This window comes from Helianthus annuus, chromosome 16 (assembly GCF_002127325.2).
Source record: "Helianthus annuus cultivar XRQ/B chromosome 16, HanXRQr2.0-SUNRISE, whole genome shotgun sequence".
NCBI lineage: Eukaryota > Viridiplantae > Streptophyta > Magnoliopsida > Asterales > Asteraceae > Helianthus > Helianthus annuus.
The window spans coordinates 181,189,405-181,261,493 of NC_035448.2; the positions used below are offsets into that span (position 1 = coordinate 181,189,405).

Below are 72,089 nucleotides of genomic sequence, written 5' to 3' on the forward strand. Positions count from 1 at the left end.
TTCAAGCCAGAACAATGATTATTCTATAGTACACAATAATCGCTACGATGTGGGCTGAGCTGATGACCCGGGGTCATGTAGCCCAGTAGTTAAAATAATCGACCCTTCACAAACCCCACTCGACCCAATATGAGACAGTTTGCAATACAACATTTAAGTTCTTATAACCCACCTATTATGTTTAGCAAAACCTAGTGTGGCCCCCTTTCACATCCCCGGCCCAACCTTTTACACAACAAGCCCATTACTCTTTATTATACCACAACTAATAACAAGCAGGTCCGATTTTATGTGCAAACTCCCAGCTATCACTTTATTTCTTTTATGAGTTATTATGTGCTACTGTACATGGCATTAATAATCCCTAAAACAACAAGCCATCAACGATTTCATGTATAACCACACTCCTTTAACAGACTACCCCTAGGAATCGATAACAGCACATCATTAATCAACAGGGACCTCGACATTGACTTAGCAAGCAATACATGTTCATGAAGCATTATGATTGTTATTTAAACATAACCTAAATTTTAAACCGCTTAACCCTCCATTAGATGTAAACAAGAACAATCCAGAACTCATTAATCACACCAATATAATCACATCGGTCATGCAAAACTAAATGCGCATCTATTTCCTCAAACTATCACTATTGCCGAGCCCACTATCTCGATTTCGACAAGCACATGATCAGATGATGACAATTAGAATTGTTCAACAACCTTTTGATGCTTCACGTGACCTTACACAATTAACTATATTAACCATACACTAGCCGCCCCCCTATTGGACCCTTGTACGGCCCACTAGATGATCACCACATAAAAGAGCCACATACATATGATGAAACACAGCCGCTAAATACATCACAATAGATTTCTTTCACCTAATTTAACATGTGACATCATGCATAGCAAGTCTTTTAAGTTACTGACAATGTTACCATTATTCTCCACTTTGTCTGATTTGATTGAGACTAATCACATGGCCACTAGATATAATGAGCCGACCACATGAAATATCAGTTCATTCTTATTGGACCGATTTAATGATTTGACAATGTGTAATAATAATCTAATATGTATTACTGAAGTGCTCACATGGCTGATGTCAGTTTTATCAAGATTGCATTCATGTACAAAACATAACATCAATACATTAAATCAAATCCTATTATTCATGCATTTAAAACTATTGGTTATTATCTTGCTATTCACAATCAAACCATGCAACCAAACAACTAACCAAACTCGAACTATAAACATTATAACATGGTACTAACCGTGTTTGGGGTAAACCCGAGGTGCCAAGATCAACGGACTTCGAGTGACAAGACAAAACCCCAAGGGTGATGAGAAAACCAGCCGTGCGTATGAGGGTAAAGAGGATTTAGAGTTTGTTTTAGTTTGCGAAATTATGAGGATTCCAACCCTAGATAAGAATATATACGCATAAGGGGGGTGTATCGGGCTCCCTAATGGGCTCTCAATGGGCTTCCAACCAAGGTATAAACAACAAGGGTGTTTGGGCTTGTGTACTCGAGCTTGTGCTTGCGCGCTCGGCCCTGAGATAACATGTGTACGATAATACCCGACCCAAACGTGAACATGTGTATGCTGACCGTACTTGTGATGTAAGCGGCCCAAGCATATTCGGCCCAGATACAAGGAAGACGAGTCTTATATTTAGCGAGTTTCACATATCACGTATAAACACTCATAAACGTCCAATATAAATTAATACATTAACTAGTCACATAAAGTTCGTATAGATTACATCTGAGTATGACAAAAGGCTCTAAGTTGCGAGTTGTCACATGCGCGGTGCGTCCTCTTGGCTCAAGTCCATGCGCGCGTGCGCCACGTCACATGTGAGCCTATACGAGCGCGCCACACAGTCACGCCGTATTGGCTCACTCTGGTGCGCCGCGCACAACACAGCAGGACCCATGCACCATGCGTGCAACCGTGCGCCTCCGTGCCATGTGTACTGGCGCGCGCATGCGCATGACTGCCACGTCATGCGCCGCATCACCTACCACCTGGTCCTTGCACTCCTTGTGCTCCACCACGCGCACGCGGTCAAAAATACAAAGGCGGCTCTCAAGTGGCTCGCGGCGAGCGAAGTGCAAAGTGCGCCATCAAAGCGCCTCATCGCCCACGCCACGCGCGCGAGCGTGTGCGAGTGCGAGTTACGGTGCTCCGCACCCTTCGCGAGGACACTAGTGTGTGCTTCCATGAAACAATAAGGATGGAGAGTTCCACCTTAAATACCCATTTAAGTTCCATCTCTCCTCCGATGTGGGACAAGGTGCTACTTTCCCTTTTGTTTCAGCATTCAATGTTTCAAACACCCAACTTTGAGCATCGATATCTCATTTATCTTAGCTCGGTTTTGGACGTGGTTTAGTTCGTAGCGAAGCTCTTCCAACATAGAACACAAACCCACAAATAAATATATAAAACCCGCTCATTTTATTATATTTATTTCTAGTCCAAAATAGGAAAAAATCATTTTCCTATATTTGTGAAAAATGCTATTTTCACTTATTTTTCCCACAATCCCCCACATGAAAAATGCTATTTTCATCAGATTTCCAACAATCCCCCACATGTATGGAAATGGATCTTTTCCTTACACTTTTCAATGATAAACTTCGACAGTTGAGTATTGCAAGATAGGTAGGTTGTCACCTTTTAACCTTCTTTTGTGAAGCGCACTTAGCTTACTAGTGGTATGTAGACATGATGTCCTTGAACATACCCCCATTTGTGTAAACGACAATACACTTCACACAATACTCTCCCTGGTTTGGCCAACTCCTCATTGTCGTGTCCTATTATGGTCCTGGAACACTAGCTTGTTTCTGCGAGAGCTCTAGGATTTGCGCACCCCACAAATCCATTTGAAGCGACCCCACTGCTCTCTAACATAGGTGATTCCCATGAATCATTAAAAGCATCATGGTTATTTGATTTCCCGAAATCATTAACCTTAATATGCTTATCCTCACTTCAATGTCACTGATTGGAATGGACTAGGAAGTATATTTAACTCCCTTTTAGTTTTGGTTTGGGGTACTCCCCCACAGTGACTCCGTTTTGGTAATATGATTAAGTTGTCCTATTGAACTTAGATCTTGGGATCTCCAGTCAACTAAGTTAGGTTTCCCTCATATTCCCATTTATCACGGGCTTTAGTCCCATTCCTCTTGACGACGTTTCTACTAACTCTCTGCTTAAGCCTTTTGTAAACGGGTCCGCGATGTTATCCGCTGATCTCACATAATCAATTGTGATAACACCCGTTGAGAGTAGTTGTCGTATCGTGTTATGTCTACGTCGCATATGCCTTGATCTGCCATTGTACATCAAGCTTTGAGCTCTACCAATCGCTGATTGGCTATCACAATGTACACATATGGCTGGCAAAGGCTTTGGCCATCTTGGAATATATTCCACGAATTGACGTAGCCATTCCGCCTCCTTGCCTGACTTATCCAACGCGATAAATTCAGATTCCATTGTGGATCTCGCTATGACCGTTTGCTTAGAAGACTTCCAAGCAATAGCAGCTCCTCCAAGAATAAACACGTAACCACTTGTTGATTTGGAATCTTTATTATCCGATATCCAGTTTGCATCAGTGTATCCTTCGATCACTGCTGGTTGTCGGGTATAATGCAGTCCATAATCTCTTGTGTATCTTATGTATCTAAGCACCCTCGTGATAGCTTTCCAATGATCCGTGCACGGATTGCTGGTGTATCTACTTAGCCTACTCACCGCGTAAGCCAAGTCGGGTCTAGTACATGTCATTAGATACATTAGACTACCAATAATTCTTGAATACTCTAACTGAGCAACTCCATCTCCTTTATTTTTCTTGAGATGTTGTGAGGTCAACTGGAGTTCGAGCTACACTCGCATCTCCCGAGTTGATTTTTTCAAGAATTTTATCCACATAGTGAGATTGACTTAACACAAGACCATCTTGGGTTCTTATGATCTTTACTCCAAGAATCACATCCGCTAAACCCATGTCTTTCATGTCAAATCTCGCTTTCAACATGCTTTTAGTAGCTTTGATAATTTTATCATTACTCCCAATGATAAGCATATCGTCTACATAAAGGCATAAAATCACATAACCTTCATTTGTGTCTTTGAAATAAACACATTTGTCGCACTCATTTATTTTGAAACCATTGTCAATCATGACATGATCAAACTTTTGGTGCCATTGTTTTGGTGCTTGCTTCAAGCCATACAAAGACTTGACGAGTTTACATACTTTACCCTCTTGACCTGGGGCGGAGAAACCTTCAGGTTGCTCCATGTAAATCTCTTCTTCTAAATCGCCATTTAGAAATGCGGTTTTAACGTCCATTTGGTGAACTTCCAAATTTCTTAAAGCCGCTATAGCAAGAACCAATCTAATCGAGGTTATGCGCGTCACAGGCGAGTAGGTATCAAAGTAATCCAGACCTTCCTTTTGTCTAAATCCTTTAATCACCAACCTAGCCTTGTATTTATCAATACTTCCATCAGTTTTCATCTTCCCTTTGAATATCCAACGATATCCAACTGGTTTGCAACCAGGTGGAAGATCTACTAACTCCCAAGTATGATTTTGCAATATAGAATCGATTTCATTCCTTATTGCTTCTTTCCATTGAGGTCCTTCTGAAGAGGAAACCGCTTCGCGATATGTATTGGGCTCGCCCTCAACCATATAGCTAACGAAGTCTGGACTGAAGGATTTTTCAACCCTTGGCCTTTTACTTCGCCTACGATCACTTTCTTCAACCTCAGGTCGTTCATGTGTCTTATCATGAACTACCTCATCAACTGGTGTAGATGAACTTTCACCTACTTCAAAATTAGGTGTTGATGACCTTGCATGTGTTTGTCTTCTCAAAGGAAACACATTTTCAAAGTAAGACACAACGTTAGGATTCACCTCCATGATAGTGTTTACGTGTACATCAGGATTCTTGGACTCATGTACAAGAAAGCGATGTGCACTACTTTGATGTGCATACCCAATAAATATGCAATCAACAGTTTTGGGTCCTATCCTAAGAGCCTTAGGAGGTGGTACAATCACCTTTGCTAGGCACCCCCACACTTTCAAGTATTTGTATGAAGGTTTCTTCCTTTTCCATAACTCATATGGAGTCTCGTCTCTCTTTTTTAGTGGTATCTTGTTCAAAAGATAATTAGCCGAGAGAATGGCTTCCCCCACATTTCCTGGCTCACCCCAGAAGTTATCAACATGGCGTTCATCATTTCTTTCAATGTGCGGTTCTTTCGTTCCGCCACGCCATTTGATTGTGGAGAATAAGGAGGTGTACACTCATGTATAATGCCACTTTTTGCGCATAAATCGGCAAAAGGTGCAACATATTCACCTCCTCGGTCGCTTCGCAAAGCTTTTATCTTCTTTTGAAGTTGATTCTCAACTTCATTTTTATACAAGATAAATTTAGTTATTGCTTCATCTTTACTCTTTAGTAAATATACATAGCAATATTTAGTACTATCGTCAATAAACGTGATGAAGTACTTATTTCCACCTCTTGTGGGTACCGCTTTTAAATCACAAATATCGGTGTGAATTAAATCAAGGGGTTCAGTTATTCGTTCAACCGATTTCGATGATGATCTTGTAAGTTTGGATTCTACGCAAGTTTCACATTTATAGTGTGACTCAATATGGAATGTTGGTATACAATTTAAATTGATTAAACGGCGTATTGAATTAAAATTGACGTGACCTAATCTACCATGCCATTTATTTGAATCAGAAAACTCAAGCATATAAGTAGAAGTAGTAGCAATTTTATTCATGTTCTTGACAGCCATTACATTTAATTTGAACATGCCATTTTGGGCATAGCCCTTACCCACATACATTCCTCGTTTAGTTAGTACAAATTGATCGCTCTAAAAAACTAAACAAAATCCAAACTTGTTAAGCAACCAACCCGAGACTAAATTCTTGCGCAAGTCCGGGACATACAACACGTTGCTTAGAGTGAGCTCCTTCCCCGAAGTCCACTTCAAGATCACCGTTCCTTCACCCATGATGTCAGCGGTGGCTGCATTTCCCATATACAGCTTTTCTTCACCAGAAAGCGCCTTGAAGGTGGTAAAGAGGCTTTTGTCTGCACAAACATGACGGGTCGCGCCCGTATCAACCCACCATCCTTTTGGAGTGTTGGTCACAGTGTTGACCTCATCCATCATTGCGCTTCTGTCGGAAATCATTGCCACCAAAGGCATTCCGTCTTCATCCACCATGTGCGCCCGCTCACACTTTGGTTTCTTGCATTGGTTAGCCCGATGCCCCGGCTCGTCACAGTTGTAACAAGTCCCTTGGAACGTCTGAGGTTTCTTTTTCACAACCCATTTCTTTGGTCCAAGTTTGCTAGCCTTTGCTTTCCCTTTGTCCTTTTTCCCCTTGCCCTTCGCGCCCTTAAAGGATTGCCCATGCTCAACCAAATTTGCGCTAGCACTAGTCTGCGCAAGGCTGCCTTTTAGGGCAATTCTATTGTCCTCTTCAATCCGAAGACGAACAATAAGGTCCTCTATAGTCATCTCCTTCCGTTTGTGTTTAAGATAATTCTTAAAATCAACCCAACTAGGAGGTAACTTTTCAATCATCGCTGCCACTTGGAATGTCTCGCTCAGTGTCATGCCTTCCGCAGAGATGTCTTGTAGTATAATTTGGAATTCTTGGACTTGATTCATAACTGTTTTAGAATCAAAAAACGGGCTACCACAAATTTCTTTGTGCCAGCATCCTCCGTTTTATACTTCTTGTCCAAGGCATCCCAAAGGTCTTTGGAAGTCTTGACATTATAGTACACGTTATACAATGCATCCGAAAGCCCGTTTAACACATAGCCTCGACAAATGAAATCCGAGTGCTTCCAAGCCTCTACCGCGCTCAGAGCCTGAGCGCTGGTCTCCCCTTCCGCATGTTGGGGAGCGGATTCAGTTTAGAACTGATACGTGGTCGAAAACTTGTTATCGTTTGTGCTTAAGTTGATGTTTTTACATAGCTTTTAATCTTGAATAATAGGCTTTTAATGGGATTTGTGTTTTACAGGTCTAAAAGAGTTTAAGGAGCTAATCGGGAGCTAAACGGAGCACCGGGACGTGAATCGGATCAATCGGGGATGTGAAATGAACAAAACCGGGTTAATCACGAAGATTGGATGTGTTTTGGGAATGTTAATGGATTTAAAATGAATATATTGGAAGATGGCATGATAGAGGGCTGAATTACGAGTACGTGGGCGAAAACGGTGAGTAAAACGGAGCTATAACGAAGAAGTTATGAAGAAAACAGTTTCGGACGAAACAGGAAAAACTAGAGGGGCGTCGGGGACGGGCTCTATGCCGTCGCCGACGGGCTCTAGAAAGTTCCGTCGTGAAAAAATGCCCGTAAACAGCCAAACAAGCCGTCGGGTGATTTCAGCAACTGGGGAGGCCGTCGCCGACGGGTCCCAGGCCGTCGGCGACGGGTTGTGGTTTCCTGAAACGCGAAAAATTGGGTATCTTTGATATAGGAACGATTCTAATTAGTCTTGGGGCATTCAATTCGTAAGTTACACTCACTTTTGAGTTTTGAACTTGTTCTTGGAGCCATATTCATCAATCATTCACCAACCATTCCATCGGCTATCATCTACACAACCGAATCACCATCAAATCCCCAATTCACCATCAAAACCCTAATTGATCCATTCCATCATCCTTCTCACCATCATCATTCCATAAACCCTAATTCTCCATCATTCCTTCATCCTACAAGCTTCAAGATGACTCCATCCGCATTCCAAGCATCCGGTGATCAAGTTGCATCAACCATGAGCGGCTAATCATCTCGGTTTCACCCTGGTGTAGGTAGTTGTTAATTTTAGGGTTTCAATTTGTTCTTGTTTCATCTTAGTGACAATCTGTATTTGGTTTTTGAAACTTTTGACAATAGTATTACATTTGTTACGAATTCGTGAATTGTCGAACGATGTTAAAAGTTATGACTTTGCGAAACGGTGATATGTAATTGTACGTTGTCGTTGTTAGGATTTACTTGTGTTGATTACAAAGTGTCTTTTTGTCCGTTCTTCGGGACGTTGATAGTTAGTAGCACCTAAGTCACGGTACACTAAATCCGTTAATCGAATGCATTTGAGTTGAAACTAAAACTTGTAGAAATCCTAGATTAATAATTACCAAAACTGGGTGTGATTCCTTTTTATTATTATTGTTCTAGTAATCGTTTTTCTTGTACTCGTTAATTAGTAATTGCTAATCTTTCTCATCAATCATTTTAGTAAAAACAACCATACTTCTCAATTAAACGAAAATACAAAATCACTCTAGTAAGCTTCATAAATTGTGACAATTGTTTTAATTCATTCGAATCCACACACAAACCACATACTCTTCGTGGTTCGACCCCTTACTACCACTAACACATTGTTAAGGGTAATTTGGGCTTATAAATCTTATCTTTGACCGGAGCGCGACACTCCGATCAAATTTTGGCGCCGTTGCCGGGGAGTGCGTGCGCTTTGTGTTTGGATATTGTTTGAATTTTTTTTTTCGTGATTAACTGTTTAATTGGGTTAACTTTCTTGTTTGCACTTGTCTTTTTCCTTGTTACGCGGGGTGTGTTACTTGTGCAGGTTACAGGTAGTGCATGCATACGCGCAATTCCGGGCGGACATCACCTCTAGTTTACGAACCGGAAATCGAAAGACTCGCAAGAAGGAACCTAGCAAGCCGGTTAGAAGCAACACTTGCTTCTAATCAAACCAACCAAACACCACCACTCACGCCGACCATTGAAACCGATTCAATGGCGAATCAAAACTCCAATCAAAACCAGAACCAATTCCAATACCGGAGCAACTTTAATCCCGCTCAAAACACTCAACCTATACCTCAAGAACAACCGGGTGGTAACACCAACGCTAGACCACCCACTCCACCTTTCCGAAACCAAAATCCCAATAACTCTCAACGAACACCCCAACAACAAACCCTCCATCGACAAGCATCGTTACCCATCAACCTTGATGATCGGAATGTCAATTCCGATCGTAGAGGTAATCGTGATCGCTGCAATCCCGCGAATGAAGACCCATTTTTCAACATCGACGACTTGAGAAATGCAATCCCCGATGATGAGCCCTATAGTGTTCCCGGTTATCGATCGCCGGAACATGTAAGCGATCACACAGAAAACTCGGATGATGGGGGTTACTACGATGATCGAGTGGACGACGACGAAGATTGGGGATACATTAATAGGGGTAATGTCTACAATGAAAGAGAGTACGAAGATGAGGAGTTTGGCTATCAAAATGCCAACTACGTTGGGGATGAAGAGTATGGTTACGGGAATAGAAGGAACGACGGTTACGAGAATAACCGCCAACCACGAAACAACAACCAACGGAATCGAAATGAAGGGTATTACAATAACAATAATAATGGAAACCTCAATCGGATTCCTCGTTTCGTGGGAGGTGGAAATCAAAGAGGTACTCAAGGTGGGAATCAAGTAAGGGGCGAGAGAAGAGATGAGCGACGAGATGAAAGAAGGAATGAGAGAAGGGACGAAAGAAGAGATAACCGGAGAAATGATGATCAAGAAGTTAACGGTCCTTATCGTCATCAACAACCTCCATGGGGAGTGAATGACCGTTTTAGGCCTATTGTTACCGAAAACGATTCACCAATCGTTTGTGAGCGAAGGATGTTTGATTGTAAACCTCATTACATCAACATACTTCCCCACTTCAATGGGAGATCCAACGATGAACTGTACACACATTTGGCGGAATTTTCCTCTATTTGTAGCACTATTGGGGGGCATAATTTCACACTAGAGGAGGTCAAACTTCGCTTGTTCCAATTTTCATTGAAAGACAAAGCGAAGCAATGGTTCCTTACACTTCCGGCCAATAGCATTCGCACATGGGGAGAAATGCAACAAGCTTTTCTGGATGAGTATTATTCAATGGCAAAGACCGACGATGCTCGTGATGAAATTAGGTCTTTTTGCCAATTGTCGGGCGAACCGTTGCATGAAGCCTTCACAAGATTTAGGGAGTTGATGCGAAAGTGCCCACATCATCAAATAGAAAAGTGGGAATTGGTCAAATGCTTTGTACGGGGTTTGGACGACAACACATGGAACCGACTTGAATCAACGAGCAATGGGACCCTTCTAAGCAACCATGAAGATGATGATTGGGAGTTTTTGGAGCGGATGAGCAAACGATCAAAGGAAAAGGAATCGGCCGACCGAGCCAAAAAGCACCCTACCTCAAGGTCATGGCCCGATCGTGATGCAAGTTCTAAGGATCGGATTGATACGTTGGAGCGGGAATTGGCCCGCATGAAGAAGAAGGAAGTGGGTGCGGTACAATATAGCGTATGTGAAGAATGTGGTGACATCGGTCACCGGACCGAGAATTGTCAAGCCACCGTGGAGGTGAATCAAGTGTATGGGGACCGAAGGCAATATGATATGAACTCTAACACTTACCACCCCGAGTTGAGGAACCATCCTAACTTTAGGTATGGTAATGCCTCTAACCAGATGAATCCGAATTTCCAATCTGGAAATCAAGGCATGTATTCGCACCAAACTCGCCAAAGAGGTTACAACCAAGATGGTCACGGGTTGACGAATAATCAAGGAGGTGGTGGTGATTTGAATGCAAAGATGGATGCAATGCTTTCAATGATGCAAGAGTCCAAGAAAGAGAATGAAATTCGGGACAAATCGCATGAAGCATTAGCAAAACAAGTGGGCCAACTTGCGGAGGAAATGGCACAACTGAGGGGGAGCGTGGGAAAGCTCCCAAGTGACACCACGGTGAACCCTAAGCATCAAAGTTCAAGCACGGGCAATGTGAGGAATGTGCACATTAGCGCGGTAAGTCTTCTTTCAAATGATGAAGTTTGTAGTAGTGTTGAAAGCATTCCACCACAATGCGTTGATGGTGTAGTGGGAAATACAAGAGATGAGTTGGAAAGTAAAAATGAACAAGAAACGATTTCACAAATTAAAATTGAAAAAATGAATAAAAATTCTTTTTGTGAAAATTGTTTAAATCAAATTAAACCGATTAATGCATCAAAAGTTGAGGAATGGTACCCACCGAAGGATGAGAGGTGGGAAAATTTTAAACAAGCAAACATTAATTTACCGTTACTCGATGACATTAAAAAGGTTCCGGCTCATGTGGAATGCTTAAAGGAGTTAAGCATCGAAAAACGGCACAACAAATTACCCGAACCGGTTGATTTGATATCACATGTTAGTGCCGTTCTATCGAGTGCCCTTCCTCAAAAAGCTCAAGATCCGGGAGATCCTCTTATTCCAATTCAAATTGGAACCTTCAAAATTGAGAGGGCGCTCCTCGATCTTGGAGCTTGTGTGAGCATTTTACCCGGGAGTTTGTATGACCAATACGATTTTGGTCCATTAAAAAATTTTGATACTCCCGTGGTATTGGCCGATCAGACTCCCACGCATCCAAGGGGGATGGTGGAGGATGTGATTGTTAAGGTGGATGATTGCTACTGCCCAGTTGACTTTTTGGTAGTAGACTATGTTAGGTGTGTTGAGGATACCCAACCGGTAGTTATCTTGGGTAGACCATTCTTGGCAACTGCTAATGCCTTAATAAATTGTGCAACGGGAACGGTAAGCATGAAGTTTGGGGACCGGGAATTAAATTTAAATGATTTTCCAAATTTCACTAACCCGCTCGGTGACGATAAGTGTCCTAAAAAGGACATGAATCCAAACAAAAAGGTGTGTGCTATGGTTGGTAGGTTTGGAGAACCAAAGAAGAAACCGGTCAAGAAGAAGAAGGCGAAGAAGTCGCCTCAAGAAAAGGAGAAGGAAGAGGAAGTGAGGAAGTTTGGACCGTTTGGCAACAAATGGTACGAATCACCGGTGGGTGATTTTGAGGAGCTCGTGGACGGCAAGCATGCCATTCGACCACCATGAGGTGGTAAGTTAATTGTTGTTGTATATTTTATTTCTCATTTCGTTTTAGTGTTTTCCGTAGTTTAGTTAGTATTGTTGTTGTTGTACAATTTTGTTATTTCGTTTTAGTAGTTAAATGAACGTTGTGGGTGTGTTCCCTATATAACCCTCACGAGACCTCTCGTCCTCCCAAGCTATTGGGGGGTTTAAAAGGGCTTGTTGCATACGCTAAATGCAACCGTGATTCCTACGAAAGTGAGTTAGGGCTGTTATTGTTGTACATTTTTTTCCACAAAAATCAAGGTAATTTAACGCATGATTTGGTAACACTTTCAATGGTTGTGAGAAGCATGCTTCTACACAAGGGTTAGAATTTATAGGTACAATATGTTCGCGAGACAACCGTTTTAAGAAAGAGAAGAAGAAGATACGGGCATCAAGCGACAACAATCAGGTGCATGCGTTTCCTTTTTACCTTGATTCTTAGTTTAGTAATAAGTGGATTGTATTTTGTATTTTATTTTTCCTGGGTGAAATTTTGGGAAGGTTAGCCATGTCACATCCCTTGTGCATTTTTAAAACTCTAGTTCTTACACATTGAGAACAATGTTTACCTCAATGGGGGAGTAGTAAAAGTTTTCGATTTTGACCCGTTCATTTAAACACTACACATTGAGGACAATGTTTACCTCAAGTGTGGGGATGGGGGAAAATTTCAAAAATTTTTCAAAAATTTCTTGTTTCAAAAGCGATCTTAAAAGCACAAGTAACCAAGTCAACGAGGGATGGCACAACCCATTTGGTCTTTTGTCATGGTCAAGCTCAAATTAATAGCATGACGGGTATTTAGCGGGTGGTTATTTGGGAATAATTCTCCTAAAGAACTAGCATTTTATGCATATCACATACCATACCCGTATACGTGAGGTTTTGAGCCACTTTTATATCATAGATTTACATATACATGTTTCTTTGTTTGAGTGGACCATTAGCTACGTATTGTAGAACTTGCGACTTTTGATACGTTTGAGACCATAGACCGAATACAAGCACGAGAATGATTAAGGCATTAGGTAAACCTTTTCCGTTTACACCATTTATATATCCTTACCCAAAAAAATTATCCCTTAGTAGCCAATTTTGAGCCTAACCCTTTCGTCTGACCACCCTTTAGCCCATAACCTTAAACCTTTTTGTTTTTAACCCGTGTGATGGAAATTCGATTATAGGAGTCAAGTTTGTATAGTTGTTTGTTTGTTTGCATATAAAAAAAAGAGAAAAATCAGAAAATGTTATGAAAAAGACGAGAAAATTGTTGAGAAAAGAACAAAAATATGTGTTCTAAGTTGAGAAATAAAAGGTGAAAGCTTGTTGCCTTCTAGTTTGATATTGGTAGTTAGTTGTGCGTAGATTAGTTGTTTTGTAATAAAAATCGAATTTGCATCACCTTAGCCACTTTAAAATATCCTATTTCCTACCCTTAGCCTAGCCCTGTTACGACCCGTTCAAAGACCTTATGACTTGTGCTTGATATTCGTGTTCGGTGGTGGAGAATGATTGAGTTGCAAGCCTATGGGGTACGTGTTCTAATTGGTTTTGAGCGATTAATTGATTGAAGTGCTAATACATTATACACATTAGCCAAGTTATAAGCCGAGTGGAGAGAACATTGTGAGGGATGTGCATGACTTGTTAGTTTTACGGGCGGGTTAATCTTGGATAACCATTTTTTTGTGATTAGTCACTTCACTGTTAAATATGTTGAAAATTGTAAACAGTTTGAACTTTAGTACGACAATTGACCTTAACCTTCGTCTCGGGAATGGGGAGCGTATTCGTTGTTCGACCCACGTGAAAGTGAAAAACAGATTTGCTTGAGGGCAAGCAAAAGACAAGTGTGGGGATGTGATACGTGGTCGAAAACTTGTTATCGTTTGTGCTTAAGTTGATGTTTTTACATAGCTTTTAATCTTGAATAATAGGCTTTTAATGGGATTTGTGTTTTACAGGTCTAAAAGAGTTTAAGGAGCTAATCGGGAGCTAAACGGAGCACCGGGACGTGAATCGGATCAACCGGGGATGTGAAATGAACAAAACTGGGTTAATCACGAAGATTGGATGTGTTTTGGGAATGTTAATGGATTTAAAATGAATATATTGGAAGATGGCATGATAGAGGGCTGAATTACGAGTACGTGGGCGAAAACGGTGAGTAAAACGGAGCTATAACGAAGAAGTTATGAAGAAAACAGTTTCGGACGAAACAGGAAAAACTAGAGGGCGTCGGGGACGGGCTCTAGGCCGTCGCCGACGGGCTCTAGAGAGTTCCGTCGTGAAAAAATGCCCGTAAACAGCCAAACAAGCCGTCGGGTGATTTCAGCAACTGGGGAGGCCGTCGCCGACGGGTCCCAGGCCGTCGGCGACGGGTTGTGGTTTCCTGAAACGCGAAAAATTGGGTATCTTTGATATAGGAACGATTCTAATTAGTCTTGGGCATTCAATTCGTAAGTTACACTCACTTTTGAGTTTTGAACTTGTTCTTGGAGCCATATTCATCAATCATTCACCAACCATTCCATCAGCTATCATCTACACAACCGAATCACCATCAAATTTATTTATTGATTACAATACAAAAGTAAAGAAAGCAAATTACAATACGATTACAACTGAAATAAAACCAAATACAAGAAGGAGTAGAAACAGAATGGCTGAGGCACGTGTCCACACGCTTCCCTTAAAACAAATTCCGAGTCTCCCAAGAGTACTCGTTTTGTTTCCCAGGGTACAACAGCCGGAGCAGCGTACTGCCGGAGAAAGCCTACAACCCGAATGTTACCTTGAAAGCTGCAAGTAAAGGATCAGAAAATTCAAGAGAGAAAGTTGTGATTGCTGTTGTGTTGCAGGTATCTCTCTACAGGGGTATGGAGCTGTATTTATACAGTTCCTGGTTTGAAACAGCAAAAAACGAATTAAATGAGAGGTTTAAATTGCATTAAACGTCTTCAATGCAATTTAATACGTCATTTAATTCTCAGTCAAAGCCTATTAACTCGTCAGTTACGAAGCTGGACTGAAACTGCACTGTCATTTAATGCTGGAAGCTTCCGCGCGCGCGTGCGCACGCAAGTCACCCTGGTGCGCGCGCGCCCAGGTCTGCATGTCCATGCGCGGTGCGTCCTCTTGGTTCACTGCCATGTGCGCATGCGCCACGTCACCATGCGCGGTGCGTCCTCATGGCTCAAGTCCATGCGCGCGTGCGCCACGTCACCTGTGAGCCTATACGAGCGCGCCACACAGTCGCGCCGTATTGGCTCACTCTGGTGCGCCGCGCACGACACAGCAGGACCCATGCACCATGCGCGCAACCGCGCGCCTCCGTGTCATGTGTACTCGCGCGCGCAAGCGCATGACTGCCACGTCATGCGCCGCGTCACCTACCACTTGGTCCTTGCAATCCTTGTGCTCCACCACGCGCACGCGGTCAAAAAAACAAAGGCGGCTCTCAAGCGGCTCGCGGCGAGCGAAGTGCAAAGTGCGCCATCAATGCGCCTCATCGCCCACGCCCCTCGCGCGCGCGCGCGCGAAAGCGTGTGCGAGTTAGGGTGCTCCGCACCCTTCGCGAGGACACTGGTGTGTGCTTCCATGAAACAATAAGGATGGAGAGTTCCACCTTAAATACCCATTTAAGTTCCATCTCTCCTCCGATGTGGGACAAGGTGCTACTTTCCCTTTTGTTTCAGCATTCAATGTTTCAAACACCCAACTTTGAGCATCGATATCTCATTTATCTTAGCTCGGTTTTGGACGTGGTTTAGTTCGTAGCGAAGCTCTTCCAACATAGAACACAAACCCACAAATAAATATATAAAACCCGCTCATTTTATTATATTTATTTCTAGTCCAAAATAGGAAAAAATCATTTTCCAATATTTGTGAAAAATGCTATTTTCACTTATTTTTCCAACAAGGATTAATGTGACATTTTGTTTATACTTTTTTAGATAAGCCACAGGTCAAACTAATTGACTTATGTGTAAATGGGCCAGAATTGACATCCATAACCAAAAAAAAAATTAAAAAGGGGTATGATTAAATACTTATTCTGGCTAGCCAATTGACCCATTTCATACCTGGTATTGAAAAGACCACTTTCTCTGATGGCCTTTAGAAGAATGGAGCGACAACGTGAACCTAAAAAACCACATGAAAAGATGAGCTCACAATGCCTACAAAACCACAAGTCAAGGTAGAATGTAAAGTGGATCGATTAGGTTGGGTAAGTGGTCATAACGGTTCAAGTTGAAATGGTTCATTTTTTAGTACGGGGCAATACAGGCCAGCAAAGCCGGGTCATGTTGAACCCACACACTATTTTTATCCTTTTAAGATCATAATAGTTAGTTACTGAATTAAAATATGATTGATATAAATCACTAAATAGAAGGATCAATGCGACATTCTTTTGTACTCGTTTTAGATAAAACACAACTTAAACCAACTGATTCATGTGTAAATGTGCCAATATTGAAATCCATAACCAAACAAATTTATTGAGGGGATGATTAAGTACCTATTGTTGGAAATTTAGTGAAAATGAGTTTTTCACTAAATATTTTGGACATGAATAATATTTATATATGTGTTGTATAAATAATTATTTATGGGTTTGTGTTCAAACTATGTCCAAATAGAGCTAAGATGAATGAGATATCGAAGCTTGAAGCTGTATGTTTGGAACAAACAAAGATGAGAAAAATGGATTGAGATTTGTCATCTTGTCCCACATAGGTGGAATGACAAAACTTAAAGTGGTATATAAGGAGGAGCACTCCTTGAAGGCAAACACTAGTGGGGACCAAAGGGTGCACCGCACCTACACATATGCGCGCGTGATGTGGGCTTTAAGCCCAATGTGGTGCGCTTTGAACTTCGCACACTGCCTTTGTATTTTTGCCCATGAGCGCGTGGTCAGATACATGGCGGGTCCGCTTATGGCGCACCCTTGGGTGGCGTAGGCGGATGCCTTGGCATGGCGCATGGCGCACGTCATTGGCTATGGTGAAGACTGCAAGTGGCACGCGAGTATGGATGGCGCATAAGCAGGTGGCATCCTGGTATGCATAGTGGCATCCAATTAGCGCGTGGCGCAAGAAGGTGTGTCTCCGCGGAAGCGTAGTGCAGGCTCAACTAAGGCGCGCATGCATGCGCGTTCGACCGGTCAAACCAGTCTACTTACTAGAGAGTTAATGTTAGACGGTTTCCACTAGTGCTATAAGTTGAATGGCAGTTTCTTTTTACTACCACTTAATATCCATTAAGTTAGAGTTTAACCCTTTTTATTACAAGATTAATGATCTTGTTAATTACAAGATTAATGATCTTGTTAATTACAAGATTAATGATCTTGTTTATGTCATCATTAAGAGGGATAAATGAGTCTATGCATCTAATTATAAAATGAATATGGTTTATTCATTTGTGTAGAAGAAGAAAAATAGACACAACAAATTGGTCTTTTGTTCCTTGAAAATTTAGAGAGGAGCACTCTCTAAATTATTCTTTTCTCAACTTCATTTTTTCCTAATTGTGTGAACACCAAATTATACCCGGTGCTATCTCGGGCATAAGAGTCATCTCCGGCAGTACACATACTGTTCCGGTTGTTGTACCCTGGGAGACAGACCGTCTGAGAGGAGGCGCGGAATCTGTTTTAAGGGAAGCGTGTTGAACACGTGCCTCAACCAAAAACCGTCAACAATTTGCTTGTCTTGCAGCGGAGTTTTGATCTCGTAGATGCGGTTGAAGTTTTCCAAATACATTGGCTTTGAATCAAGATTGGTACAATTATATTGTATTTTATATTCGTTTATTTAATTTTTGTAACCGAAATTGTACTAGTCGAATTTCCCACAAATAACGAGAGTCTCGTTATTATATATTTTGAAATACATTTTATAAAAAGTGAACCTAGTTCCTACAATCTTAAAACAGACTTTCGTGAAGATTGTTGCTACAATCTTAAATCCCTTCTCTACGAGGATTTAGGTTCACGAAAGTTAAAATATTTAATGGGATTTTTGTTAAAATCTTGAAAAAAAAATTTGGGAAATATTTATTTAGTACAAAGAGTCGGATTAATTTTATGATTGGAGTACAATCTTTAATCCGAATACCGGGTTGCAAAACGACTGTTTTGATTCAAGTTTTACAGTTCATGGGTTTTTGTTCGTATTTAGATAAACCGAACCATATACAAACTAATATGTATTTCAATATGTTTTGAAATACTAAAATTTTCTAATGAGCGTATTAGAAAAATATATTTTGTAACCCCATACAAAAATGTTTGTAACATTTTATTTATTTATTACAAACATGTTATAAACTTTAATTGATATATTAATATTGGTTTAAATGTCTTGAAACACATATATTTTCTAATGAGTGTATTAGAAAGTAATTTTTTTTATAAAATTACAAGTTTTAAAACATTTATGTATTCTAACAAGCGTGTTAGAAATAATTATTTTGAATAATAATAAGTTTTAAAACATCTATATGTTCTAACGAGCGTGTTAGGAACAATGTTTTAAAGACGGTTGGATGTTCTAACGAGCGTGTTAGAAACAATAGTTTAAAGACGTTTAGATTTTCTAACGGGCATGTTAGAAAAGATTATTATTACAAATAATTGTTAAACGAGCGTGTTTGAAACAATTATTTTGGATAATAAGAAATCTTGAAATGCTTTCGTATTTTTTTATTTCTAATTTTTTTATTTCTAATGAGCGTATTAGAAATAGTTTTTTTATAAACTTCAAAACAAAAATTGTAATAAGTTATTTCTAATGAGCGTGTTAGAAATGATTTAACGACTTTGACAATTTTTAATATTTCTAACGAGCGGGCTAGAAAACGTTTATTTTATATATGCCAAAAACGGCTTATGGCAATGAATGATCGTTTAATTCTAACAAGTGTGTTAGAATTTAATAGAATAATAAGGTTTAATATCATCTATTATATCTAATGAGCGTGTTAGATATGATGATTTTGTAAACCGAACTACTTAAAAGACGATCAGATTTTCTAACGAGTGTGTTAGAAAAGATTTTTTTTGCAAATAATTATTAACAAGTGAGTTGGAAACAATTTATGGATAATAATTAACCTTGTAACGGTTTCTTCTGAACCTTTAAATTTCTAACAAATAAGTTAGAAACGGTTTTTTACATAAATGTTAAAACGGTTTCGTATTTGTTTATTTCTAATGAGCGTATTAGAAATAGTTTATATTTTATAAACTTCGAAACAAATTCTGTAATCGTTTAATTCTAACGAGCGTGTTAGAAACCTTTTAACGATTTGCAATCGTTAATTTATAACGAGCGGATTAGAACCGGGTTAACCATGATAAATTATTTAACATGATTTGTATCCGGTTTATATATTTTCTAACGAGCGTGTTAGAAAAGGTTTGTGTTTATTTCTAACGAGCGTGTTAGAAAACGTTCATTTAAATAAACCAAAATTGGCTTATGAGAATAAGTGTATTCGTTTTATTTCTAACGAGCGTGTTAGTAACGGTTTACTTTATAAAAAACCGAATATTTTGAATGTTTGATAAACATTTAAATTCTAATTAGCACATTAGAATTGGTTATCATACAAACCACTCAATTTAACGATCGGTAATCGTTATTATCTAACAGCGGTTAGAAATGGTTTAAATATGATAAACCAACTATTAAAACGACGTGTATTTGTTTTATTTTTCAAACGAGCGAGTTTAAAATTGTTTTATTTAATAAACTATTATAAGGTTTATTGTTTTGATTTTTAATCAAAACATAAATATATAGTTTATTTTTAAAACACTTGTAAAACGAGAAATGTTTTGAACGAATAAAACATGTCTTTGCGAATTATAAGTGATTCGATATACTTCCACGAGAAGTATAACGTCTTGAACCATATAATAGTCTCTGAAAGACTATTTAGTGAAAAACAACTCGATGTTGTTATAGACATAATAAGTTGCTTAACTACTTGCGAGTAGTTAATTGTAAACAACTTTATATTTTTGGACAACTTGTGATTATTCAAGTTTAGAGTTCCAAGATGAGGGAGTACCTCAAAACATGACACCGAACGAAATAATTGCGTTTATTTCGGTCAAAAGTGTTGAAGATAATAACACTTTGGCATTTGATGTTTAGATATCTTTAGTGTATCCGTTTTATTTTTGTCCACTTTTAATTTATTATAAATGGTAGACTATCGTTTGGGTTTATTTGACATAAACAAATGGTTTAATTATAATAAAAGATAAATATTTATTTTGGACTACTAATAATTTATCAAAAGGATACACATTTTGGTACAAAGTGTAAAAAGTAATTTACACAAACACAACGAGCGGGTTGTGATCATGACTTATGTAATAAGTCACAAATCAAACATCAAATGCATAACGGCGTCGTAAGAAACGTGGTGAATGGTTTGAGATGAAATGCGCGAAAACGAAATATGTCATCTAATGTTGAGAGCATCAACATGGAAATGCACATGTGAGTTTTTCATAGAATATAACATATGAAAGAAATATATGTTATTATTGTAAATGATTTTAATAAATTTAGAAAATATTAATGGAAATTTACAATAGTGATGGACTTGTAGATGTTTCTACCACCATCAATGTTGTTTAAACTATGTGGAGGCTTGGTTCTCAATTTGGGAGATCCCAATACATGGTATTAAACGAAACAACAACGTAAATGTATATATCACTATAGGCGTACGTGAATGCTTTGTTGTTGAGAGTCAATCTAATTGGCTATATCTCAAGACTCAAGTGATTTTATACAAAGATTTTTCATCAAAGTGACTTGTATTAAGACTTATGTTTAAGTCTTTAGGAAGTCAATGGTGAAGCCTTGGAGATAAAAAGGCAAACGAGTTATGATCCTAATGGATGGAGTTAACTATGGTTTTGAGGCCTTCATAAAACAGATGGTTTTGGAATGGTGAAATAAAATTCCATTATTGTGTCTAAACTAAGAAAAGAATGTTTGGAAGAGATAGTGCGTTATCTCTTAAGGCTGTGAAGAATCAGAATGATGCATCTTCTGTTCACATGCTAAAGTATTGTGGTCTAAAGCATGCTAGACTAATACTTGTTAATTTATATGCTCGACGGAGATTAAATTAACTTTAAACATTCAAAATATGTGATGACACAAGAATGAATTTTATGCTAAAACAGAACTGTAAAGATAACCTTATTTTAGTCCTAAAGGATACTTAATTAAAATGCAAGCAATGTGGGGGGGGGGGAGGAACCATTTAAGAAACAAACCCTTTAGGGTATGAAGAAATGGTAGTTGAGAAGTTTTCTCAAACTCGAAATGAAAGGGAGAACCTTTCATCACCCCATTTGGATGTTATCCAATTACACTTAAATGTGGGGGTGGCTTGCATTTGAATGTGGAAATGGGAGTTGAGAAGTTTTCTCAAACTCGAAATGAAAGGGAACACCTTTCATCGCCCCATTTGGATGATATCCAATTACACTTAAATGTGGGGGTGACTTGCATATATTGCAAACGCATGACCAAGTGGAGTACACAATGGTTATATGGAATCAATCGAGTAGATTGGACTCGAATGCCAATTGGTTAGATTCAAACTCTAGTAAGATGTCAGTCATGACACACCATAGGCATGGTGAAAACGTGTCTAGCCATGAATTGAGTTTCATGTCATTCTAAAGACAAGGTACATAACTGGATCCAGGTTGAGATCACGAGTTATAAGTCTTATGAATCAACTAAAAGGCAAAAGTGACTAGCAAGTCAAGAACACGTTAGAACAACTGATCTAAACTGAAAAATTGTTGTTGTTGACTTAACGAAGTCAACAAATAATTTTGGATCCAACAACCAGTGGGTTGATAACAGATCAGGTTGTGGAATGGGACTAAAGCCATGGAAAAAAGGGACATGAGGGAAACCTAACCTAGTTGACTGGAGATCCCAAGATCTAGGTTCAATAGGCCAACTTAATCATGAACCGAAGGGTAGTCACTGTGGGGGCGTAGCTAATATATATGTTTATATATAAGCTAGTTTATATGTTTCATATACCCCCTAAACTATAAAAGGGTGTTTAATTACATCCTAGTCCATTCCTATAATATTCAGTAACATTGTTGTGAGGTTAAGCATAATATGTGGTTTTATGATTTGTGTAAATCATAGTAAACCATAATGCTTTTAATGATTTAAAGGGAAATCACCAATGTTGGAGAGAAGTGTGGTCGCTTCGAATGGAATTAGGGCATAATTCCTAGAGCTCCCGCAGAACCAGGAAAGTGCTCCATGACCATTATAGAACACGCTAGTGAGGGGATGGCCCAGCTAGGGAAAGTATTGTGTGAATGTATATTGTCGCTTACACAAATGGGGGGTTGTTCAAGGACATCACGTCTACAAAACCCTAGTAGGCTAAGTATGCTTCACAAAGGAAGGTTCAAAGGCAAAACCTACCTATCCTGCAATACTCGACTGTCGAGGTTTTATCGGGGAATTTTTTGGGTGTTTTCATCGATCTCCATTCATGTGGGGGATTGTTGGAAATTTAGTGAAAATGAGTTTTTCACTAAATATTTTGGACATGAATAATATTTATATATGTGTTATATAAATAATTATTTATGGGTTTGTGTTCAAACTATGTCCAAATAGAGCTAAGATGAATGAGATATCGAAGCTTGAAGTTGTATGTTTGGAACAAACAAAGATGAGAAAAATGGATTGAGATTTGTCATCTTGTCCCACATAGGTGGAATGACAAAACTTAAAGTGGTATATAAGGAGGAGCACTCCTTGAAGGCAAACACTAGTGGGGACCAAAGGGTGCACCGCACCTACACATATGCGCGCGTGATGTGGGCTATAAGCCCAATGTGGTGCGCTTTGAACTTCGCACACCGCCTTTGTATTTTTGCCCATGAGCGCGTGGTCAGATACATGGCCGGTCCGCTTATGGCGCACCCTTGGGTGGCGTAGGCGGATGCCTTGGCATGGCGCATGGCGCACGTCATTGGCTGTGGCGAAGACTGCAAGTGGCACGCGAGTATGGATGGCGCATAACCAGGTGGCATCCTGGTATGTATAGTGGCATCCAATTAGCGCGTGGCGCAAGAAGGTGTGTCTCCGCGGAAGCGTAGTGCAGGCTCAACTAAGGCGCGCATGCATGCGCGTTCGACCGGTCAAACCAGTCTACTTACTAGAGAGTTAATGTTAGACGGTTTCCACTAGTGCCATAAGTTGAATGGCAGTATCTTTTTACTACCACTTAATATCCATTAAGTTAGAGTTTAACCCTTTTTATTACAAGATTAATTATCTTGTTAATTACAAGATTAATGATCTTGTTAATTACATGATTAATGATCTTGTTTATGTCATCATTAAGAGGGTTAAATGAGTCTATGCATCTAATTATAAAATGAATATGGTTTATTCATTTGTGTAGAAGAAGAAAAATAGACACAACAAATTGGTCTTTTGTTCCTTGAAAATTTAGAGAGGAGCACTCTCTAAATTATTCTTTTCTCAACTTCATTTTTTCCTAATTGTGTGAACACCAAATTATACCCGGTGCTATCTCGGGCATAAGAGTCATCTCCGGCAGTACACATATTGTTCCGGTTGTTGTACCCTGGGAGACAGACCGTCTGAGAGGAGGCGCGGAATCTGTTTTAAGGGAAGCGTGTTGAACACGTGCCTCAACCAAAAACCATCAACAATTTGCTTGTCTTGCAGCGGAGTTTTGATCTCGTAGATGCGGTTGAAGTTTTCCAAAGACATTGGCTTTGAATCAAGATTGGTACAATTATATTGTATTTTATATTCGTTTATTTAATTTTTGTAACCGAAATTGTACTAGTCGAATTTCCCACAAATAACGAGAGTCTCGTTATTATATATTTTGTAATACATTTTATAAAAAGTGAACCTAGTTCCTACAATCTTAAAACACACTTTCGTGAAGATTGTTGCTACAATCTTAAATCCCTTCTCTACGAGGATTTAGGTTCACGAAAGTTAAAATATTTAATGGGATTTTTGTTAAAATCTTGAAAACTTTTTTTGGGAAATATTTATTTAGTACAATGAGTCGGATTAATTTTATGATTGGAGTACAATCTTTAATCCGAATACCGGGTTGCAAAACGACTGTTTTGATTCACGTTTTACAGTTCATGGGTTTTTGTTCGTGTTTAGATAAACCGAACCATATACAAAACAATATGTATTTCAATATGTTTTGAAATACTAGAATTTTCTAATGAGCGTATTAGAAAAATATATTTTGTAACCCCATACAAAAATGTTTGTAACATTTTATTTATTTATTACAAACATGTTATAAACTTTAATTGATATATTAATATTGGTTTAAATGTCTTGAAACACATATATTTTCTAATGAGTGTATTAGAAAGTAATTTTTTTTATAAAATTACAAGTTTTAAAACATTTATGTATTCTAACAAGTGTGTTAGAAATAATTATTTTGAATAATAATAAGTTTTAAAACATCTATATGTTCTAACGAGCGTGTTAGAAACAATAGTTTAAAGACGCTTAGATTTTCTAACGGGCATGTTAGAAAACATTATTATTACAAATAATTGTTAAACGAGCGTGTTTTAAACAATTATTTTAGATAATAAGAAATCTTGAAATGCTTTCGTATTTTTTTATTTCTAATGAGCGTATTAGAAATAGTTTTTTATAAACTTTAAAACAAAAATTGTAATAAGTTATTTCTAATAAGCGTGTTAGAAATGATTTAACGACTTTGACAATTTTTAATATTTCTAACGAGCGGGTTAGAAAACGTTTATTTTATATATGCCAAAACGGCTTATGGCAATAAATGATCGTTTAATTCTAACAAGTGTGTTAGAATTTTATAGAATAATAAGGTTTAATATCATCTATTATATCTAATGAGCGTGTTAGATACGATGATTTTGTAAACCGAACTACTTAAAAGACGATCAGATTTTCTAACGAGTGTGTTAGAAAAGATTTTTTTTTGCAAATAATTATTAACAAGTGAGTTGGAAACAATTTATGGATAATAATTAACCTTGTAACGGTTTCTTCTGAACCTTTAAATTTCTAACAAATAAGTTAGAAACGGTTTTTTACATAAATGTTAAAACGGTTCCGTATTTGTTTATATCTAATGAGCGTATTAGAAATAGTTTATATTTTATAAACTTCGAAACAAATTCTGTAATCGTTTAATTCTAACGAGCGTGTTAGAAACCTTTTAACGATTTGCAATCGTTAATTTATAACGAGCGGATTAGAACCGGGTTAACCATGATAAATTATTTAACATGATTTGTATCCGGTTTATATATTTTCTAACAAGCGTCTTAGAAAAGGTTTGTGTTTATTTCTAACCACAAACCGTCAAATAAATGAAACTGTTCATTCTGAAAATATCAAAAACACGTGTAAGTTATTATAAACCCACACACTATCTTTATCCATTTAATTCACTAAATAAAAGGATTAATGTGACATTTTGTTTATACTTTTTTTAGATAAATGGGTCAGAATTGACATCCATAACCAAAAAAAAATTTAAAAAGGGGTATGATTAAATACTTATTCTGGCTAGCCAGTTGACCCATTTCATACCTGGTGTTGAAAAGACCACTTTCTGATGGCCTTTAGAAGAATGGAGCGACAACGTGAACCTAAAAAACCACATGAAAAGATGAGCTCACAATGCCTACAAAACCACAAGTCAAGGTAGAATGTAAAGTGGATCGATTAGGTTGGGTAAGTGGTCATAACGGTTCAAGTTGAAATGGTTCATTTTTTAGTACTGGGCAACACAGGCCAGCAAAGCCGGGTCATGTTGAACCCACGCACTATTTTTATCCTTTTAAGATCATAATAGTTAGTTACTGAATTAAAATATGATTGATATAAATCACTAAATAGAAAGATCAACGCGACATTCTTTTGTACTCGTTTAAGATAAAACACAACTTAAACCAACTGATTCATGTGTAAATGTGCCAATATTGAAATCCATAACCAAACAAATTTATTAAGGGGATGATTAAGTACCTATTTTGCTTTAATACTAAACCTGAAATTCCTAAACGAAGTGTATACCATAATACTAAACCTGGAATTCCTAAACGAAGTGCATACCATAATACTAAACCTGGAATTCCTAAACAAAGTGCATACCATAATACGAAGTATGAGCTCAAAAGTGTTCTTTACCATCCAGGACATATCAAAAGCCTCCCTCTTTGGCAGTGCATTGAACACGTGTCATGCTATGTCAAATGCACTTAATTTATTAGAAAAACATTCAAATCCTCTACAAACACATATTAACTTCCAATACATAAAAACACTAAATCAAATATATGTATTGTAGTTATCCTCCGCCTCAAATTTTGGCGCCCATCTATCGTTGTCATCACCATCGCCAATAACAATTGTTTCCCGGGGCACTTATACCTTATCAACCTATACAATTAGACATTATAAATGTTTAAAACAATACATTTTCTTGGCAAAATAATCTAACAATTCCTTGTAAATCCAATTGATGTCATGCTACACTTAGGTTTGTTTCGTAGCTACCTTATGAGATAAGAATCATAATCAGCTCAATCAACCACTAAGCCACAATCTCTAAACTAAAATATCCTCCTAGCTGTTACATATTTATGTTAAAAACTCTCCACTTCTCCCACTCCTAGATGTTAATTTTTTACCGATGGCCGAGCCAAAAGAATGACAACTGCTTAACATTTTCCACCAGCTTAAACCACATCCTCTCGTTAAAGACTCGTACATTCCTAGCCAGCCAAATCATCCATAATGTAGCCATAGCAACCAGTTGTAGTATCTTCTTACCGCACTTAGATGAACCATTATTCGTAAAAACCTCCATGACTTCATAAATATGTTAGCCATTCACTCTAAATTAATGGGAATTTGACCCACATGCACACTTAGCTCCAAATTAGTTTCGCATGTGGACAGGTAATAAGAAGGTGATTGGCTGGCTCCTCCGATATTTGATATAGTGGGCACATCAAATCTAGAAACGGGTCCCTCTTTTTGCCAAGGCCTCATGTTTAGTGGGTATACTATCATTAAACTCCCGCCAAGTGAAGAAGTTGACCAAATAAGACAAAAATTAATTAAAAGTAACTTTAAACTGTTGAAAGCCCGAATTACTCAGGTGTCACACCCCGAAAATATCAGAGCTGGCGTGACTGGACAGGTATCTTAATTGCACAGCGGAAGCAATTAAGCTAAGACTTCTAGAAAATGGACGCCGCTAAGTACTCGAAATCCCATGGGTTCTCCTATTCCAACCGTGCTATATCTTTGAAAAGTAACCTGAGAAAGAGCATGCGAAAAAGTCAACATAAAGTTGAGCGAGTTCATAGTTTGTTTTGAAAAGATTTAAAATAAATCTTTTTGATAACCGGTTTAAAAGTTGTTGAGAACGTAGTAAAATCATTTTCTCGGCATGATATATGAAAGTTATGAGTCTAGCCCACGAGAGTCTTTGTAAGCAGGACTAACACGTCCTCTTATTTGTACATAAGTTGAAAGCATTATCAAAGTTTGTAAATACATGTATTATGAGTTTGCGTCAAATGAGTATTAAAACATTTGAAAGTTATAATGTTGCAAGTTGGTATGTAAAGCGTCTATGAACATGTTGATCATTAATGTTTCGCGAGGACATTAATATATGCGACGACATAGGAGGTACTCAACCCGCGTAGGCAAATTTTTAGTGTCGAATCACCTCGACTGGGACACAACAGCACTCAAAGTGGTCACCCATGGACCGTGAGTGGGGCTCGCCCGTACCCATTAGATCTAACCTTTGTTCCTTGGTCCTCAAAAGGATTAATGGCACCTCAGTTACAGCCTATGCTCACATGATCTAAGAGTTCATTCCATAACTTAATCATACCCTAGTTTGACATGTATTTCAAAAGAAAAAGGGGGACATAAACTCATTGGGTTGTCTCGTTGTTCGTACGCAGAACAACCCAGTCCCGTTGTAGTAACTAGGACATTCCTGTCACTAGTCATGAAAATCATGCACGTTTGTGAAAATACGCGTTTGTTTTGTAAAACCGGTATGTTTAGTATAAACCGTTCGTAAACCATTTGGGTTCCTTGAAATCCATTCGCAATATGGTTTAGAAATATGAGTTTTCGTTCAACGAAAAGTTGTTTATTTTTGCAAAACTTGCATGTCTTTCCACCCCCGAAAACATGTATAAAAATGTAAAACAGTAAAAAGTGGGGGTTATGAACTCACCTTGACATTCCTGTGCAAATCTAGCTTAACGTGATTCCGTGATGTCATTCCAAGAATGTGAGCTAGCTAGCGTACAACTATAGCATCCCTACGAAGGAATACTTGTGAGTTTTCTAAATAAACGTAGCTAAACTACGCGTCCGAGCTCTACCGAATCGTTAACTAAACGACTCTAAGATAGTGTTATTATCTTGGTTTTGAAATAACCAAATTATGGTTATTGGATCCCATTTATAATCGGATAAAACTAAGCCTCGGTTTAGAATATATATTTATATATTTAAATATAAATATACTTACAGGGTCAAGTTAATGGTCGCGATTAGAAATACATAGGTGGATAGCGGTTTGTGTCGTCGTAGTTGTCGTATGATGAAAATAAATAAATACATATATATTTATTTTAAGCCGTGATGGTTGAAATAAAAAAAATAAGTAATTATATTTATTGTAAAAGCATTCGAAAAGTCTTGTACTTGTTTAATGGTGAAATAAGTTATAACAAAAATCTCAGTTGTAACCAAATACAAAGTGGAACCCATGTTCCATGTTTCAACCACACTATGATACGTTGCTCATTATATATAAAAAAAAAAGAAATAGAAATGTTTCCATCAAAGTGCTAGTCAATTAAGTGGAAGCAGCTTAAAGATTTGGTGTTTAAAATCTTGTTCTAACATATGTATATGAGTTCATAAGATTTTTCTAACCACATTTTCAAGTCATGAACTTGCTGTTTTTTTTTTTTTAGATTCATGAAACGTATGAACATCGCATTATAAGGTACCTAGATCGAAACTTTCTTTGTTTCAAATATATCATGTTTCGTTAACTTAAAACGTGGTCAAATTACGGTAAGTTTATATTCGTTTTATAAGAAAACTTAAACTTCAATAGGTGTCGTTTTTATAACAAAATATGTTTTGTATTACGAATTTTATGAAAAACGGACAGAGTTTCCTCTGTTTTTAGAATAACCTCGACATCCAAAGTGTCGATATTTTGATCAAAACGCAACAATTTTCAACAATTTCCCAACAACATACACACTATATAGATATAATTTTCATTAAAAACGCCAAGAATATAACAAGTCGCTAATGTATAGGCGTGAACTAATCGGGTCGAGCTCGGTTTTGCGTAGTCTAAAAATCTAAAGTCTAAACTAACGTGTAATAACTTAATAACTTGATACTCTTAAACTTTACCGGTTCTTCGAGTTGACCGGGCGTTGATACTGTTGACCCGAAACATAAAATATTTGAACCGTTGACTGCTTTGAACCGGCTGAGTCGAGTTGAACCGAGTCGAACTATATTGAGTTAACCCGAACACTGAGTTGACTCGGTTTGACCGAGTCAACCCGAGTTAAACCAAATCAGATCTGACTTTTGTTGACTAAACTTGAGCCAAACTTAACCCCGAGCATGAACATGTACCGATCTGAAGCTTGAACCACCTTCACGGACCCGAACTCGAAATAAAGCGACCATAATAACCACCAAGGTAAAAAGAAACAATAGTTTAGAAACCGGCTTCAATCAATGCATTTACTCGAAACGAGAAAAAGAAGCACTCACCGGAGTCGTGTGTCTGACCCGACACCGAACTGAGTCGCGAACCCGAACCAAAATCGTTGACTGTTGACCCGAACCTGTGACCTGAACCGTATGACCCGCTTAAACAAAACTGAAGTTACAACACCCGAATTATAACCCGAAACACTTACCGGACATCATCATCTTCAAGATTCAGCTTGTCGGAGGAAGCAGGTCCGCCGCCGCTCACGGCGGCGCTGCCGTCGGCGCCTCGTCGTCCCTCATAACTCTCTCCCGTCTCACTCTCTCACTCAAGCCGCCACCCGACACCACCCCCACGCCGCCGATGTGAGAATCTGCCGTCGGTCCTGTCACACCGTTCATCTTTCTGTCTTATCGCTGCCACCGCCATGGTGGCGGTGTGGATGCCAGCCGCTCATCGATTTGAAGGGGAAGGTGGGCATGGTGGAGGATGTTTAGTGTTATGGTTTGGACTTGATGAACTTGCAGAGCAAAGACAAGGTTGAAGGTGGCTAGGGTTGAGAAAATATGGAGAGGATATGGGGCTTTTGGGTAGTGAACGAGAGGGAGAGAGTGAGAGTTAGGGTTTTAATTCTTGAAGAAAAAGAATAGCAGAGGGAAAAGTCTGATGGTGTGCGTGTGTTTTAGGTTACAAATATTTCAAGAATGAGAGGATAAGGTTGTGGTTACTTATATATACTTAGGGTTTCTTTGTTTTATGTGGGCTTTGGGCTTGGGCCCAAGACCCACAAGCCCAATATCGCGTGTTGTAAGTGGTCCGCTAATTTCTACGAACCGTTTTCGCACCCGAACTCCATAACGTGCGTCGTCGTTTCGTGTCTCTTTTGGCGATCCGTTTTCAACTACGGATTATAAATTTGAAAACAAAGTTAAAGATATCATAATTTATTAATATTGAGACGTAATTCGAGTCCAGTGCTTCTGTTTCGTTGTGGATTAACGGTGTGTTCTGATTTCCGCGTTTTTCGCTCACGTTTGTGTTGTGTGCTGTTAGAAAGCGTGATAATTTCGCAACACGAAATCCATAAGTATAAGTTATATGTATAAAGTTCGCATTTGTTGGTGTTGTCAGTATTTTGCACGGTATACGTTCGTTATCATTTGTCGTTACCTAGTTTTTCCAAAAAAAATCGACGTACGCGCACTTTAACGTCAGATAAGCGTTCCTAGGCATTCCAATAGCCTAATTAAGTTAATTTGTGCCTTAAACACTATTCATTATCGCCTTAAACATTTGTTAATCGCATAATTAGAAGTCGTTAAGTACCGGTTGTCACATTCTCCCCCTGTTACAGGAATTTCGTCCTCGAAATTTAGTCTATATTATCTCCTCAGGGTTGTGTCATTCGCAGGTAAGTCTGAACAATGCCAAAGTTAATAACCGCGTAATCAAAGCAAGAGTTATTCAGATTACGTGAATGTGAGAACATTTTGCATCAATAAGTACCCAATTGTTCAACAGAGTTTGTTCTAGAAATCAATGTCAAGTGAACGAAGCGTTGTGATACTATCACCAATGTGATTATGTTTACGAGGACCCAACAAAAGAGGAATTTCGACCAATAGAATTCCAAATGAACGTTCACAGTATGCAAATAAATTTTGAGACTATAGAATTCAATACCAACGAAAACTTGTGTTGGTTGTCGTTTAAATGAAACTCGAATTCAACAAACTCAAATAAATAGAATCCGAAAAATGATTTGTCAACTGTTGACCCTATAAATGAATAAGATAAAATCAATGTGTTGACATTGTTGAGTTGCAAGGATAAACCGAAACGAAACACAACCAAACCTGGTGTATCATCATCTTAATACATAGTTGCATTAAGACTATTTAAATGATTAGCCTAGCAAAGAGCGTATGTAGTTTTGCAAGAAACGATCCATCATGATTAGCGCAAGCTACAAGTTTATACCGACGCCACAAGGTGTCGTAGTGAATGAAACAATTCAATAATAGCGGTGATCGAACAAGTATCACTTGTGTTTTGCCTGAAACACTCGATCATGATTAGCCCAAGCTACAAGTTTATACCGACACCACAAGGTGTCGTAGTGATTGAAATAATTCAATAATAGCGGTGAGCAAACAAGTATCACCGTGTTTTGAAATCATGCGATAGGTTCAACGAAGTAAATCTGAATATTTGTTTCGAACAATTCTTATAGGATCTACAACTGAAAATGGAACAAATAAACAATGTTTTCGAGCGAAGATGAAAAGCAATAAATATCACAAAATGTTCCCTCGATGGTGAAAGAACCGTTAGGAGGTACACGGGAATATTTAACACGAACTTGTGTACCATTATCTTAACACACGATTGTGTTAAGATTGCTTTAATGTGATAAGTTAACAAAGCAGATTTAATGTCAATAAACAAACAAATAAATAACTAAATCCATACATGAGGTGAGCAACGAGATAAGCGCAAGCTTCAAACTTGTGAAAAACGCCACCACAAGGTGATTGTGATCAAAGAAACGATTCAATGAAGTAAAAGACCAAACAAGCATGTTATGGTTCAAAGCAAATGAAGCGCTTGTTGGGATTATTTCGAATATGATGGCCTCAATCCATCATATGGAATCTTGAATCAAATATATATTACGAGCAAGTTCATTCAATTGAACATGGTTGAAACATAATCCAACAATGAATTCATGTATCAATAAGAAAGTTTTGACATGGCCACAACGAAAAAACCATGTATGTAGCTTGAAAAGGAAAGGAGTTTCAACAAGTTTCGTTGACTTGATATCAAGAAGTCAACACTTTGCAACAATGAAATCATCCAAATCACAATGCAATAATCGACATAGCGAAATAATATTGAATGTTGATAAAGCAACAATTTCGAGTGAAGCCACATGCTAACAAACAATGCATGTGTAATATATGAATTTGTCAAGAAATAAGCAATCGAGAGTTTACTTTTATGAAATAAAATTGTCATAATGCAATGACCATTAGGGGGAGTAGAAATACAAAAATCTACTCACTATATGTAAAATTTCGGAATTTCAAATAAAGGAATTTAAGGACTTTACCTGGAAGTTCACGTGATGATTGGTTGTTATGTGACATTACCATAGAATGTTGTACGTAGCATAATCGCCATGAATGAAGTAGGGGGAATGCGAAGACGTGTGACTTCTTTTGCAGCGCCAACAATTGTGAGTCTCTTCAGACTAATTATCAACTGTTGTGAAATCTTGTGAAATCTTCTCCCGCCGACGAGATTAGCATCGTTGTTGTCGTGCCCAAGTGTTTTCCAAAGGCATTACCTCGAAAGTCGTGGGTGATGTACTTCGACATCCGCTGACCTGTAGTTTAAGTTTCATGTATAGTTGTGCAATAGCGTTTCGTTCCACGTAGGTTACCTGCTCGGGTAACTAAAAAGCATAGACAATATAGATAATGGCGTTTTACCCGAGTTGTTAGTCACTGTTTCTATGTGAGGACCCTTAATGAATTTCGACATACGTTTCTCATCAAGAGTTTTCCAAGGGTCCTATATGCGTGTTATCAAAACCCTCCAGGTTTTGCTTACTGTGTGTAATCGTTTCGTGTATCGTGTATTAACGCAACACTTGTGTATGTTTTAACCAAAACTATTGACTCATTGTTTTCGGCAACGGTTGGAAACCCATATTCGAGTACTAGGCGTTCTGTGTGTATTCAAGGTCTTAATAATATAAGTACCCAAAGGGAAGTGAGGTTAAAGCCTAGGTATCTCTACAGAAACCTAATTCGCTGAAACCTATAGCTCTGATACCAATCTGTCACACCCCGAAAATATCAGAGCTGGCGTGACTGGACAGGTATCTTCATTGCACAGCGGAAGCAATTAAGCTAAGACTTCTAGAAAATGGACGCCGCTAAGTACTCGAAATCCCATGGGTTCTCCTATTCCAACCGTGCTATATCTTTGAAAAGTAACCTGAGAAAGAGCATGCGAAAAAGTCAACATAAAGTTGAGCGAGTTCATAGTTTGTTTTGAAAAGATTTAAAATAAATCTTTTTGATAACCGGTTTAAAAGTTGTTGAGAACGTAGTAAAATCATTTTCTCGGCATGATATATGAAAGTTGTGAGTCTAGCCCACGAGAGTCTTTGTAAGCAGGACTAACACGTCCTCTTATTTGTACATAAGTTGAAAGCATTATCAAAGTTTGTAAATACATGTATTATGAGTTTGCGTCAAATGAGTATTAAAACATTTGAAAGTTATAATGTTGCAAGTTGGTATGTAAAGCGTCTATGAACATGTTGATCATTAATGTTTCGCGAGGACATTAATATATGCGACGACATAGGAGGTACTCAACCCGCGTAGGCAAATTTTTAGTGTCGAATCACCTCGACTGGGACACAACAGCACTCTAAGTGGTCACCCATGGACCGTGAGTGGGGCTCGCCCGTACCCATTAGATCTAACCTTTGTTCCTTGGTCCTCAAAAGGATTAATGGCACCTCAGTTACAGCCTATGCTCACATGATCTAAGAGTTCATTCCATAACTTAATCATACCCTAGTTTGACATGTATTTCAAAAGAAAAAGGGGGACATAAACTCATTGGGTTGTCTCGTTGTTCGTACGCAGAACAACCCAGTCCCGTTGTAGTAACTAGGACATTCCTGTCACTAGTCATGAAAATCATGCACGTTTGTGAAAATACGCGTTTGTTTTGTAAAACCGGTATGTTTAGTATAAACCGTTCGTAAACCATTTGGGTTCCTTGAAATCCATTCGCAATATGGTTTAGAAATATGAGTTTTCGTTCAACGAAAAGTTGTTTATTTTTGCAAAACTTGCATGTCTTTCCACCCCCGAAAACATGTATAAAAATGTAAAACAGTAAAAAGTGGGGGTTATGAACTCACCTTGACATTCCTGTGCAAATCTAGCTTAACGTGATTCCGTGATGTCATTCCAAGAATGTGAGCTAGCTAGCGTACAACTATAGCATCCCTACGAAGGAATACTTGTGAGTTTTCTAAATAAACGTAGCTAAACTACGCGTCCGAGCTCTACCGAATCGTTAACTAAACGACTCTAAGATAGTGTTATTATCTTGGTTTTGAAATAACCAAATTATGGTTATTGGATCCCATTTATAATCGGATAAAACTAAGCCTCGGTTTAGAATATATATTTATATATTTAAATATAAATATACTTACAGGGTCAAGTTAATGGTCGCGATTAGAAATACATAGGTGGATAGCGGTTTGTGTCGTCGTAGTTGTCGTATGATGAAAATAAATAAATACATATATATTTATTTTAAGCCGTGATGGTTGAAATAAAAAAAATAAGTAATTATATTTATTGTAAAAGCATTCGAAAAGTCTTGTACTTGTTTAATGGTGAAATAAGTTATAACAAAAATCTCAGTTGTAACCAAATACAAAGTGGAACCCATGTTCCATGTTTCAACCACACTATGATACGTTGCTCATTATATATAAAAAAAGAAATAGAAATGTTTCCATCAAAGTGCTAGTCAATTAAGTGGAAGCAGCTTAAAGATTTGGTGTTTAAAATCTTGTTCTAACATATGTATATGAGTTCATAAGATTTTTCTAACCACATTTTCAAGTCATGAACTTGCTGTTTTTTTTTTTTTTTTTAGATTCATGAAACATATGAACATCGCATTATAAGGTACCTAGATCGAAACTTTCTTTGTTTCAAATATATCATGTTTCGTTAACTTAAAACGTGGTCAAATTACGGTAAGTTTATATTCGTTTTATAAGAAAACTTAAACTTCAATAGGTGTCGTTTTTATAACAAAATATGTTTTGTATTACGAATTTTATGAAAAACGGACAGAGTTTCCTCTGTTTTTAGAATAACCTCGACATCCAAAGTGTCGATATTTTGATCAAAACGCAACAATTTTCAACAATTTCCCAACAACATACACACTATATAGATATAATTTTCATTAAAAACGCCAAGAATATAACAAGTCGCTAATGTATAGGCGTGAACTAATCGGGTCGAGCTCGGTTTTGCGTAGTCTAAAAATCTAAAGTCTAAACTAACGTGTAATAACTTAATAACTTGATACTCTTAAACTTTACCGGTTCTTCGAGTTGACCGGGCGTTGATACTGTTGACCCGAAACATAAAATATTTGAACCGTTGACTGCTTTGAACCGGCTGAGTCGAGTTGAACCGAGTCGAACTATATTGAGTTAACCCGAACACTGAGTTGACTCGGTTTGACCGAGTCAACCCGAGTTAAACCAAATCAGATCTGACTTTTGTTGACTAAACTTGAGCCAAACTTAACCCCGAGCATGAACATGTACCGATCTGAAGCTTGAACCACCTTCACGGACCCGAACTCGAAATAAAGCGACCATAATAACCACCAAGGTAAAAAGAAACAATAGTTTAGAAACCGGCTTCAATCAATGCATTTACTCGAAACGAGAAAAAGAAGCACTCACCGGAGTCGTGTGTCTGACCCGACACCGAACTGAGTCGCGAACCCGAACCAAAATCGTTGACTGTTGACCCGAACCTGTGACCTGAACCGTATGACCCGCTTAAACAAAACTGAAGTTACAACACCCGAATTATAACCCGAAACACTTACCGGACATCATCATCTTCAAGATTCAGCTTGTCGGAGGAAGCAGGTCCGCCGCCGCTCACGGCGGCGCTGCCGTCGGCGCCTCGTCGTCCCTCATAACTCTCTCCCGTCTCACTCTCTCACTCAAGCCGCCACCCGACACCACCCCCACGCCGCCGATGTGAGAATCTGCCGTCGGTCCTGTCACACCGTTCATCTTTCTGTCTTATCGCTGCCACCGCCATGGTGGCGGTGTGGATGCCAGCCGCTCATCGATTTGAAGGGGAAGGTGGGCATGGTGGAGGATGTTTAGTGTTATGGTTTGGACTTGATGAACTTGCAGAGCAAAGACAAGGTTGAAGGTGGCTAGGGTTGAGAAAATATGGAGAGGATATGGGGCTTTTGGGTAGTGAACGAGAGGGAGAGAGTGAGAGTTAGGGTTTTAATTCTTGAAGAAAAAGAATAGCAGAGGGAAAAGTCTGATGGTGTGCGTGTGTTTTAGGTTACAAATATTTCAAGAATGAGAGGATAAGGTTGTGGTTACTTATATATACTTAGGGTTTCTTTGTTTTATGTGGGCTTTGGGCTTGGGCCCAAGACCCACAAGCCCAATATCGCGTGTTGTAAGTGGTCCGCTAATTTCTACGAACCGTTTTCGCACCCGAACTCCATAACGTGCGTCGTCGTTTCGTGTCTCTTTTGGCGATCCGTTTTCAACTACGGATTATAAATTTGAAAACAAAGTTAAAGATATCATAATTTATTAATATTGAGACGTAATTCGAGTCCAGTGCTTCTGTTTCGTTGTGGATTAACGGTGTGTTCTGATTTCCGCGTTTTTCGCTCACGTTTGTGTTGTGTGCTGTTAGAAAGCGTGATAATTTCGCAACACGAAATCCATAAGTATAAGTTATATGTATAAAGTTCGCATTTGTTGGTGTTGTCAGTATTTTGCACGGTATACGTTCGTTATCATTTGTCGTTACCTAGTTTTTCCAAAAAAAATCGACGTACGCGCACTTTAACGTCAGATAAGCGTTCCTAGGCATTCCAATAGCCTAATTAAGTTAATTTGTGCCTTAAACACTATTCATTATCGCCTTAAACATTTGTTAATCGCATAATTAGAAGTCGTTAAGTACCGGTTGTCACATTCTCCCCCTGTTACAGGAATTTCGTCCTCGAAATTTAGTCTATATTATCTCCTCAGGGTTGTGTCATTCGCAGGTAAGTCTGAACAATGCCAAAGTTAATAACCGCGTAATCAAAGCAAGAGTTATTCAGATTACGTGAATGTGAGAACATTTTGCATCAATAAGTACCCAATTGTTCAACAGAGTTTGTTCTAGAAATCAATGTCAAGTGAACGAAGCGTTGTGATACTATCACCAATGTGATTATGTTTACGAGGACCCAACAAAAGAGGAATTTCGACCAATAGAATTCCAAATGAACGTTCACAGTATGCAAATAAATTTTGAGACTATAGAATTCAATACCAACGAAAACTTGTGTTGGTTGTCGTTTAAATGAAACTCGAATTCAACAAACTCAAATAAATAGAATCCGAAAAATGATTTGTCAACTGTTGACCCTATAAATGAATAAGATAAAATCAATGTGTTGACATTGTTGAGTTGCAAGGATAAACCGAAACGAAACACAACCAAACCTGGTGTATCATCATCTTAATACATAGTTGCATTAAGACTATTTAAATGATTAGCCTAGCAAAGAGCGTATGTAGTTTTGCAAGAAACGATCCATCATGATTAGCGCAAGCTACAAGTTTATACCGACGCCACAAGGTGTCGTAGTGAATGAAACAATTCAATAATAGCGGTGATCGAACAAGTATCACTTGTGTTTTGCCTGAAACACTCGATCATGATTAGCCCAAGCTACAAGTTTATACCGACACCACAAGGTGTCGTAGTGATTGAAATAATTCAATAATAGCGGTGAGCAAACAAGTATCACCGTGTTTTGAAATCATGCGATAGGTTCAACGAAGTAAATCTGAATATTTGTTTCGAACAATTCTTATAGGATCTACAACTGAAAATGGAACAAATAAACAATGTTTTCGAGCGAAGATGAAAAGCAATAAATATCACAAAATGTTCCCTCGATGGTGAAAGAACCGTTAGGAGGTACACGGGAATATTTAACACGAACTTGTGTACCATTATCTTAACACACGATTGTGTTAAGATTGCTTTAATGTGATAAGTTAACAAAGCAGATTTAATGTCAATAAACAAACAAATAAATAACTAAATCCATACATGAGGTGAGCAACGAGATAAGCGCAAGCTTCAAACTTGTGAAAAACGCCACCACAAGGTGATTGTGATCAAAGAAACGATTCAATGAAGTAAAAGACCAAACAAGCATGTTATGGTTCAAAGCAAATGAAGCGCTTGTTGGGATTATTTCGAATATGATGGCCTCAATCCATCATATGGAATCTTGAATCAAATATATATTACGAGCAAGTTCATTCAATTGAACATGGTTGAAACATAATCCAACAATGAATTCATGTATCAATAAGAAAGTTTTGACATGGCCACAACGAAAAAACCATGTATGTAGCTTGAAAAGGAAAGGAGTTTCAACAAGTTTCGTTGACTTGATATCAAGAAGTCAACACTTTGCAACAATGAAATCATCCAAATCACAATGCAATAATCGACATAGCGAAATAATATTGAATGTTGATAAAGCAACAATTTCGAGTGAAGCCACATGCTAACAAACAATGCATGTGTAATATATGAATTTGTCAAGAAATAAGCAATCGAGAGTTTACTTTTATGAAATAAAATTGTCATAATGCAATGACCATTAGGGGGAGTAGAAATACAAAAATCTACTCACTATATGTAAAATTTCGGAATTTCAAATAAAGGAATTTAAGGACTTTACCTGGAAGTTCACGTGATGATTGGTTGTTATGTGACATTACCATAGAATGTTGTACGTAGCATAATCGCCATGAATGAAGTAGGGGGAATGCGAAGACGTGTGACTTCTTTTGCAGCGCCAACAATTGTGAGTCTCTTCAGACTAATTATCAACTGTTGTGAAATCTTGTGAAATCTTCTCCCGCCGACGAGATTAGCATCGTTGTTGTCGTGCCCAAGTGTTTTCCAAAGGCATTACCTCGAAAGTCGTGGGTGATGTACTTCGACATCCGCTGACCTGTAGTTTAAGTTTCATGTATAGTTGTGCAATAGCGTTTCGTTCCACGTAGGTTACCTGCTCGGGTAACTAAAAAGCATAGACAATATAGATAATGGCGTTTTACCCGAGTTGTTAGTCACTGTTTCTATGTGAGGACCCTTAATGAATTTCGACATACGTTTCTCATCAAGAGTTTTCCAAGGGTCCTATATGCGTGTTATCAAAACCCTCCAGGTTTTGCTTACTGTGTGTAATCGTTTCGTGTATCGTGTATTAACGCAACACTTGTGTATGTTTTAACCAAAACTATTGACTCATTGTTTTCGGCAACGGTTGGAAACCCATATTCGAGTACTAGGCGTTCTGTGTGTATTCAAGGTCTTAATAATATAAGTACCCAAAGGGAAGTGAGGTTAAAGCCTAGGTATCTCTACAGAAACCTAATTCGCTGAAACCTATAGCTCTGATACCAATCTGTCACACCCCGAAAATATCAGAGCTGGCGTGACTGGACAGGTATCTTCATTGCACAGCGGAAGCAATTAAGCTAAGACTTCTAGAAAATGGACGCCGCTAAGTACTCGAAATCCCATGGGTTCTCCTATTCCAACCGTGCTATATCTTTGAAAAGTAACCTGAGAAAGAGCATGCGAAAAAGTCAACATAAAGTTGAGCGAGTTCATAGTTTGTTTTGAAAAGATTTAAAATAAATCTTTTTGATAACCGGTTTAAAAGTTGTTGAGAACGTAGTAAAATCATTTTCTCGGCATGATATATGAAAGTTGTGAGTCTAGCCCACGAGAGTCTTTGTAAGCAGGACTAACACGTCCTCTTATTTGTACATAAGTTGAAAGCATTATCAAAGTTTGTAAATACATGTATTATGAGTTTGCGTCAAATGAGTATTAAAACATTTGAAAGTTATAATGTTGCAAGTTGGTATGTAAAGCGTCTATGAACATGTTGATCATTAATGTTTCGCGAGGACATTAATATATGCGACGACATAGGAGGTACTCAACCCGCGTAGGCAAATTTTTAGTGTCGAATCACCTCGACTGGGACACAACAGCACTCTAAGTGGTCACCCATGGACCGTGAGTGGGGCTCGCCCGTACCCATTAGATCTAACCTTTGTTCCTTGGTCCTCAAAAGGATTAATGGCACCTCAGTTACAGCCTATGCTCACATGATCTAAGAGTTCATTCCATAACTTAATCATACCCTAGTTTGACATGTATTTCAAAAGAAAAAGGGGGACATAAACTCATTGGGTTGTCTCGTTGTTCGTACGCAGAACAACCCAGTCCCGTTGTAGTAACTAGGACATTCCTGTCACTAGTCATGAAAATCATGCACGTTTGTGAAAATACGCGTTTGTTTTGTAAAACCGGTATGTTTAGTATAAACCGTTCGTAAACCATTTGGGTTCCTTGAAATCCATTCGCAATATGGTTTAGAAATATGAGTTTTCGTTCAACGAAAAGTTGTTTATTTTTGCAAAACTTGCATGTCTTTCCACCCCCGAAAACATGTATAAAAATGTAAAACAGTAAAAAGTGGGGGTTATGAACTCACCTTGACATTCCTGTGCAAATCTAGCTTAACGTGATTCCGTGATGTCATTCCAAGAATGTGAGCTAGCTAGCGTACAACTATAGCATCCCTACGAAGGAATACTTGTGAGTTTTCTAAATAAACGTAGCTAAACTACGCGTCCGAGCTCTACCGAATCGTTAACTAAACGACTCTAAGATAGTGTTATTATCTTGGTTTTGAAATAACCAAATTATGGTTATTGGATCCCATTTATAATCGGATAAAACTAAGCCTCGGTTTAGAATATATATTTATATATTTAAATATAAATATACTTACAGGGTCAAGTTAATGGTCGCGATTAGAAATACATAGGTGGATAGCGGTTTGTGTCGTCGTAGTTGTCGTATGATGAAAATAAATAAATACATATATATTTATTTTAAGCCGTGATGGTTGAAATAAAAAAAATAAGTAATTATATTTATTGTAAAAGCATTCGAAAAGTCTTGTACTTGTTTAATGGTGAAATAAGTTATAACAAAAATCTCAGTTGTAACCAAATACAAAGTGGAACCCATGTTCCATGTTTCAACCACACTATGATACGTTGCTCATTATATATAAAAAAAAAGAAATAGAAATGTTTCCATCAAAGTGCTAGTCAATTAAGTGGAAGCAGCTTAAAGATTTGGTGTTTAAAATCTTGTTCTAACATATGTATATGAGTTCATAAGATTTTTCTAACCACATTTTCAAGTCATGAACTTGCTGTTTTTTTTTTTTTTTTTAGATTCATGAAACATATGAACATCGCATTATAAGGTACCTAGATCGAAACTTTCTTTGTTTCAAATATATCATGTTTCGTTAACTTAAAACGTGGTCAAATTACGGTAAGTTTATATTCGTTTTATAAGAAAACTTAAACTTCAATAGGTGTCGTTTTTATAACAAAATATGTTTTGTATTACGAATTTTATGAAAAACGGACAGAGTTTCCTCTGTTTTTAGAATAACCTCGACATCCAAAGTGTCGATATTTTGATCAAAACGCAACAATTTTCAACAATTTCCCAACAACATACACACTATATAGATATAATTTTCATTAAAAACGCCAAGAATATAACAAGTCGCTAATGTATAGGCGTGAACTAATCGGGTCGAGCTCGGTTTTGCGTAGTCTAAAAATCTAAAGTCTAAACTAACGTGTAATAACTTAATAACTTGATACTCTTAAACTTTACCGGTTCTTCGAGTTGACCGGGCGTTGATACTGTTGACCCGAAACATAAAATATTTGAACCGTTGACTGCTTTGAACCGGCTGAGTCGAGTTGAACCGAGTCGAACTATATTGAGTTAACCCGAACACTGAGTTGACTCGGTTTGACCGAGTCAACCCGAGTTAAACCAAATCAGATCTGACTTTTGTTGACTAAACTTGAGCCAAACTTAACCCCGAGCATGAACATGTACCGATCTGAAGCTTGAACCACCTTCACGGACCCGAACTCGAAATAAAGCGACCATAATAACCACCAAGGTAAAAAGAAACAATAGTTTAGAAACCGGCTTCAATCAATGCATTTACTCGAAACGAGAAAAAGAAGCACTCACCGGAGTCGTGTGTCTGACCCGACACCGAACTGAGTCGCGAACCCGAACCAAAATCGTTGACTGTTGACCCGAACCTGTGACCTGAACCGTATGACCCGCTTAAACAAAACTGAAGTTACAACACCCGAATTATAACCCGAAACACTTACCGGACATCATCATCTTCAAGATTCAGCTTGTCGGAGGAAGCAGGTCCGCCGCCGCTCACGGCGGCGCTGCCGTCGGCGCCTCGTCGTCCCTCATAACTCTCTCCCGTCTCACTCTCTCACTCAAGCCGCCACCCGACACCACCCCCACGCCGCCGATGTGAGAATCTGCCGTCGGTCCTGTCACACCGTTCATCTTTCTGTCTTATCGCTGCCACCGCCATGGTGGCGGTGTGGATGCCAGCCGCTCATCGATTTGAAGGGGAAGGTGGGCATGGTGGAGGATGTTTAGTGTTATGGTTTGGACTTGATGAACTTGCAGAGCAAAGACAAGGTTGAAGGTGGCTAGGGTTGAGAAAATATGGAGAGGATATGGGGCTTTTGGGTAGTGAACGAGAGGGAGAGAGTGAGAGTTAGGGTTTTAATTCTTGAAGAAAAAGAATAGCAGAGGGAAAAGTCTGATGGTGTGCGTGTGTTTTAGGTTACAAATATTTCAAGAATGAGAGGATAAGGTTGTGGTTACTTATATATACTTAGGGTTTCTTTGTTTTATGTGGGCTTTGGGCTTGGGCCCAAGACCCACAAGCCCAATATCGCGTGTTGTAAGTGGTCCGCTAATTTCTACGAACCGTTTTCGCACCCGAACTCCATAACGTGCGTCGTCGTTTCGTGTCTCTTTTGGCGATCCGTTTTCAACTACGGATTATAAATTTGAAAACAAAGTTAAAGATATCATAATTTATTAATATTGAGACGTAATTCGAGTCCAGTGCTTCTGTTTCGTTGTGGATTAACGGTGTGTTCTGATTTCCGCGTTTTTCGCTCACGTTTGTGTTGTGTGCTGTTAGAAAGCGTGATAATTTCGCAACACGAAATCCATAAGTATAAGTTATATGTATAAAGTTCGCATTTGTTGGTGTTGTCAGTATTTTGCACGGTATACGTTCGTTATCATTTGTCGTTACCTAGTTTTTCCAAAAAAAATCGACGTACGCGCACTTTAACGTCAGATAAGCGTTCCTAGGCATTCCAATAGCCTAATTAAGTTAATTTGTGCCTTAAACACTATTCATTATCGCCTTAAACATTTGTTAATCGCATAATTAGAAGTCGTTAAGTACCGGTTGTCACATCAGGTGGGTTATTAGCATACCTTTGAGAGTGTTGTGGAATGGTAATCACAAATTCACAGCTTGCATCCGAAAGTGTTGAACCAATTGTTCAAAATCTTCGAGCTCTAACCACAAACCGTCAAATAAATGAAACTGTTCATTCTGAAAATATCAAAAACACGTGTAAGTTATTATAAACCCACACACTATTTTTATCCATTTAATTCACTAAATAAAAGGATTAATGTGACATTTTGTTTATACTTTTTTTAGATAATCCACAGGTCAAACTAGTTGACTTATGTGTAAATGGGTCAGAATTGACATCCATAACCAAAAAAAAATTAAAAAGGGGTATGATTAAATACTTATTCTGGCTAGCCAGTTGACCCATTTCATACCTGGTGTTGAAAAGACCACTTTCTGATGGCCTTTAGAAGAATGGAGCGACAACGTGAACCTAAAAAACCACATGAAAAGATGAGCTCACAATGCCTACAAAACCACAAGTCAAGGTAGAATGTAAAGTGGATCGATTAGGTTGGGTAAGTGGTCATAACGGGTCAAGTTGAAATGGTTCATTTTTTAGTACTGGGCAACACAGGCCAGCAAAGCCGGGTCATGTTGAACCCACGCACTATTTTTATCCTTTTAAGATCATAATAGTTAGTTACTGAATTAAAATAATATTGATATAAATCACTAAATAGAAAGATCAACGCGACATTCTTTTGTACTCGTTTAAGATAAAACACAACTTAAACCAACTGATTCATGTGTAAATGTGCCAATATTGAAATCCATAACCAAACAAATTCATTAAGGGGATGATTAAGTACCTATTTTGCTTTAATACTAAACCTGAAATTCCTAAACGAAGTGTATACCATAATACTAAACCTGGAATTCCTAAACGAAGTGCATACCATAATACTAAACCTGGAATTCCTAAACAAAGTGCATACCATAATACGAAGTATGAGCTCAAAAGTGTTCTTTACCATCCAGGACATATCAAAAGCCTCCCTCTTTGGCAGTGCATTGAACACGTGTCATGCTATGTCAAATGCACATAATTTATCAGAAAAACATTCAAATCCTCTACAAACACATATTAACTTCCAATACATGAAAACACTAAATCAAATATATGTATTGTAGTTATCCTCCGCCTCAAATTTTGGCGCCCATCTATCGTTGTCATCACCATCGCCAATAACAATTGTTTCCCGGGGCACTTATACCTTATCAACCTATACAATTAGACATTATAAATGTTTAAAACAATACATTTTCTTGGCAAAATGATCTAGCAGTTCCTTGTAAATCCAATTGATGTCATGCTACACTTAGGTTTGTTTCGTAGCTACCTTATGAGATAAGAATCATAATCAGCTCAATCAACCACTAAGCCACAATCTCTAAACAAAAATATCCTCCTAGCTGTTACATATTTATGTTAAAAACTCTCCACTTCTCCCACTCCTAGATGTTAATTTTTTACCGATGGCCGAGCCAAAAGAATGACAACTGCTTAACATTTTCCACCAGCTTAAACCACATCCTCTCGTTAAAGACTCGTACATTCATAGCCAGCCAAATCATCCATAAGGTAGCCATAGCAACCAGTTGTAGTATCTTCTTACCGCACTTAGATGAACCATTATTCGTAAAAACCTCCATGACTTCATAAATATGTTAGCCATTCACTCTAAATTAATGGGAATTTGACCCACATGCACACTTAGCTCCAAATTAGTTTCGCATGTGGACAGGTAATAAGAAGGTGATTGGCTGGCTCCTCCGATATTTGATATAGTGGGCACATCAAATCTAGAAACGGGTCCCTCTTTTTGCCAAGGCCTCATGTTTAGTGGGTATACTATCATTAAACTCCCGCCAAGTGAAGAAGTTGACCAAATAACACAAAAATTAATTAAAAGTAACTTTAAACTGTTGAAAGCCCGAATTACTCAGATGGGTTATTAGCATACCTTTGAGAGTGTTGTGGAATGGTAATCACAAATTCACAGCTTACATCCAAAAGTGTTGAACCAACTGTTCAAAATCTTCGAGCTCTAACCACAAACCGTCAAATAAATGAAACTGTTACTTCTGAAAATATCAAAAACACGTGTAAGTTATTATAAACCCACACACTATTTTTATCCATTTAATTCACTAAATAAAAGGATTAATGTGACATTTTGTTTATACTTATTTTAGATAATCCACAGGTCAAACTAATTGACTTATGTGTAAATGGGTCAGAATTGACATCCATAACCAAAAAAAATTAAAAAGGGGTATGATTAAATACTTATTCTGGCTAGCCAATTGACCCATTTCATACCAGGTGTTGAAAAGACCACTTTCTGATGGCCTTTATAAGAATGGAGCGACAACGTGAACCTAAAAAACCACATGAAAAGATGAGCTCACAATGCCTACAAAACCACAAGTCAAGGTAGAATGTAAAGTGGATCGATTAGGTTGGGTAAGTGGTCATAACGGGTCAAGTTGAAATGGTTCATTTTTTAGTACTGGGCAACACAGGCCAGCAAAGCCGGGTCATGTTGAACCCACGCACTATTTTTATCCTTTTAAGATCATAATAGTTAGTTACTGAATTAAAATAATATTGATATAAATCACTAAATAGAAAGATCAACGCGACATTCTTTTGTACTCGTTTAAGATAAAACACAACTTAAACCAACTGATTCATGTGTAAATGTGCCAATATTGAAATCCATAACCAAACAAATTCATTAAGGGGATGATTAAGTACCTATTCTGCTTTAATACTAAACCTGAAATTCCTAAACGAAGTGTATACCATAATACTAAACCTGGAATTCCTAAACGAAGTGCATACCATAATACTAAACCTGGAATTCCTAAACAAAGTGCATACCATAATACGAAGTATGAGCTCAAAAGTGTTCTTTACCATCCAGGACATATCAAAAGCCTCCCTCTTTGGCAGTGCATTGAACACGTGTCATGCTATGTCAAATGCACATAATTTATCAGAAAAACATTCAAATCCTCTACAAACAGATATTAACTTCCAATACATGAAAACACTAAATCAAATATATGTATTGTAGTTATCCTCCGCCTCAAATTTTGGCGCCCATCTATCGTTGTCATCACCATCGCCAATAACAATTGTTTCCCGGGGCACTTATACCTTATCAACCTATACAATTAGACATTATAAATGTTTAAAACAATACATTTTCTTGGCAAAATGATCTAACAGTTCCTTGTAAATCCAATTGATGTCATGCTACACTTAGGTTTGTTTCGTAGCTACCTTATGAGATAAGAATCATAATCAGCTCAATCAACCACTAAGCCACAATCTCTAAACAAAAATATCCTCCTAGCTGTTACATATTTATGTTAAAAACTCTCCACTTCTCCCACTCCTAGATGTTAATTTTTTACCGATGGCCGAGCCAAAAGAATGACAACATTTTCCACCAGCTTAAACCACATCCTCTCGTTAAAGACTCGTACATTCATAGCCAGCCAAATCATCCATAAGGTAGCCATAGCAACCAGTTGTAGTATCTTCTTACCGCACTTAGATGAACCATTATTCGTAAAAACCTCCATGACTTCATAAATATGTTAGCCATTCACTCTAAATTAATGGGAATTTGACCCACATGCACACTTAGCTCCAAATTAGTTTCGCATGTGGACAGGTAATAAGAAGGTGATTGGCTGGCTCCTCCGATATTTGATATAGTGGGCACATCAAATCTAGAAACGGGTCCCTCTTTTTGCCAAGGCCTCATGTTTAGTGGGTATACTATCATTAAACTCCCGCCAAGTGAAGAAGTTGACCAAATAACACAAAAATTAATTAAAAGTAACTTTAAACTGTTGAAAGCCCGAATTACTCAGATGGGTTATTAGCATACCTTTGAGAGTGTTGTGGAATGGTAATCACAAATTCACAGCTTACATCCAAAAGTGTTGAACCAATTGTTCAAAATCTTCGAGCTCTAACCACAAACCGTCAAATAAATGAAACTGTTACTTCTGAAAATATCAAAAACACGTGTAAGTTATTATAAACCCACACACTATTTTTATCCATTTAATTCACTAAATAAAAGGATTAATGAGACATTTTGTTTATACTTTTTTTAGATAATCCACAGGTCAAACTAATTGACTTATGTGTAAATGGGTCAGAATTGAATCCATAACCAAAAAAAATTAAAAAGGGGTATGATTAAATACTTATTCCGGCTAGCCAATTGACCCATTTCATACCAGGTGTTGAAAAGACCACTTTCTGATGGCCTTTAGAAGAATGGAGCGACAACGTGAACCTAAAAAACCACATGAAAAGATGAGCTCACAATGCCTACAAAACCACAAGTCAAGGTAGAATGTAAAGTGGATCGATTAGGTTGGGTAAGTGGTCATAACGGGTCAAGTTGAAATGGTTCATTTTTTAGTACTGGGCAACACAGGCCAGCAAAGCCGGGTCATGTTGAACCCACGCTCTATTTTTATCCTTTTAAGATCATAATAGTTAGTTACTGAATTAAAATAATATTGATATAAATCACTAAATAGAAAGATCAACGCGACATTCTTTTGTACTCGTTTAAGATAAAACACAACTTAAACCAACGCGACATTCTTTTGTACTCGTTTAAGATAAAAACACAACTTAAACCAACTGATTCATGTGTAAATGTGCCAATATTGAAATCCATAACCAAACAAATTCATTAAGGGGATGATTAAGTACCTATTTTGCTTTAATACTAAACCTGAAATTCCTAAACGAAGTGTATACCATAATAGTAAACCTGGAATTCCTAAACGAAGTGCATACCATAATACTAAACCTGGAATTCCTAAACAAAGTGCATACCATAATACGAAGTATGAGCTCAAAAGTGTTCTTTACCATCCAGGACATATCAAAAGCCTCCCTCTTTGGCAGTGCATTGAACACGTGTCATGCTATGTCAAATGCACATAATTTTTCAGAAAAACATTCAAATCCTCTACAAACACATATTAACTTCCAATACATGAAAACACTAAATCAAATATATGTATTGTAGTTATCCTCTGCCTCAAATTTTGGCGCCCATCTATCGTTGTCATCACCATCGCCAATAACAATTGTTTCCCGGGGCACTTATACCTTATCAACCTATACAATTAGACATTATAAATGTTTAAAACAATACATTTTCTTGGCAAAATGATCTAACAATTCCTTGTAAATCCAATTGATGTCATGCTACACTTAGGTTTGTTTCGTAGCTACCTTATGAGATAAGAATCATAATCAGCTCAATCAACCATTAAGCCACAATCTCTTAACAAAAATATCCTCCTAGCTGTTACATATTTATGTTAAAAACTCTCCACTTCTCCCACTCCTAGATGTTAATTTTTTACCGATGGCTGAGCCAAAAGAATGACAACTACTTAACATTTTCCACCAGCTTAAACCACATCCTCTCGTTAAAGACTCGTACATTCTTAGCCAGCCAAATCATCCATAAGGTAGCATAGCAACCAGTTGTAGTATCTTCTTACCGCACTTAGATGAACCATTATTTGTAAAAACCTCCATGACTTCATAAATATGTTAGCCATTCATTCTAAATTAATGGAATTTTGACCCACATGCACACTTAGCTCCAAATTAGTTTCGCATGTGAACAGGTAATAAGAAGGTGATTGGCTGGCTCCTCCGATATTTGATATAGTGGGCACATCAAATCTAGAAACAGGTCCCTCTTTTTGCCAAGGCCTCATGTTTAGTGGGTATACTATCACTAAGATCCCGCCAAGTGAAGAAGTTGACCAAATAACACAAAAATTAATTAAAAGTAACTTTAAACTGTTGAAAGCCCGAATTACTCAGGTGGGTTATTAGCATACCTTTGAGAGGTGTTGTGGAATGGTAATCACAAATTCACAGCTTGCATCCGAAAGTGTTGAACCAATTGTTCAAAATCTTCGAGCTCTAACCACAAACCGTCAAATAAATGAAACTAATCATTGTGACGTAGGGTGAGAGAGGGAATGGAATGGAAAAAATAGGGGGAGTTGATGGAATGAATTTGAGGGAATGAAATGACTTATGGAATGAGTGATTCCATTACGTTTGCCAACCAAACACACTTTTTTTATTCCGTCGCAATAGTTCATTCCATTCCACCTCCCATTCCTACATACCAAACACTACCTTACTTACAAAATAGTTGAGGTTGCGTCCATTTATGCTATAGGGTATGGTCATGACTCTCATGATACCATGACCCTCCCTCCACGTTAGTGTCATGTCATCTACTTTTAATCAATCATCCAAAACCACTAACCTAAGGGTGTGATCATGACTCAAACCACTAGTATCTTATTTTATTTTGTTTTATTTTTTGTGAAAAGGAAATGAAATATTAAATAAGGAAAGGAGGCACATGGTTGCTCTGGTTTAATCCATGGGAATCATGGTGGATGAGACAAGGGCAGTGGCGAAGCTTGACAATGAAGACGCGGGGGGGGGGGGGGGTTGAAAACGTATATACCCAAAAATTTCCATAGAACCGGGGGTCGAAAACGTATATACCCAAAAATTTCTATACGAAAACTACATATATAACACTACTGAGCGAAAAGTTCGGGGGGTCGGGCGCCCCCCGGCCCCTCTTAAGCTACGCCCCTAGACAAGGGGATGGTATAGCAATCCATTAATAATCCTACGTGGGTGACGATTGATGACCCAACAATGCCCCTTATACTTTCTATTGTTAAAAGACGGCTTAAATCTACGGCTAATATATTATATGAACAGGGTCAAAGGCTACTTTGTACCATATATCATGATAATGAAAATCATAATTCATTTGTTTAAACGTAGTCAAGGCTCTTGTAGAAGTTAAATGTAGATCTCCTCTATTAGCTCCTGTAAATATGCCAAGAATGATGTTTTTTAACCAAATAAAGTTAAATTTATGAAGCCTGATATCATATAAGCTTTCTATAATTTGAGATTTTAGCAAACTGATATAACGAGTTACGGATTTTGATACGATTTAAGCTTTTAGCGAATTGATGTAAAAAATTACAAATTTGACACTGAATTTTTTTTACATATGCAATCAATGCAGTTTTGTAATATTGTTTTAGTTTGAAAACATAAGATGTACTATAGTACACAATTTACTTTCACATAATTCCGGATTTCCATATGCAATCAATGCAGTTTTGTAATATTGTTTTAGTTTGAAAACAACGGGAAGGTTATAAGCGAAGAACAAACGTCTTTTTTAACGAGGAGAAGCATCATGGATGGTCCGCTTATGTTAAACGAACTCATGGGGTGGCTTAAAATGTCAAAAAAGAAAGGTATGTTCTTTAAGGTGGATATAAATAAGGCTTACGATTCGGTTAATTGGGCCTTTATCGACTCAATTATGGCTCAAATGAATTTCCCCGATCGTTGGAGGGAATGGGATATGGCTACTTTATTATCGGCTAGGGCTTCTGTCTTGGTGGCTCGCCAACGATGGAATTCGTGTGTATTCGTGGCCTCAGGCAAGGGGATCCTTTATCGCCGTTTTTATTTGTCATCGCCATGGAAGTTCTAACGGGTATTATGAAAGAGGTTGGTTCCATTGGCCTTTTTAACAGAATTCGGTGTGCTAGTGGCGGCCCGATCATTTCTCACTTCATTTATACGGATGACGTTATGTTCATAGGGGAGTGGTCCACCTCTAACGTTTTGAACCTACATAGGATCCTAAGATGCTTTTATTTGTCATCTGGCCTAAAGGTGAACATATCCAAATGTAGTGTTTATGGCATTGGTGTAAGTTGTGGAAGTTCAACATATGGCGGCTTTCCTTAAATGCAAACAAGGTTCGTTCCCCTTCAAATATCTTGGGTTCCTAGTAAGAGCTAATATGAATCTTGTTCGAAATTGGAAGCCGGTGGTTGATGTTTTTAAAACTCGGCTCTCGATTTGGAAGGCAAAGACCCTATCGTACGGAGGGTGGATCACTCTTCTTAAGTCGGTCTTGAATTCTTTACCGACATACTCCCCCGCTTCATGTGATCGACTACCTTGAGAAACTAAGGAGGGTATTCTTTTGGGGGGTTCGGAAGAAAAAGCGAAAATGAAATGGGTTGTTTGGGAACAAACTATTGCTCCCATTGATTATGGAGGTCTCGGTTTCGGGTTGCTAAAAGATACTAATCTTGCAATGCTTACTAAGTGGTGATGGCGATTTAAAACTGAAAAGGAAGATCAATGGAGAAGAATAATACGGGCAATTCATCATAATTCGAGATCTTGGACTGCCATTCGAGCAAAGATTTCCAATTCCGGGCCTTGGAAACAAATTTTTCACGTCCAAGAATTATTATTGAAGGGTGGAATAAATCTGAATAAAGCCATAAAATATGTGGTGGCAGAAGGGTTAGATACGTCCTTTCGGTTAGATTGTTGGGCGGGGGAGCTGCCTCTCAAACGCTTGTTCCCTCGGTTATTCGCACTGGAAAACTCAAAACTCTGCAGTGTGGCAGATCGCATCAACCAGAGCAGCCTGGGTTCGCGATTTCAGTGGGATTGGGCCAGGCCCAACATGGGTAGCAGCGAACAACAGGAGTTCCGAGCATTAATAGGCATGTTTCGTGGAGTCTCTTTCGCGTCTGGTAGGAACAGGTGCGTGTGGACCTTAGATTCGTCAGGTACTTTTACGGTTTCGAGTATTAAGCGTATCCTTAGTTCTTTCAATAGATCGAAACCCGATCGTCCATTTATGTGGAACAATTGGGTCCCGAAAAAAGTGGGTATTGTGGCTTGGAGGGCGGTCCTCGAAAGGCTTCCAACAAGGTCGGCGCTGAATGCGAGGAGGGTGAATATTCCAGACTTGAAATGTATTTTCTGTAATGAATACGTGGAGTCTTTTGATCATTTATTTGTTACGTACCATTTTGCGCAAACGGTAAGGCAGTATGTTGCTACTTGGTGTAGAATTCCACTGATTTGGGCCTTCGATATCAGAGATCTTTTGGAGTTACATGTCATAACCCCGGAACGAGAGAAAGAAATGACATATTGTTATACCAAAATACAATACGCGTTACACCATTTGGTTGAGTCAATATGTCTTTGTTTTCCTTTACCTAAACACGAAACCCTAAATTTAACACCAAACCATTTGGTATTGATGCTCAATCAGTGGTAAAGAAGCTCAGCAGGATGTGTGGTCAGTTGGAACTACCCTGCAAGTAAGTATTAGTGATTAGTAGGTGGTGTGTTAAAGCTGACAGTTAGCACTCATTAAAGTTGAGTTGCTACTTATTAGGAGTTCCTACTATTAGGGGACCCGGGGTAGGGATACATTTCCCCGTGATATTTGTTTTGCACGCGTGGAAGAATCCAACAAACCACCGCCACCAACAAACTTAACGCGTGATATAATGGTTTCCGTGATAAAATTGACGTGTGATAAAATGGAAGGATGTGAGGGGGTGTGACAGTTTATTGTTGGGTGTTGTGAGTGATGGGCATTTTCACTAAAAAGGTTGTGAGTGATGGAATAATGGTTGATGACATGACTCGGAAATTGATTGGATGTTGTGAGTGATAAATGGGTGATGAGTGATAACCATCCCTACCCCCTTAAAGGGTTGGTGGAAAATTACAACCAACAAAATAGTTACTACTGATATGTAGTTACTACTAAAGTACAACCGAGGATTCTTTTTTTATATACAATATAACATTGTAACGGTTAGAGTTAGTTATTTATTTATTTATTTATTATATTGTCCCTGACAGATTCTTGATTTATTTTCTAAAGAGGTGATTAGGAGGTTTAACCGAACTTTTAAGCAGAGGGATCAAGATTTTTTGCTTACAAAATACACTAAAGTTGCCTACATAACGCTAAATGGTGTGGTGTTATGTCCTTTGGTTCTTGTGTTTCTTACTGTTAGGGGAGAGCCATGTTTGCAGTAAATCACATGGATGGTTGTTTTCGTATGCTAAATTAACTTCTAGATTACATGATATACCTATCAAAACGCTTTTTTCTGGTAGAGATGTGTTCAGTTACGGCGGGCGGGGAGCCTATCACTCACCACCCACTTATCACTCACAACATCCAATCAAGTTCCGCCACATCATCGAGCTTTATTCCATTACTGGTGATGGATTTTAGTGGAAATGCCCATCACTCACAACACCCAACAATAAACCCTCGCATTCTTCAATTCTTCATACGTGATGTGTTTGACGCGTTATAAAACGTGGTGGCGGTGGTGTTATTTGTTGTTCCACGCGTGGTGGAGGACCATCACGGGGGCGCCCTGTTCCCCCTTATAGAATGCCAATATTCGTTACTTCTAGAGTTCATGGATAAAATAGTAGACGCATCTATACTATATAATAAAAGAAACCACTTTAGGGACACTTGTCATTATATGAGGCCATCTCTTATAGATAATTAATATAATACAACAAAAAATAAAAAAAAAGTTACGATATATATTGCATTATAATATACAATTATGGGTGAGGAATTGCGTATTTACTTTTATCTTCTCGAAACCGAAAAAAATAAAATATTAATTAAGTTACACAAAATTCCAAATTAATTGTAGGCCATACAATATAATATAAAACAGTGTTAACAATTACAAATGTTATATACAATTAGGTGATACCCCGTTTGCGTTACGGGGCGATGACCAAATAATTCTCAACTAACTAAAAAAATAGTACTATAGTTTTGCTAGAAAGAAAAAGTAAAAAGAGTGTTATGCAACTACTTAACACGATTTTTAGCTGTGGGCAAAGTCATATTTTTGTTTTTTACTTGGGGGAAAAATCAAAATTTTTATCCCGAAGGTAAAATCCTAACTTTTAGCTAGGGGAAAACCATATTTTTATTTTGTACTTGAGACAAAAACGTAATTTTGAATTGAGGGTGATATCTTAATTTTGAACCGAGGGGAAAATCGTAACTTTTAGCTGGTGGCAAAAGCATAATTTTATTTTAAACCGGGGGCAAAGACGTAATTTTAAAATGGGGGCAAAACCATAATTTTAAAGTGGGTATAAAATAATAAATTGGTGTAAAATCGTAATTTCTAGCCGGGGGGGGGGGGGGGACAAAATTTTATTTATTTATTTTATTAAACTAAAGTAGTTAAGAATAGAACCTATTTAAAAAATGTTTATAACGGGTAAACAAAAATATTAATCAATGTTTATTGGTTCTATACTTTTATTTCCGTGTTCAATTCTCAACTCAAATACGGTAATCACTATGTTTACGTGACATTTATAAGAACCATTACCACAATCACCCCATTTATCGTATATCGAGTATATCCGTTAGTTTTTTTAGAGATATTACTACACAAAATTACATTTATGCAACTCGTGTAATACACGAGGTTTTTAAAAAATATAAATTTTTATTATGTAGTGTATAAAATTAGATTTATTCAATCCATATAATACATAGGGTTTATAAAGATATAACTTTTTATTGTTTGGTATATAAAATTACATGTGCTCAACCCGTATAACACATGATGTTCTTAAAAATGTAACTTTTTCATTATTTAATATATAGAATTAAATTAACTCAACCGTTACAATACACGGGTTTCTCAAATATATAACTTTTTTTATTATTTAGTGCATGTTTGGCTAAGCTTTTCAAACTAACTTATTGGCTTATTGACTTATCAAAAAGTCAATAAGGAGTTTATAGTGTTTGACAAATTGAAAATTGTTTTTTAAAATGACTTTTTGATATGAAGGAAAAGAAGTTTTTGAAAAGTTAAGAGATTGTGACTTCTTGATCAGCTTATAGCTTTTCAAACAACAAATTACCAATATACCCCTTATTTTTTAACACCCCCTTATGAAAGAATGTCCATTTTAGTCATTTTAAATCAATAAGCTAAGCCAAACACTTTTTAAAAAATAACTTATTGATTTATTGACTTTTCCCACCCCATAAGCTAATTCAAACACTATTTTTAAAAAGTCTTTTTCCCAAAAGTCCTTTTTAACTCTAATAAGCTTAGCCAAACATGCCCTTAATATATAAAATTACATTTATTCAACCCGTGTAATACACGGGGTTCTAACCTAGTTATTCATAAAATAGAGTACACAAATGGATATCAAGTTGCCACTTAAAAACAAAATTTACAACATATAAAACTAAGTAATATAGTATGTCAACACTTCATTTTACATGCTCAGGCATAAGCTTCTTCAATCTAGTGATGCACATTAACCTGAGAACACACACATTTTAGCAATTTAACATATATACGATGATTTACCTGTCACAAATTACATATAGTTGACATGTTCAACTATTTTATCAACATAATCCAAGTGTAAAGATTAAAACAAATGTTCTTACAAATTAATTTCAGACTTTCACACAATCAAATTTGACATCTTCTTATCATCACATACACGTGGAATAATATAAGGTTTATTCTATTAAATTAGTTGCATCTATCATACGACAAGGCGACAAGCTATACATATGCATTCGAGCTAGTTAACATGTTTTTTATGGTCCCCATTTTTTCATAGACGATCACGTGCCCAGCCTATTATTCGTGGAGACTTTGTTACACCCTTTGATTGGAATCCATCTATTTAAACTAACACTAATTCGTTAACCATGTACTAGAGTCCCACTCCTTTCATAGTTTCGTGGACAAGCCATATAAACATTTTTACTGAAGTCTTGTACATTCATGGAGTTTGTACTAAAGTCTCAGTTTATGCACATTCTGTTTAAGCTAAAGGTGTCATGGTGTCGGTTTTCAAATTATTCGAACTGAAAAATTCAGAAACAAAATTCAAATTCGGATTGATATAGATATCCCAATTCTTATGAAAGCTAAATAAATAAAAATAAAAGAAATTATAATATATATGTATATAAATATATAGAGTAAACTGCTAAAATCGTCCCTGTGGTTTGACTCAAATTGCTAGATCAGTCCAAAATCAACTTTTTTTGCTAAAACAGTCCCTGAGCCTAGTTTCTGTTGCTATTTCAGTCCAATAAATTAACACCGTTAGAACCTCCGTTAATGAATGGGTAAAACTGCTAAATTCGTCCCTGGGGTTTGATTCAAATTGCTAGATAAGTTCAAAATCAAGTTTTTTGAATGTGTTAATTATAAACTTATTTAGGTATATAATTTTTCTAGACTTGCATTAATTTTTTGAATTTGTTAATTATAAACTTATTTAGATTATAAACTTATTTAGGTATATAATTTTTCTAGACTTGCATTAATTTTTTTGAATTTGTTAATTATAAACTTATTTAGATTATAAACTTATTTAGGTATATAAATCATTAATATCACAAGAGAAAAAATCCTTTTGTTAGTTATTTTGAAAAATTATTTGTTAGTTATTTTGATTATTATTATTATCATTAAATGTTTACTAATTATATACTTAAGTATTTAAATAAGATAATACTTAATTTAATTTAAATAAAATTAGTTTTAAAAATATAAATGTAGCTTTTTTGAAGAGCGTAATTTAACCGGCCCGGCCTTAAATACTGATTTTATTTTGATGTTGTAGTTGTTGTTGTTACCATGTAAATATTTAGTATTTATTTAAGGATTTAAATAAAATTGCGCTCTCCAAAAGAGCTACATTCTGTTTATATTTTTATAACTAAACATAAATTTAAATTATATAGAGTAAACTGCCATTTTGGTCCCTGTGGTTTGGCCAGTTTTGCCACTTTAGTTCAAATCTCAAACTTATTACATTTGGGTCCCTGTGGTTTGCATTTTGTTGCCATTTTAGTCCAAAATTCAAAAACCCCATTCTTTTGACTGTTACAACCTCCTATTTTGTCCTTTAGTGCAGGGGCATTTTGGTTATTTTTTAAATTTCATTTGTTTTAGTTTTTTTTAATATATATTGAGGATGATGATGTTGGAGATGATGATGGTTCTCTCTCTCTCTCTCTCTCTCTCTCTCTCTCTTCTCTCTCTCTCTCTATAGCACCACAACCGCCACCTCCTCCCTCTCTCTCTCTCTCTCTCTCTATAGCACCACCACACCACCGCCACCTCCTCTCCCTTCCCACCACCACCACCACCGTGAACTCCACCACCGCCACCACTGAAACCCTAAAGCGCCACCACCGCTGTCACCATCAAAGACGATACTGAAACCCTAAACCGCCGGAAGTTTAGCAGATCTGGAACCTTCTATGTTCGATCTACAATGGTGTAGCAAAAGTATTGTTGAAAACCAGGTAAATAATCTGCTTTTACAGTGTGGTCAGAGATGGTGGTGGTGGAGGGTTTACGGTGGTGGAGGGGAGACGGTGGTGGAGGGGAGACGGTGGTGGATGGTGTACGGTGGTGGAGGGGAGACGGATGATGATCTGTGATTTTGTGATGGATGATGATCTGTGATTTTGTGATGGATGATGATCTGTGATTTTGGAGCCTCGTTTCTTTATACAAATCGGTTTTTGATTTTCTTGAAGAAGATATTCTTGATTTTCTGGATTTTCTGGGTTTTGATGATGATGTTCTTGAATATACAGATCTGAGCCTCGTTTCTTTTTACAAATCGGTTTTTGTTTTGATTTGTTGTTGTCTGTATTTTAACTTTTATGATGGTTTCTAGTTTTGTTCTGGGTTCTTGATTTTCTTGAAGATGATGTTCTTGATTTTCTGGATTTTCTGGGTTTTGATGATGAAGTTTGATGATGTTCTTGAAGATGAATTTATTAATTATTGAAATGTTATACTAAATTAACATGGACCAAAATGCCCCTGCACTAAAGGACAAAATAGGATGTTGTAACAGTCAAAAAAATGAGTTTTTTGAATTTTGGACTAAAATGGCAACAAAATGCAAACCACAGGGACCCAGATGTAAGGACTAAAGTGGCAAAACTGGCCAAACCACAAGGACCAAAATGGCAGTTTACTCAATTATATATTTAGGGTAGACTTGTAATTTATCTTAAGAACCTGTCATTTACCATTTTTTTTCTCTTGGGATATTAATGATTTATTCAACGAACATAAATATAACTGGACCCGCCTTAAATAAGTTTATAATCTTGTGATATTAATGATTTATATACCTAAATAAGTTTATAATCTACATAAGTTTATAATTAACAAATTCAAAAAATTAATGCAAGTCTAGAAAAATTATATACCTAAATAAGTTTATAATCTACATAAGTTTATAATTAACAAATTCAAAAAATTAATGCAAGTCTAGAAAAAATTATATACCTAAATAAGTTTATAATTAACAAATTCAAAAAACTTGATTTTGGACTGATCTAGCAACTTGAATCAAACCTCAGGGACGAATTTAGCAGTTTTACCCATTCATTAACGGAAGTTCTAACGGTGTTAATTTATTGGACTGAAATAGCAACAGAAACTAGGCTCAGGGACTGTTTTAGCAAAAAAAGTTGATTTTGGACTGATCTAGCAATTTAAGTCAAACCTCAGGGATGATTTTAGCAGTTTACTCAAATATATGTAAGAAATAAAAATATATGTAATTTCTATAAAATATTTTATATATATACACATATAGTATTTGAATTAGAATATATTAGGGCCAAATCGAATAGGATATCACTAATTCATATTCAGTTTTAAAACCAAATTCAAAGTTTGATTCAAATACTAACCTGATTTGAATATTCGAAACGAAATTTAAATTCGGCTCAATTCAATATCAAAATATTCAAGTTGATTCGAACCAATTTCATACGAGGCTCAAGCAATGAGCTTTTTGAACAACCTTAGGCTGCTAATACACACACCTTCTAATCCTATCCTGGTATCTACAACTTTGTCCAGCATATAACTTTACTCTACCTTAAAAGAAGGAAGCACAACTTTCCTTGGCACCTTTATATACACCCTAGGCTGCAAACCCTTTGGTTCATGCACCAAAGTAGTGTGCGTACCATCCCATGGAAATAGCAATTACAATGGCCACCCGTTCCTAAAAGGGCATTATAAAGTTGCAAATTATGAATCACAACCACCTTCTAATATTGGCAGTTATTAGAGATCAGGATTATACAATCACAAATGGATATTAGAGAACATGCATAGAACCATTCCAACTGAAGATGAGCCTTCTTATATTAGTCTAAACAACAACAACAACGAAAATTAATTCACCACACTACTGGTCAGAATTAAACAAAGCAAAATGACAAAATGAAAAATTATAATCACTACCACAAGTCTCTTAGTTGCTACTCTCATAAACTTATATGTCTCTTTCCCTTTATTGCATATTTGCATGAACCATCATGTTTCACGCCTGAAATGCATAATCAGTAAGCTTAGCAGCACCTACACAGGGTTCATAACTGTTAAAACACATTTAATATATAGTTCCAATGTGAGTTTCATTAAATCAAAAAAATAATAATTCATATAGTGCATCCAAATCTTTGTACACAGAAGCAGAACCAGGGGGCAAAAGGTTCGCTAACCCATGTCACCAGAAAATGTTTGATTTTTATATATAAAATCTGGAGTAAATTGCCAAAATCGTCCCTATGGTTTAGGCATGTTTGTCAGTTTCATCCAAAATGACTTTTTTGTGCCAAACAGCCCTTCACATTTGACATTTTTTGTCATTTTCATCCAAACCATTAATTTATTTTACTTTTTATGTTAAGTTTAAGGATATTTGGATAAAACTGAAAAATATAAAACCTCATAGACGATTTTGGCAATGTACTCAAACTCTTTTTAATTTCTTTTATTTAATTAATTTTGTCACATATATATAAAACACAGAATATATATGCGGTTTTTATAAAAAAAAAAAATTAATAGTATTGTCACATATTTTTTATAAACTTTCATTCAAACCACTAACCCAGTTTATTTTTTCTGTTAACGTGAATGATGTTTTAAATTTTATAAATTAAGACAGAAACTAATGTCCAGTTTTTTATATAGATCAGTTTTATTAAGAGAAAACGATATATAAAATAAATATCAATGGTGCAGCACATAAAAATCGATTACAACTTTTAGTATTTAATCAAGTGTAGAGATAGAAAAAAAATTGTAAAACTTTACATATTTTTAAATGTGTTGAGCACCTAAGAAATATGTTGGAAGAAATAAAATATTTATCTAATTAAGATTATGAGGGTAACTAACTAATATTTATTCCGAGTGGTTTAGTAAAGCAACTTTTTGTTCATGGCATTATACATACTATTTGGTGGGTAATTTTAAGCTTTGGTAACGATACGTTGTTTGATAGGGGGGGGGGGGCAGTGGCTTCTGATTTTTGTTAGGAGTGAATTTAAAAGAATAGAAGATGAATTACAAACTTGGTACATATGATAAGATTTGTTTATTTGACCTTTTCCTATAAGGTCATTAGCATTTTAGTTTTATAAAATTTATAGGTTGAAGAAGATTTTACTTTTATAAAACTGATGTATAAAAAAAATGGAAATTAGTTTTTGTCTTACTTTATAAAATTTAAAAGATCATTCATCTTAATAGAAGAAAATAACTGAGTTAGTGGTTAGATGAAAATTTATAAAAATTATGTGACAACACTATTAGTTTTTTTATAAGAACTGCATGTATATTCTGTTTTATATATATGTGACAAAATTAATTAAATAAAAAAATTAAAAAGAACCTAAGTAAATTGTCAGAATCGTCCATGAGATTTATATTTGCCAGTTTCATCCAAATATCCTTCAACTTAACAGAAAAGTAAACTAAGTTAGTGGTTTGGACGAAAATGACAAAAAATGACAAAGGTGAAGGGCTATTTGGAACAAAAAGGTAATTTTCGATTAAACTAGCAAACAGACCTAAACTTCAGGGACGATTGTGGCAATTTACTCTAAAATCTGAGTTTTTATAAAGAAAACATGAGTTGAACCCCTCTGACAGTGAAGAGAACCTTATAATGACCTACTACCAAAAAGTTATGTTTCCGCAACTACACATATGTTATTGAAGAACATAAGATATGAAAATCATACCTGAAACCATAAAGCAGAATCACACACCAGCAACAGATGCAATGAACTGAAAGCTAACCGGGGAGTGAAACGATTCCAGTTCATAGAGCTTACGGAGAGTCTTTAACGCGATCTTGTATTGTACTATCTTTCCATATATCTCCATCACAAGGAACGAATCCTCTTCTCTCTTCCCGATCATAATACATCGAACATGGTTCGAACAAAGGCACCTTAGTCCCTTCCTCCAGGTTTTGGGCAAAAGCATCATAAACTCCACAAGATTTACAATGTACTTCACCGACCACCCAGAATCCCCTTCCCTCATCTCGTAAATACTCATCCGTTGCAAATCAATACAAAGAAGAAGCAAACAACCGTGAGACTCGAACAACCTTTGATCGCAATGCACCTCCTTACCATCCAATATTTTAGGTGTATTTATGCTTGTTAAACACTTATGCTCAACATCTAACCTGCAATGCAAAGCCCTATTCGCATTATGGAGCCAATGAATGGCATCATTCCAATATATTCCTTGGTGGAAACCTCTAAAACGTTGAAGCGGAAATTGATCCTTACAAATCTTCCACTCGCATGTTTCTGAAGAATATGTTCCTATTTGAACTGAACCACTTACTACTCCAGCATACACTATTTTGTAATGAGATGATTTAGAAGGATCAAAAGCCATTTTAAAACTACCCATAACACGACACTCTGGAATCACTTCAACCGCTTTAAACCGATATATCGATGGATTGTATACGTACAACTTATCAGGCCTTACACGGCAAAGAAGCAAACCATTGCAAGAGTGCAAAATCTCAGCTTTATGTGAGTCAAATTTAAGAGTGAAGGTGGTGGGTAATGGAGATCTGTTGGCGGGAATAATGTTATACAACTGGACGAAATCATATTCAGAGAAACTTTGTCGCGGTAGAAAGAGACCAAACGGGGAATGGCGGAGAGTGAAATTAGGGTTTGTAATAATGGATAACCAGCGTTTGGATACGGATTTGAAGACGTGAAGTGAGACAACTGGTAAACGGAGTAAGATTTCGATCAAGAGGTCATGGTTGGATAGGACAACATGTGTGGATGGAGCTTCTTCAGATGAATCTTCGGCAGTCGTTTTCATGGTGATGGTAGAACCCTAACAATGAAAAGTCAAAACCCTAGCCTTGTGGTTTTGGGAAGTCAAAAGTATTCATCACAAAATGCACGATCTCGTTTCAAAAAAAAAAAAAAAAAAAAAAAAAAAAAAAAAAAAAAAAAAAACAAAATGCACGATCTCATTTCGTAGCGAATTTGGAGTGTTTGGGTAAATGCTTATTAGAATTTCAAATCCTTAAGGTGGAAGTCAAAAGTATTCATCACAAAATGCACGATTTCGTAGCGAATTTGGAGTGTTTGGGTAAATGCTTATTAGAATTTCAAATCCTTAAAGGTGGAACTCATGTTTATTAGAATTTCAAATCCTCGATAAGGGGAGGAGGGTTGGTTCAATAGTGATAGTTTCTATCACTTCCACTATCCAATCAAATCATGGCATGTCATCACCCAATATTCTATCACTAGTGATATAAATGTAGGCGGGGTAGTATCACTAGTGATGGAATTCTATCACTCCTAAATTTTTTTTATTTTTTATTTTAATATTAAAACAATAAATCAATGTCTGAATATTTAGTGGATTTGAGGGGCTATTTTTGCACTTTTCATCTTCAAAAGGAATCTTTGTCTGAATATCACTAAATTTGAGGGGCTATTCAATTGCAAAACGACAAAAGGATTTGAGGGGCTATTCAATTCAACGCGTTATATAAAGCACGCGTTATACTTTTCCACGCGTTATGGGGGCACCGGCGGCGGTGTTCCGTGATGGTTCAACGAGTGATGGGGTGGTATAACGGACCACCCCGTGTGGCCTAAGGTGGAACTCATATTAGAATTTCAAATCTTCAATAAGGTGGAACTCATATAAACAAGTTTATATTTTTCGAAAAAAAAAAAAAAAAACTCGTAGAGAAAGGAGCCCAGATGATGCGGTTAGAAAATATAGACACTGCGAGGTATGTGGTTCAGTCTATTCGGTTGCTATACTTATCCGGAACCAAAATTTAAGTTACCGGTTATTCTATTTTATTAACAACCAGTTTTTGTTTAATCAATTCGGTTTATTCGGTTAGATTGACGGTTATCGATTCGGTTCGATTAAATTTGGTTAATAGCCAAAACTTAATCTGAGCTAAAGTTTTGTTTAAAAATACACAAAATTGAGGTATGAATACGTGAAATTGATGTATAAATACATAAAGTGAAGGTGTAAAATTATGAAATACATGAACAACAGATATAAAAGCTATAAATATATGCTTCGGTTAGTTTTGGTTAAATGAGGGTACAATTTTGGTTTACAGTTAATAGGTTTTTTGGTTAATTCAGTTTTTTGGTTGATTTTGGTTAGGTTTCATTTGTTTTCTGTTTTATTTCGGTTAACGATATGCTCATCCCAAACACTGTTAGTCAGGTAACATATGAATTTATTAAATTAAAAAAAAACTATAACCATACTATACTCAAATTAAAGAATGCGGGGTAGTCACAATTAACGGTGCAAACGTCAAAATTGGTGACTTGACTATTATGGACCAAGAACGTTATATCTATTTCCTTACGTAGAATTTTTTTTTGTTACCGGTGTTCGTAAATGTTCGAAAGCGTTTTGTTAGTTTTCATATTCTCGCATTTGGTAACGACTGAAGGAACCTGGAAAGCCAAGACCGGTCCTAACGAGTTCACAGAGTCGAAGAGTTATGCCTATGAAGAAAGTTTTTGGATTAGGTGTTAGCAGAACTTTGGGGAGATACAAGTCGGATCCTACGCGGCAGGGGACTTTCTTTATCAACTAGAATTTGTAAAGAAGAAAGCAGCTTTCGTGATCTATCGAAAACCCGAGAAAATTTGAAAAAATCCGCTTTGTGGAGGGAATTTGTTCAGTAAAGTAAAGGACAATTCTACTTCGAGGAGGGAATTTGTTAAGGTTTAGAGAATTCACCAAAGAAATAGGGGGGATAAAAAATTTCATATGTTCGGAGTTTCTTCGGTAAATTTCTAAACGCAATCACAGGTGGTAGAGTTCATGATTTTCTGATGATACCAAAGGGTCTACGTGGAATGTTTTGCACAAACATATAATATATTTGAGGATTTTAATTAATTCTTCAGCCAGCGTGGAGGGTTTGCACGAAAACATGCAGGTATCTAAAGTCGACATTAGTTTCAAAACGTTGTTCACTGAAGACCTAGAGAATCTTTATGAGAGCTGATAGTTCAAGGCTGGCAAATGTAGATCTCGACTCTATCATATGCCGGTTAGGTTTTTGGATAGAGAGGATCAAAGCAATGACACCTTACGGAAGGAGATTGCTGAAATTTAACGCGGATGAAGTTATAGTTGAGGGGGAATTTGCAGGATTCGATTTTGGATTTGATGTTTCTTTAGGATTTTATAGGCATCTGGGTGTAATTCAATTCGTTTAGTTTGCAAACGATGTACTTGGTCAAGATGACATCCTGAGTACTGATGCTGAAGATCCGTAGTGCATTACGTAGTCGACTTCACAAAGGCGAGAGAATGAGATCTGGATGTAGTTCAACTAAGCGTGCTGGTTGAGCTTGCAAATGATATAATTGGTCTAGCTGACTTCCTGAGTATTGATGTTGATGATCAAAGTGTATTACTTGGTCGATTCCACAAATATGGTTTACAGAAGATAGTTCACCAGAAAACTTTACCAATGTAGTTTGCTTTGAAATGGAATAGAGTTGTTATGACAAGGTCAAGACTTGATGAAGATTGTTGAAGATGGAACCTTTATCAAATGCCGGTTGTTGTAGTATCGGAAGATCAACGGGAGATCGGTCAATGTTTCCTTGCGAGGACATTGCACAACACTCAACACGAATATTATTACTTTGATGGGCAAATCTGACACAAGACTCTGCATATCTGGATTTTCGGTTAAGGGGAGGATCTGTTAACACAGAGAAGCTGACATAAACAGATACTTGGCTAAAGATCAATTGCAGTTGCATTTTCAGCATTCGACAGCAACGGACAAGGAGGAATTTGTTGGTGTAGTTTTTGTGTCTGGTGTTGTTCGAATAGATTAGATTACATTTTATGCTGATTATGTAATAATTTGTAAACAGTCAAACGAATGTGTTTAGATCCATTCATTTGAAGTGATCAAACGAAAGGGTTACTCGTTTGATCGAGGGAAAATGACTGAGAAGTCGAAAAGTCGAACCAGAGCTGTCACATCACTGTTTGTGATGTGACAGGTGCTATTTATAGGATTCCAAAAGAGGAAAAGCGGCGCAGTGTCAGATCGGATGGCAACCCGATCGGATGGCCATCCGATCGGATGGTCATCCGTACGGATGACCATTCGATCGAATTGTCATCCGATCGAAGGGTTGCCGCGAGTTGGGTTTCGATGTTTCGTTTTGTGCGTTGAGCGTTGCGATGGGTTTAAGCGAGTGTCGATTATGCGATGCGATAGATTTAGATACTAGTCACACAAATAATATAACTAACATATAATTAACCTTATGCTTAGCGTTTGTGATTAGATTGCGTTGCGATAGAGTTGCGATTGCGTTTTGATTAATCACCACAAACATAACATAAACATGCACAAGTAACATATAAATAGCACACACACGTAAAACAATATGTAGAATCTATAATTCAAGTTGCGAATGCGATTGCGATGCGATTAGCGATAAATTAGATTAGCAATTAACACCGATTAAACCTCGATTATTATAGATACTCCACATAATACAACTAAAGTATACAAATTAAAAGATTCGATTACAAGTCAAAGAGTACAATCAGCAATTAAGCAAGGAGTGACAGATCGCAATTAGCAATCTTTTCTTCCTTTAACTTTGACTTGTACTTTGACTTCGAAAACGCGGGGTGTTACAGCCTCCCGTAGTTTAGGGAATTTCGTCCCGAAATTAAGGCGTAGGCGTAACAAACAACTGTGGATACTTCTCCTTCATGTCACTTTCGAGTTCCTAGGTGAACTCTGCGTCGCGTTTGCCTTCCCAGCGAACCTTCACCAAATGGAATGCGTGAGCGCCTGAGCTTCTTGGTTTCTCGGTCCATGATCTCGACAGGCTTTTCCACGAAGTGTAATGTTTCGTCCACTTGTAAATCCTCAAGTGGCACTTGTAAATCCTGCTTGGCCAAACACTTTTTGAGGTTCGAAACATGGAAAGTCGGGTGGACGTTGCTAAGTTCCTCCGGTAGTTCGAGTCTGTAGGCCACTTTGCCAATCCTTTCCAGAATTTTAAGTGGTCCAACATATCGAGGTGCGAGCTTTCCTTTCTTGCCGAATCTTATAACACCCTTCCAAGATGAAACCTTTAGGAGTACGTGATCGCCAACATCAAATTCAAAGGGCATGCGACGTCTATCGGCGTAACTTTTCTGACGACTCTGAGCTTTCAGCAGATTGTCTCGAATTTGGAGGATGTTGTCAGTCGTTTCTTGCAACAGCTCAGGACCGGTAATTTGCGCATCTCCGATCTCGTGCCATACAATAGGCGATCGACACTTTCTTCCGTATAATTGTAACACCCTGTGTTTTCGAATGTCAAAGTCAAAGTCAAAGTCCAAGTCAACCTTGACTTCTTTGACTGTAATTAGTCTATTTTATGTTTTACTTGTATTATATGGAGTAAGTGTTGTTAACCAGAATGAATCGAAATAATCAAATGTTTAATCGACGCGAACCGATTTACGACTGTGAATAGTAGGAAGTAACAATGCGATAAAGTTAACTAATCAGTAATCAAACCGATCTAACCATCATCGAACTCGAATCTCGAATTACGCGAACTTTGGTTGTTGTTATACGTGTGTGTGTGTGCCTTATGTGTTACCTGTGCGTGTTACTTTATGCTTTGTGTGGTAATCAATCGAATTAATCGAAACTTGAATCGAAATTCGGAACTCAAATCGAATGCAATCGAAATCGAATTATGACGAATGGTAACGTAAGGATAGGGTGAAATATAGATGATTGTATGTTAGATATAGTAGTTGGGACTGAAAGTAATTTGAACAGGAAACTCTATCGTACTTGTATCGTCTTCAATCGAAATCGAAATATCGAAAATCGTCGCGCCGAACACTCTAACCAGGCTGTGGATCGATCAGGCTGTCAGCCGATCGAACAGCCCAGCCGATCGGACAGACTGTCCGATCGAGCAGGTTGTCCGATCGGGAAGCCTGGCCGATCGGCCAGCCCTTTCCTCTTTTGGAGCCTATAAATAGAGCTATCATTGTCATTCTTTCCATTTTTGGAAACTCTCTGACCGACCAGCTCGTGCTCCTCACCTTTTCTCAGATTTCTTCCAATTTCGGTAAGTTTTCATCCTAAATCTTGTACCTTCTTGATCAAAACATGCTCTTACACCTTTCTATCTTTCAAATCTTGATTTCTAACCGTGAAATCACCAAGATCTAAGCATTCTTGGATGATGTCATCATGGTGTTCTTCAAGAACATCATGTTTTGGCCTCAATCCACCATGAATAGCTCGGATCTAACCGATTTCCACATAAACAAGCTAAGATCTATCAAAGATCTAAACATTTACATGATGTGAAGGATTGAAAGAAGGATTTCCAACTTTCTTTCAACTCTTTTACACGCAATGCCTTCAAACCGGTAGAAACGGAGCTTGAGCCAACTCACTAATCATTCTAATGATTGTGTGGTTCAAGATTCGGGTTCTATCTACGAGGTTCACCAACTTCGGGTTAAACGTTAAACCGCCGTTCCGAACCGTTCACTGGCCGGATTTGGGTGATTCCTGTCCGAGCAGGGGAAACAAGTAAGAACGAAGGTTCCATGGTTTAGCTTGTTGTCAAACTACCTCAATATAACGTCAAATCAACAGAACAGCCAAGTGTTAGACGAACAGGCCGACCAGGTCAGGATGCTGACCGAACGGTTAGGCTGTTCGAACGAACAGCCCAACCGATCGGACATGTCAGCCGATCGACCAGGCCAGCCGATCGGCTAGCATGTGGTCCCACAACTTTGACAATTTCATGAAGTATAGTATTGAACGAGGTGATGATCGATCGAACGAGCTGTTTGATAACATTACTCATCGGATCATGAGATACTAGGCTTCAACCCTTAATCGATTTTCAATTCGTTCGACGTATTGGAATGCCACCCGATCGATCATGCTGTTCGATCGAGTGACATCCTGTTGAGGACTACTACTGAAGTTCCTAATCGATCGGTTAAGCCGGCCGATCGAACAGACCGTTCGATCGATCGACCTGAAAGGTAAGAACATTTCAGTGTTCTCAAATACTACAACGAAAACTTCAAAAGGTCAAACCATCATACACAAGCACATCCTACTCAAAGGAAGAAACAATCCACTCGAACAGTCCAGCCGATCGAGCCTACCGGCCGATCGAACAGATTGTCCGAACGAACCTTCCAGCCGAACGAACAACCCGTCCGATCGAACCTGCTGTTCGATCGACCAGGCTATTCGACCCACTTACACTTGTTTCCATTCTTCGTGCATTCATCGTTATGCTATCGAACTGTTCAGGCTAACCCTACTCTCAAGCGCTCCCTTCAATCCATCAATCAATCAATCGCTGTGAGTATACTCGATCCCTTTTTGCTTTTAGCACTTTTGGGTGTTACATACGTTACTTATATCAAAACACAAACGATCACACTACTCAAGTTATTTGAACGCTAACCAATATGCATGTATTACGTGACTAAATGAATGCTTGTTGATTGTGTTTACACGTGGAATGTTGTCTACCTGCCTTAACGACGTAGTACTATAGTTTGGACTCAGCACCCGTTCACACGGGGGTTGTTAAGGACAATTACTTGCATGGATTACGGTGGTAATCATGTATTGCGAACTGTCTCGGATAGTCAACCCGAAGTCATTGGTATCGATAGATCCATGTCGATAATTAACATGCTTCGTTTTCCTCTGTGTACGTGCTGGTTATGCGTAAACTATTCGAACTCTATATGCTACTATCAAACTTGTATGCTCACCTTTACATTATATGTATTGACTTTATTTTAACGTATGTGACAGGTATTTAAGATGTTTGCTTGCTAGGAAAGCGAGGCTAGAATAAAGCTCTAGAGGCCCCCAACAAATAGTTGTCTGTCAGGAAAAAGCAACTAGAGCATAGTTGTCTGTAGATCTTGTCAGGCTGGGTCTTTAGGAGCATTTGAACAATATTTATTTGTTTTATTTAAATCTGAGTTGTCGGAACAGAATATTTGACTGGTTGTTATCTGTAATAATTTGTTTGTTGTTTGGGACACGGTATGGGACGTGTTATTAAAACTAAATAGTGATGATAATTGTTATGGAAACTTCTGGACAATCTGTTTCGCTCAGTGCCATGCCCCGATGATTCCGCCATCGGTTGGGGTGTGACAATAATGCCTCAAATGGTGCCATTTGGATGCTAGAGTGATAACTGTTATTGTACGAGAATTCGACCAAAGGTAAGTGTGCGTCCCAATTACCACCGAAATATATGACACATGAGCGAAGCATGTCTTCAAGGGTACGAATTGTTCTTTCAGTCTGACCGTCGGTTTGGGGATGGAAAGCGGTACTTAGATTAAGAGTAGTACCCAGAGCAGATTGAAATGTTTCCCAAAGACGCGAGGTAAACCGACCATCGCGGTCAGAGATGATATCACGAGGCGTCCCGTGTCGACAGATGATTTCGTCGGTGTAAATCCGGGCTAATTTTTCTACCTTGAAGTCTTCTCGTATTGGCAGAAAATGAGCAGATTAAGTCAAATGATTAACGATAACCCAGATGCTATCATGACCTGAAAGCGTGCACGGAAGTTTCGTTATGAAGTCCATAGCTATACTCTTCCATTTCCACATAGGGATCCCGGGTTGCACGAGTAAGCCAGAGTGTCTTTGTTGTTCGGCCTTGACTTTGGAACAAGTTAGGCACTTCGAAACATAGATAGCGATATCCTTTTTCATTCCAGGCCCCAATACCGTTGACGAAGGTCATGGTACATCTTGTCGGCACCAGGATGAATGGAATATCGAGATTTGTGGGCTTCGTCCAGCAGAATTTGTCGTATGTTGGTGCGCTTGGGAATCCAAATTCGGTCTAGATAATGGAATATACCATTCGATTTATTCGCTAGTTGATCGCCATTATTGATGATTCTTTCTTTCTTCAAGGTGCATTCGGTAAAACAAGCATGTTGAGCGTCGCGGATAAGAGCTTCGAGATTATGCTGGGCTTGGATATTATGAATGCTATTCAAGTAGCTTCGTCGACTTAGAGAATCGGCAATGACATTTTCTTTGCCAGGATGATAACGGATCTCATAGTCGTAATCATTAAGAAGTTCAACCCATCGGCGTTGGCGCATATTCAGTTCCTTTTGACTCAAGATGTATTGCAGGCTCTTATGGTCGGTGAAGACCATACACTTGGTACCATAAAGGTAGTGTCGCCAGATCTTTAATGCAAAAACAATTGCACCAAGCTCGAGATCATGGGTTGTATAGTTCTTCTCGTGAATATTGAGTTGTCGAGATGCGTAAGCGATAACCTTGTCACGTTGCATGAGAACACAACCGAGACCGAGGTTCAAGGCATCGCAATAGACAACGAAGTCATTGATTCCGTTGGGTAAAGCGA

General features: G+C 37.6%; 1 protein-coding gene and 3 long non-coding RNA genes across 7 annotated transcripts; all 4 read right to left on the reverse strand.

Annotated features, from left to right (window-relative positions):
• Positions 1-27,229: 27,229 nt before the first annotated feature.
• Positions 27,230-30,661, reverse strand: LOC110918352. Of its 2 annotated transcripts, none has more exons than XR_002581253.2 (4): positions 30,173-30,661; positions 29,652-30,097; positions 28,444-28,531; positions 27,230-27,500 (listed from the first exon to the last, which is right to left on the reverse strand). It is a non-coding gene; the product is annotated as an uncharacterized LOC110918352 (long non-coding RNA). The 2 variants fall into 2 exon arrangements; XR_002581254.2 differs by having other exon boundaries at positions 29,652-30,104.
• Positions 30,662-33,911: 3,250 nt separating this feature from the next.
• Positions 33,912-37,134, reverse strand: LOC110918350. Of its 2 annotated transcripts, none has more exons than XR_002581249.2 (4): positions 36,646-37,134; positions 36,125-36,570; positions 34,916-35,003; positions 33,912-33,972 (listed from the first exon to the last, which is right to left on the reverse strand). It is a non-coding gene; the product is annotated as an uncharacterized LOC110918350 (long non-coding RNA). The 2 variants fall into 2 exon arrangements; XR_002581250.2 differs by having other exon boundaries at positions 36,125-36,577.
• A 3,250-nt stretch (positions 37,135-40,384) lies between these two features.
• LOC110918349 lies at positions 40,385-43,609 on the reverse strand. Of its 2 annotated transcripts, none has more exons than XR_002581246.2 (4): positions 43,121-43,609; positions 42,600-43,045; positions 41,389-41,476; positions 40,385-40,445 (listed from the first exon to the last, which is right to left on the reverse strand). It is a non-coding gene; the product is annotated as an uncharacterized LOC110918349 (long non-coding RNA). The 2 variants fall into 2 exon arrangements; XR_002581247.2 differs by having other exon boundaries at positions 42,600-43,052.
• Positions 43,610-60,603: 16,994 nt separating this feature from the next.
• On the reverse strand, positions 60,604-63,516 carry LOC110918101 (F-box protein At5g07610). The gene is made up of 2 exons (XM_022162479.2): positions 62,334-63,516; positions 60,604-60,660 (listed from the first exon to the last, which is right to left on the reverse strand). Exon 1 carries the CDS (start codon positions 63,451-63,453, stop codon positions 62,353-62,355), a length of 1,101 nt encoding a protein of 366 aa, XP_022018171.1. The 5' UTR covers positions 63,454-63,516; the 3' UTR covers positions 60,604-60,660; positions 62,334-62,352.
• Positions 63,517-72,089: the final 8,573 nt, after the last annotated feature.

Bases quoted from the DNA above. Each gene is read 5' to 3' on its own strand.
- LOC110918101 (XM_022162479.2), bottom strand. From the start codon at position 63,453: ATGAAAACGACTGCCGAAGATTCATCTGAAGAAGCTCCATCCACACAT.